Source organism: Artemia franciscana, chromosome 1 (genome assembly GCF_032884065.1).
Source record: "Artemia franciscana chromosome 1, ASM3288406v1, whole genome shotgun sequence".
Taxonomy (NCBI): Eukaryota; Metazoa; Arthropoda; class Branchiopoda; order Anostraca; family Artemiidae; genus Artemia; species Artemia franciscana.
In genome coordinates this window covers 5,057,897-5,129,985 of record NC_088863.1, presented here as the reverse complement: position 1 = coordinate 5,129,985, position 72,089 = coordinate 5,057,897, and the positions used below count along the sequence as shown (strand labels likewise).

Genomic DNA, 72,089 nt, shown 5'->3' with positions numbered 1-72,089 from the left:
TGGGAAAAAGGCGTGTTGGTGGCTAGTTGTCCTCCGATCACTTTGACTCAGAAAAAGGGCTCTAGAACTTCTGATTTCGAATTAAATAAGCCCCTCTTGAAGCTTATACGATAAACCCTTCCATATGAAGTAACCCAGGGGAAAAATAAATGAATAACAATTATAAAATATTGAAGCCTTATCTATAGCGTTGCCGAAGATCGGTCATGAGGTAAATATCTTGCTGACATTCATTGTACAAGATCACTTCTGGCCTATCCCCATGGTAGCACAGTGGGGATGATTTCAGCTTGGCAGTACAGGATCCAGAGTTGGAACTTGGCTTTAGCATCACACTGAAGGGCTTATGCAAGAAACTTAGTAGTTAAGAAGCTTTGTTAGTCTGATACAATATACTGGTAACAGATAAAAACAGGTCTTTGTACCAAATGCTCTCTAAGTTGGGCTGAATCACTGGGGATTCGTCTTTTTTTGTTCCTTTAATATTAATTTTGAAAAACAGACGTAACCTCGAGCACGGGAACTTCCTGGGTCAGTTAACTGTTCCCAATGAGAAGCAATATGGAGTAACTGTATTTTTTGGGAGTAGAAATGTTGAAAGCCACAATTTATTGAAATTTAGTTAATATATTTTTATAATATATTATAATAATATATTAATTTAACATTAACTTATAATATTAATTTTGAAAAACTGACGTAACCTCGAGGACGGAAACTTCCTCGGTCATTTAACTGTTCCCAATGAGAAGCAATATGGAGTAACTGCATTTTTTTTGGAGTAGGAATGTTAAAAACCACAATTTAGTGAAATTTAGTTAATATAATTTTATTATATATTATAATAACAAACTAATTTAATATTAACTTATAATATTAATTTTGAAAAACAGACGTAACCCCGAGCACGGGAACTTCCTATGTCAGTTAACTGTTCCAAATGAGAAGCAATATGGAGTAACTGTATTTTTTTGGAGTAGGAATGTTTAAAGCCACAATTCAGTGAAATTTAGTTAATATATATTTTGAAAAAATAAATTTTTTTGATATATTATTTTAGTATTAATTTTGAAAAACAGACGTAACTTCGAGCACGGAAACTTTCTAGGTCAGTTAACTGTTTCTAATGAGAAGCAATATCTAGTAACTGTATTTTTTTGGAGTAGGAATGTTGAAAGCCACAATTTAGTGAAATTTAGTTAATATATATTTTATTGTATATTAAAATAATATATTAATTTAATTTTAACTTATAATATTAATTTTGAAAAACAGACGTAACCTCGAGCACGGAAACTTCCTAGGTCAGTTAACTGTTCCCAATGAGAAGCAATATGGAGTAACTGTATTTTTTTGGAGTAGGAATGTTGAAAGCTACAATTTAGTGAAATTTAGTTCATATATATTTTATTGTATATTATAATAATATATTAATTTAATATTAACTTATAATATTAATTTTAAAAATAGACGTAACCTCGAGCACGGAAACTTCCTAGGTCAGTTAACTGTTCCCAATGAGAAGCAATATGGAGTAACTGTATTTTTTTAGAGTAGGAATGTTGAAAGCTACAATTTAGGGAAATTTAGTTAATATATATTTTATTGTATATTATAATAATATATTGATTTATTATTAACTTATAATATTAATTTTGAAAAACAGACGTAACCTCGAGCACGGAAACTTCCTAGGTCAGTTAACTGTTCCCAATGAGAAGCAATATCGAGTAACTGTATTTTTTTGGAGTAGGAATGTTAAAAGCCATAATTTAGTGAAAATTATTTAATATATTTTTATAATATATTATAATAATACATCAATTTAATATTAACTTAAAATATTAATTTTGAAAAACAGACGTAACCTCGAGCACGGAAACTTCCAAGGTCATTTAACTCTTCCCAATAAGAAGCAATACGGAGTAACTGTACTTTTTTGGAGTAGGAATGTAGAAAGCCAAAATTTACTGAAATTTAGATAATATATATTTTATTGTATATTATAATAATATATTAATTTAATATTAACTTATAATATTAATTTTGAAAAACAGACGTAACCACGAGCACGGAAACTTCCTAGGTCAGTTAACTGTTCCCAATGAGAAGCAATATGGAGTAACTGTATTTTTTTGGAGTAGAAATGTTGAAAGCCACAATTTAGTGAAATTTAGTTAATATATATTTTGAAAAAATATAGTTTTTTAGTATATTATTTTAGTATTAATTTTGAAAAACAGACGTAACTTCGAGCACGGAAACTTCCTAGGTCAGTTAACTGTTCCCAATGAGAAGCAATATGGAGTAACTGTATTTTTTTGGAGTAGGAATGTTGAAAGCTACAATTTAGTGAAATTTAGTTAATATATATTTTATTGTATATTATAATAATATATTAATTTACTATTAACTTATAATATTAATTTTGAAATACAGACGTAACCTCGAGCACGGAAGCTTCCTATGGCAGTTAACTGTTCCCAATGAGAAGCAATATGGAGTAACTGTATTTTTTTAGAGTAGGAATGTTGAAAGCCAAAATTTGGTGAAATTTAGTTAATATATATTTTATTGTATATTATAATAATATATTAATTTAATATTAACTTATAATATTAATTTTAAAAAACATACGTAACCTCGAGCACGGAAACTTCCTAGGTCAGTTAACTGTTCCCAATAAGAAGCAATATGGAGTAACTGTATTTTTTTAGAGTAGGAATGTTGAAAGCCAAAATTTGGTGAAATTTAGTTAATATATATTTTATTGTATATTATAATAATATATTAATTTTATATTAACTTATAATATTAATTTTGAAAAACATACGTAACCTCGAGCACGGAAACTTCCTAGGTCAGTTAACTGTTCCCAATAAGAAGCAATATGGAGTAACTGTATTTTTTTGGAGTAGGAATGTTGAAAGCTACAATTTAGGGAAATTTAGTTAATATATATTTTATTGTAAATTATAATAATATATTAATTTACTATTAACTTATAATATTAATTTTGAAAAACAGACGTAACGTCGAGCACGGAAACTTCCTAGGTCAGTTAATTGTTCCCAATGAGAAGCAATATGGAGTAACTGTATTTTTTTGGAGTAGGAATGTTGAAAGCCACAATTTATTGAAATTTAGTTAATATAATTTTATTATATATTATAATAATAAATTAATTTAATATTAACTTATAATATTAATTTTCAAAAACAGACGTAACCCCGAGCACGGGAACTTCCTATGTCAGTTAACTGTTCCAAATGAGAAGCAATATGGAGTAACTGTATTTTTTTGGAGTAGGAATGTTGAAAGCCACAATTTAGTAAAATTTAGATAATATATATTTTGAAAAAATATATTTTTTAGTATAATATTTTAGTATTAATTTTGAAAAACAGACGTAACCTCGAGCACGCAAACCTACTAGGTCAGTTAACTGTTCCCAATGAGAAGCAATATGGAGTAACTGTATTTTTTTGAGTAGGAATGTTGAAAGCCACAATTTAGTGAAATTTATTTAATATTTATTTTATTGTATATTATAATAATATATTACTTTAATATTAACTTATAATATTAATTTTGAAAAACAGACGTTACCGCGAGCACGGAAACTTCCTATGTCAGTTAACTGTTCCCAATGAGAAGCAATATGGAGTAATTGTATTTTTTTTTTTTAGTAGGAATGTTGAAAGCTACAATTTAGTGAAATTTAGTTAATATATTTTATTGTATATTATAATAATATATTACTTTAATATTAACTTATAATATTAATTTTGAAAAACAGACGTTACCTCGAGCACGGAAACTTCCTAGGTCATTTAACTGTTCCCAATGAGAAGCAATATGGAGTAACTGTATTTTTTCGGAGTAGAAATGTTGAAAGCCACAATTTAGTGAAACTTAGTTAATATGTATTTTATTGTATATTATAATAATATATTAAATTAATATTAACTTATAATATTAATTTCGAAAAACAGACGTAACCTCGAGCACGGAAACTTCCTAGTTCAGTTAACTGTTCCCAATGAGAAGCAATATGGAGTAACAGTATTTTTATGGAGTAGGAATGTTGAAAGCTACAATTTAGTGAAATTTAGTTAATATATTTTTATAATATATTATAATAATATATTAATTTAATATTAACTTATAATATTAATTTTGAAAAACAGACGTAACCTCGAGCACGGAAACTTCCTAGGTCATTTAACTGTTCCCAATGAGAAGCAATATGGAGTAACTGTATTTTTTTGGAGTAGGAATGTTGAAAGCTACAATTTAGGGAAATTTAGTTAATATATATTTTATTGTAAATTATAATAATATATTGATTTATCATTAACTTATAATATTAATTTTGAAAAACAGACGTAACCTCGAGCACGGAAACTTCCTAGGTCAGTTAACTGTTCCCAATGAGAAGCAATATGGAGTAACTGTATTTTTTTGGAGTAGGAATGTTGAAAGCCACAATTTAGTGAAATTTAGTTAATATATTTTTATAATATATTATGATAGTATTTTAATTTAATATTAACTTATAATATTAATTTTGAAAAACAGACGTAACCTCGAGCACGGAAACTTCCTAGGTCATTTAACTGTTCCCAATGAGAAGCAATATGGAGTAACTGTATTATTTTTTTTTTAGTAGGGATGTTGAAAGCTACAATTTAATGAAATTTAGTTAATATATTTTATTGTATATTATAATAATATATTAATTTAATATTAACTTATAATATTAATTTTAAAAAACAGACGTAACCTCGAGCACGGAAACTTCCTAGGTCAGTTAACTGTTCACAATGAGAAGCAATATGGAGTAACTGTATTTTTTTGGAGTAGGAATGTTGAAAGCCACAATTTAGTGAAATTTAGTTAATATATATTTTATTGTTTATTAAAATAATATATAAATTTAATATTAACTTATAAATTTAATTTCGAAAAACAGACGTAACCTCGAGCACGGAAACTTCCTAGGTCAGTTAACTGTTCCCAATGAGAAGCAATATGGAGTAACAGTATTTTTTTGGAGTAGGAATGTTGAAAGCTACAATTTAGTGAAATTTAGTTAATATATTTTTATAATATATTATAATAATATATTAATTTAATATTAACTTATAATATTAATTTTGAAAAACAGACGTAACCTCGAGCACGGAAACTTCCTAGGTCATTTAACTGTTCCCAATGAGAAGCAATATGGAGTAACTGTATTTATTTGGAGTAGGAATGTTGAAAGCCACAATTTAGTGAAATTTAATTAATATAATTTTATTATATATTATAATAATAAATTAATTTAATATTAACTTATAATATTAATTTTGAAAAACAGACATAACCTCGAGCACGGGAACTTCCTATGTCAGTTAACTGTTCCAAATGAGAAGCAATATGGATTAACTGTATTTTTTTGGAGTAGGAATGTTGAAAGCCCAAATTTAGTGAAATTTAGTTAATATATATTTTGAAAAAATATATTTTTTTGGTATATTATTTTAGTATTAATTTTGAAAAACAGACGTAACCTCGAGCAAGGACACTTCCTAGGTGAGTTAACTGTTCCCAATGAGAAGCAATATGGAGTAACTGTATTTTTTTGGAGAAGGAATGTTGAAAGCCACAATTTAGTGAAATTTAGTTAATATATATTTTATTGTATATTATAATAATATATTAATTTAATATTAACTTATAATATTAATTTTGAAAAACAGACGTAACCTCGAGCACGGAAACTTCCTAGGTCAGTTAACTGTTCCCAATGAGAAGCAATATGGGAGTAACTGTATTTTTTTGGAGTAGGAATGTTGAAAGCTACAATTTAGTTAATATATATTTTATTGTATATTATAATAATATATTAATTTATTATTAACTTATAATATTAATTTTGAAAAACAGACGTAACCTCAAGCACGGAAACTTCCTATGTCAGATAACTGTTCCCAATGAGAAGCAATATGGAGTAACTGTATTTTTTTGGAATAGGAATGTTGAAAGCCACAATTTGGTGAAATTTCGTTAATATATATTTTATTGTATATTATAATAATATATTAATTTAATATTAACTTATAATATTAGTTTTGAAAAACAGACGTAACTTCGAGCACGGAAACTTCCTAGGTCAGTTAAATGTTCCCAATGAGAAGCAATATGGAGTAACTGTATTTTTTTTTGGAGTAGGAATGTTGAAAGCTACAGTTTAGTGAAATTTAGTTAATATATATTTTATTGTATATTATAATAATATATTAATTTATTATTAACTTATAATATTAATTTTTAAAAACAGACGTAACCTTGAGCACGGAAACTTCCTAGGTCATTTAACTGTTCCCAATGAGAAGCAATATGGAGTAACTGTATTTTTTTGGAGTAGGATTGTTAAAAGCTACAATTCAGTGAAATTTAGTTAATATATATTTTATTGTATATTATAATAATATATTAATTTAATATTAACTTATAATAATAATTTTGAAAAACAGACGTAACCTCGAGCACGGAAACTTCCTAGGTCATTTAACTGTTCCCAATGAGAAGCAATATGGAGTAACTGTATTTTTTTGGAGTAGGAATGTTGAAAGCCACAATTTAGTGAAATTTAGTTAATATAATTTTATTATATATTATTATAATAAATTAATTTAATTTAACTGATGATTTTAATTTTGAAAAAGAGACGTAATCTTGAGCACGGGAAATTCCTAGGTCAGTTAACTGTTCCCAATGAGAAGCAATATGGAGTAACTGGATTTTTTTGAATTAGGAATGTTGAAAGCTACAATTTAGTGGATGACCAATTTAGTGGAAACCAAACATAGAAATTACTATGTTTTTCCCATGGACAATTGTACGTTGCATTTTCGAGGCTCGGTAAACCTGACAAGCTATTTATATGCAGCGACAATTGGACAGCGAAGAATGTTGTATATTCGCAACTTTTACGCAGTTAATTTGTATTGTATCTATCTATCTATCTATCTATCTATATAAAAACGAGTTGTGTGTATGCATGTTTGATTGTTTTTAAAAAGAGCGTTTGCATATGACGTCATTATAAGTACATAAGGCTTTGTATATGCACAGACAATGGGAAAGCCAAGAAGGTTGTATATTCGCAAGTTTTACGTAGTTCAAAACACATATATTATTTATCTATATTCATAGGTGGTACACAGGGACACAACTACAATGGCGCGTAACGACTTACGCGCGCGGTGGGGCTTGGGGGTTGGCGCGAAGCGCCCCCACCAACTAGGTGTTGACATCAACAGCTAGTTTTAAATATAATTAACTATCAATGGCCCAGTCCAGGAAGACAAAAATAGAATTTACCTTGAAAATTTACAGCTTAACTGAGACTTTAACTTATCCTGGAAAATCATATTGGCAAATCTAAGCAAATGTAATTACGGAAAAGAAAATAGGTCATTTATATGAAAAAATAACAGTTACAGGGGTGAAAATTCAACAGTTAATCTAAAGCTGAAATTTAGAATGGGTAACCACCTTCCGGGAAGTTGTGAGGTTAATAAACTCTAGGATGAGAATTTGGGAAGAACTTTCTGGGAACAGGTTAATATCAAACCAAAGAGTCTAACATTGGACAATCTAGAAAATGAATTGAATAAATTTAGGGAAATGGTCTTTGAAGCCGCAGATGGTGCCATGAGAAGGAAAGTTAGAAATACGGGTTAGACTATAAGGACCATTAAGACCACAGATGCGTGTGTATTTGTTTATTTGTTTATCTGGGGATTTTTTTCTAGGGGTGATCGCATCGATCCAGTGGTTCTAGGATGACGTGAGAGGGCTCATTCTAACGAAAATTAAAAGTTCCAATGCCCTTTTTAAGTGACTAAACTAATGGAAGGGCAACTAGGCCTTCTGCCACGCTCATTTTTCAAGTCATCGGATCAAAATTCCAAGAAAGCCTAAAATCTAATAGCTATGTCTTTGAGAACGACTTAATCCCCCATAGTCCCCGGGGGAAAGGCTGCAAGTTATGACTTTTGCCAATTGTTTAGACATAGTATTGTTTATTGGGAAGTATGACGACATTTTAAGTTTTTTTTTCTGGCGGTGGGGAGAGGGTTAAGTGAGAGAATCTTTCCATGGAGGAATTTATCATGTGCATTTTTTTTTTCAACTGAAAATAAGGAGTAACAATAAAACTTAAAACGGAGAGAAATTTTTGTGTATATGAGGGGGTTCGTCCCCTCCTCAATACCTCGCTCTTTACGCTAAAATATTTTTAGTAATTTCAAAAGAGCTATTTATTCTAATTAAACGGCCTTTGTGATTCAAGGATCATTCTTAAACACTTCAAGTTTTACTATGTAGTTCATCAGTGATTTCAACTTTTGCCGAAAGACACGGGCCGTAATGTCATGTCTATGAACCGCCGATTGTGCTTGAAGTAAAAGCTGCTATATCTCGTCCCAAGATTGATTACATGTAAAAGTAATAAATAAATCTGGACCACCATAGAGATGAACATACGCAATAGCATCTTGAGCATATTCATGCATATGACGGGGACTGCAAGCATATGACGAAGGTAAAATCGTTAATCTTCCAAAGTTTGTGGTATTACCGTCATTTACAACTGCATCTCGCAATGAATGTATTCTTCAGACCGGAGCTTGGTCTTATTCAGACGGATAAATAGCAAACGTTCTGATTTAATTTTTGCATACATATCAACGACGTATTGGTGAAACAATTGACGGCATTTTGAAATATAATTGTCTTCATCCTGCCGAATCATTAGTCTATAGGAATAATAATGCATTGCACTGCTTTTCTTATTCATTTCTTTGTTAGTGGCTGGATTTATCAATTTAATATTAAAGTGATAGCCGTCGTCTCCATCCCAAAAAATGATAGGATATTGTAGGGCATCGTAGCATGGATGATTTTTAGCAATTCTTACCAACTGAGCGTTTCGCTTATGAAGAATAATATCTCGAGGTAAAAACTGATTACCAACCATAACGATTGCCACTTCGTTGATAGTTGGAGCATTAAATCTATGCACATGTTGGCCAGGAGGCGTTTTGTCAGCGGAAATAACAATTTTATGCGTATCAGTTGGCATCAAATCGATGGCTGTTTCTAACAGACGCACTGAATTATTATTTTCTTGGAAAAGATGTTACAATTGGGAAACGATTGTCCTTTCAACATCGGGAAAAATTTCGCAACGTGCATTCAATTCAGAATTTCTATCACTGATGAAGTACAATTGTAAAATTCTATGATTCTCGCCTGAGAATGGTAGTAGAGACCCTGCTCTATGATAAATTTGCCCTTTTACTTTGAAAGTAGGCATAAATTGATCTGGATTTTCGATTTGGGCACCAAACGACGTCATTTGGAAACATGAGTTATATTTTCTGATCTGTGATAATAAAAAAACGCTTAGATTCTGGCGTATTTCCAGTAATCAAAGTCTTTAATGGCTCTGGTGGTGCAGCCAGTAGAGGAAGTTTAACTTTTCCTGAGGCGCAACACATTCCCATTGTTTCACCATTAAATTTCAAGGCCCTGCAATAGGGACAAATTTTAGACATAGTCCCGATTTGAACAGATCTACTCAAGCTATAATCATCGACTGGGCTGTACCTGAATGCTAGGCGAAAATTTTCAGGTTGCTCTTGTGATTCCTCGGCACGCTTTCTTTTGGTGATTTCTCTTTGAGACGCAAGCCTAATTTCACGCTGTTGTTGTGACTCCTCGGCACGCTTTTTTTTCTTACTTTCTCTATCAGCCGCAAGCCTGTTTTCTTGCTGTTCTTGTGATTCCTTGGCAAGCCTTCTTTTTTTCACTTTCTCTTTTAGCAGCAAGTCTGGTTTTGCGTTGCTCTGGTAGTTTCCCGGCACGCTTTCTGTTCTTACTTTCTCTATCAGCCGCAAGCCTGTTTTCTTGCTGTTCTTGTGATTCCTCGGCACGCTTTCTTTTCTTACTTTCTCTATCAGCAGCAAGTTTTTTGGCATAGACTCTTTGAGCAGCTTTCTCGGCTGTTGTCATTGTAGGCTCTTCAGTGATTTTACAATTCAACGTTTTTCCGTGAACGAATGTCTTAAATACCTTTAATGACGTCATCTTCTTAACAAACATGACAACAAGTAACTTCATGACGACATGACATGATGGCATGACGTCACTCGACAGATTCACAGACAAACAACTTATTTATATATCTTTAGATACCTCTGACTTTGTACATTTAATTTGTAGGATTGGCCAGGGTCCGCTCCTAAAAACATTTCTATGTAAAAAAAAAGCGGTGATTTTATTTTGATCCATTTTCCAGAGTCTTTGCTGAGAGTTGAGTTACGAAGTTGAAGTTGATGGATAATCGTTTTGTGAAGGTACCTTTGGAAGAAATACAAATGTTTTATTTTCTACAACTGAGTAGATTATTTTTCCCAAACCAAGGAAGGGTAGGAGAAGAGTTCGCGATAAATACTGTCATTAGTATATTGACAGGGGGGCGTTTACCCTCCAAAGAGATGGTGAGAGATATTAGTGGCGATCCAAATGGAGGCACCCTTGACCCTTTTGACCGTTCGATCACGTTACCATAGCTAATAAGACCAGTACTCCTATATACTGTAGTATCTTGTCAGTTTTCGACAATGTCAGTCTTCTGCTTACAACGATATAGTTAGAAATGTTGATCGTCTTAACATCATGTGACGGTCATGTTAACTTATAGGCCATTTCATAATCAAATACCGTATTGGTTACAATCAGATTGCTATACCTGAAAACTTGCCACAGTCTGTACCAGTTACTGTTTTCTTTCCCTGCATCAAATTTACCTATGCCAATATACCATGTATCCCCATTTCTACCAGCCTGTGCATTCACATCCCGTATTAAAAGTACCATACGTCTGCCTAATATCCTGTCTATTTGTTTCTGTCGGTTCTACAGAAGCAAATATTATTATGACCAATACCTTGTGATTTCTAGTTGTAAAACAAGCAGCTAGCTAATTAGTAACACTTTCCCACCCAAAGCAGGATCTAGAAGCTTCCTTATTCGTCATGCATCCTACCCCCTGCTTGTGAACCCCTACTTCCTGCCTGAGTAAATAAGTTCTATGTCACCTACTTTCATATATCCTACCTCTGGGATAGTAGTGGTGCTTAAATGGGTCCAGAAAAGGGAAGCCTAAGGCTATAATGATTATACAATATACCGAATGACCTACTTAAATGAGCACATTACATGCTCAGGTCAAGACAATTATATGAATATTTTTTGGGGGGGTTGAATGAAACTAGTCTTATAACAAGCGATTGAGTAAAATGAATCGGACGCATTTTATAACACGAATCAAATTTTAATGAATCAAAAAGTGACAAATCTGGTACCCCTTTTTTCTTATAAAAACACGATTGGGTAAAGTAAACGTACGATAAAATCAGCTAGTTGGTTAATTACATGTGTTTTACTTGCTGGCTGAGTAACAAAATTCACTAAAAGCAATTTTGACTATAACAAACTTAGCTTGTTGATAAGCTCCGTGTGTTTTTGCTGCAAGCTGAGTGTCAGAAACTTAATAAAAGCAAATTTGAGCAGAATAAACTCAACTAGTTGATAAATTCCGAATGGTTTAGTTGATAATTGAGTAACAAAAATTTTATAAAGGAGCCTTTGAGCAGAATAAAATAAGCTAGTTGATAAATTTCGAATATTTTATTTGCTGGCTGAATAGTAAGAAATTTATAAAGCAGTTTTGAGTACAATAGACTCAGCTAGTTAGTAAATTCAAAGTTTTTTAGTTACCAAATGGTTATAAGAAATTAAAAAAAGCACTTTTGAGTAGAACAAACCCAGCTATTTGATAAACTCAAAGTCTTTTAGCTTCTGATTGAGTATCAAAATTTAACGAAACCCCCTTTGAGTACATAAAACTCCCCTAGTTGATAATTTCCTAATGTTTTTAGTTGCGGGCTGAGTACTAAAAATTTACCAAAGTACCTTTGAGCACAAAAAATTCAACTAGTTGATAAAATTTGGATGTTTTACTTACCTTATGGGTATCAAAAATCAAATAAAACTGGCTCTGATTACAATCAACAGAGTGATTTCATAAATTCCAAGTGTTTCAAGCTACTGACTGAGTACCATAAATTTAATAAAAGCACTTTTGAGTGCATCAATCTCATATAGCTGGTTAATTCCGTTTGTTTTACTTTTTTGCCGGTTAACAAAGTTCAATAAAAGCACTTTTTACTATGAAAAAAAAAACTCAGCTATTTGACAAACTCCATCTGTTTTAGGTGTAGGCTGAGTGCCAGAAATTTAATAAAAGCACATCTGAGTGCAGCAAACTCAACTAATAAATAAATTCCGAAGGCTCTAGTTGATGATCAAGCAAAAAAATTTAATGAAGACACTTTTGGACATAACAGAATAAGCTAGTTGATAAATTTTGAATGTTTAACTTGCTGGGTAAATGCTAAAAGTCTATAAAAAAAAAATTTATAATTATAGTACAATAGATCCAGCTAGTTGAAAAATTCTAAGTGTTTTAGTAAAAAAAAATGGATATCAAAAATTTTTACAAAATCACTTTCGAGTACAACAAACCCAGCGTCGAGTTAAAAAAAACTCAGCTAGCTGGTAAATTCCGATAGTTTTAGTTGCTGGCAGAGTGCTAAATATTTAATACAAGCACCTTTGAGTAAAACAATCTTAGCTAGTTGATAAATTTCGGGTGTTTTACTTACCGACTGTGTATCAAAATTTAACAAAACCACTTTTGGTTACAATAATCTGAGTGATTTGATAAATTCCAAGTACTCCAAGCTATTGACTGAGTACAAGAAATTTAATAAAAGCAATTTTGATAGTAACAATTTCAGCTAGTTGGTTAATTCCGTTTGTTTTATTTGTTGGCTAAATAACAAAATTTAATGAAAGCACTTTTGAATATAACAAACTCAGATAGTTGATACACTACTTGTGTTTTACCTACGGGCTGAGTGACAAACTTTTAATAAAAGTACGTTTGAGTACAGCAAACTCAACTATTTGATGAATTCCAAATGTTTTAGTTTATAATTGAGTAACCAAAATTTGATGAAGACACTTTTGGTCAGAACAAAATCAGTTAGTTGCCAAATTTCTAACATTTTACTTGCTGGCTGGATACTAATAAGTTTGTAAGATCAGTTTTGAGTACGACAATCTCAGCTAGTTGGTGAATTCCAAGATTTTTGGTTACCGACTGGGTATTAAATTCAACAAAACCACTTTTGAGCACAAGAAACTCAACTAATTGATAAATTCCTTGTGTTTTACTTCCTGATTGAGTAACAAAAATTTAATAAATGCAATTTTGAGTTCAACAAAGTCAGCTAGTTGATAAATTCTGGAGTGTTTAGTTACTGACTAGGCATCAAAAACTTAATGAAATACTTATGAGTACAACAACTCAATTAATCGATAAATTCCATGGGTTTTACATGCAAGCTAATACCAAAAAATTTAGCAAAGTACAACAAACTCGACTATTTGATAAATTATGGATGTTACTGACACAGTAGCAAATTCCTCGTTTCTGAAAGAGTAGCAAAAATACAAGAAAAGCGCTTTTGAGTACAAGAAATTCAGCTAGTTGAAAAATTAAATGGGTTTTGACTCCTGACTAAGTATCAAATATTTAATAAAAGCACTTTTTAGTATAGCAATCACAGGTAGTTAATAGATTTCGAGTGTCTTAGTTATAGATGTTTTAGCTACCGACTGGGATATCGAAAAAAATTAATAAAAGTAATTTTGAATACAACAAAGTCTACTAATTGATATACTCAATGTGTTTTAGTTGCAGGTTGAATACCAAAAATTTAATAGATGCACTTTTGATTAGAAGAAAACAAGCTAGTTAATATATTCCGAATGTTTTAGTTACTGACTGGCTATCGACGAATTTTTAAAAAACACGTTCAAGTACAACAAACAAAACTAGTTGATAAATTTCATGTGTTTTCATCAGTTTTAACTGCTGACTGAGTATCAAAAATTTTTAATAAAATCACTTTTGAGTTAATAAAAATCAGTGTCTTAGCAACTGAATGAATACAAAAAACTTAATAAGAACAATATTAACTAAAAGAAACTCAGCGAGTTGGTAAATTCCAATCACTTTAGTTACCGACTTGGTATTAAAAAATTTAGTAAAAGCACGTTGAGCCCAACGAATTCTGCTATTTGGTAAATTTTGAGTGTTTTAATTGCAGTTTGAGCACAAAAAATAATCAAATTACTTTTGAGTACAAAAAATAGAGCTAGTTGATAAATTTCATTTGTTTTAGTTGCAGTCTGAGTGCAAAAATTAATTAAAATTACTTTGAGTATGACAAACTCAATTAATTGATAAATTCCGTGTGTTTTGTTTGCAGGATGAATACCAAAATTTAATAAAATACTTTTGAGTACAACAAACTCAGCTAGTTGGTAACTTCCAAGTGTCTTTATTCTTGATTGAGTATAAAAAGAACAAATAAAGACAATTTTGAATAAAAAAAACTCAGCTGGTTGCAAAATTCTGAATGTTTTGTACCGAATGTCTGAATGGCTAAGTATCGACAAATTTGATGAACGAATTTATGGGTAAAACAAACTCAACTATCTGGTATATTCCGAGTGTTTTAATTGCCAAATGGGTATAAAATTTTTAATAAAAGCACTTTTAGATACAGCAAATTCAGCTAGATGGTAAATTCAAAGTGCTTTAGTTACCGACTTGGTATCAACAAATTTTGTAAAAGCACTTTAAGCTCAACAAATTCAGCTATTTGGTAAATTTTGAGTGTTTTAACTTCAGTTTGAGCAACACAAAATAATCAAATTACTTTTTAGTACAAAAACACAGCTAATTGATAAATTCCATGCGTTTTGGTTGCAGGCTGAGTGCAAAAAGTTATTAAAAGCACTTTGAGTATGACAAACTCAATTAATTGATAAATACCGTTTGTTTTACTAGCAGGAAGAATACCAAAAATTTAATAAAAATACTTTTGAGTAGAATAAACTCAGCTATTTGGTAACTTCCAAGTGTCTTAATTCCTGAATGAGTATAAACAAAGCTAATAAAGGCAATTTTGAATAAAAAAAACTCAGCTAGTTGAAAAATTCTGAATGTTTTAGTTGCTGGCTAAGTACCAAAAATTTTAATGAAAGAGCTGTGAGTGCAACCAACTCAACTAGCTGGTATATTCTGAGCATTCTAATTGCCAAATGGGTATAAAACTTTTAATAAAAGCACTTTTGGGTAGAACAAGCTCAGCTATTTGGTAAATTACAAGATTTTAGTTGCTGACTTAGTAACAAAACTTAATAAAAGCCCTTTTGAGTGTGGCTATCTCAGCTAGTTGATATATTCCGAATGTTTTAATTGCTGGTTGGGTGCCAAAAGTTCAATAAAAGCAGTTTTGAATACAACAATCTCAACTAGTCGATAAATTCCGATCGTTCTAGTTGAGGATTGAGAAATAAAATTTAATGAAGGCTAGTTTATAAATTCCGAATGTTCCACTTGCTGACTGAATACAAAAAATAATAGTAAAACACTTTTGATTAGAATAAATAGAGCTAGTCGGTAAAGTCCAAGTATTTTGGTTACCGACTTTAAAAAATATAAAAAAATTAATAAAAGCACCTTTTAGTACATCAATCCCAAGCAGTTGATAAATTCCGTGTGCTTTACTTGCTGATTGAGGTGACCTTGATCCGAAAAGCAACACAAAACTGCCGGAGTAGAAGTTCAGCCACAGAAATCCAAAATCCAACTTTTTATGCCTCAGTAGCATCAACCCCTAATTCAACCTCAGTTACTGGAATATCCAGACCAACAACCCTAACAGAAATTTCCCCAGCTACTCATAATCAAAATTACTCCCAGAGTGCAAGATTAGATGCCTTGGTGAGAGAGACAAAAGAAATATTAGAAGGAATGATTACAGCAATCGCTGTAATGGAACTTATCAAGAGCAGCAACTTTAAGGAATCAGTGAAAGCTCTCCTGAATATGGAAGTTATTCAAACATTCTTAGGCCCTGACATTTTCACCTCTGCAAATAATATATTTCAAGAGATGACCTCAAGAGCATGGAACTTGGAATCAATCCCCTCCATAAGCATTAAAGAAGGTTTCTGGGACTCCACTAGCCAAATGGCTCAGAATAATGACCAATTGAGCAATCACCCCACCACTTCCAAACCCCAACAAGATGGCAGTCAATAACCCTGCTGTCAAAGATTCATAGTCTAAAAAATCCCATGCAGTTCTCCAATGGAACATGATTTTAGCAAATTAAAAGAAAATATCTCAACTGACACAATATATCAATAAATGAAGAGAGGATATAATCTGCCTGCATGAAACAAATCTAAATGAAGCCAAAAGATTGGAAATACAAGGGTATAAAATATACAGGAAAGATGGGAGCTCTTTAAGAAGAGGAGGGGGTGTTGCTGTTCTTTTCAGAGAAGACCTTAAACATAGTAGCCTTATTAATATTAATCTCACCCAAGATAATGATGATGTTGGTATACTTGTAGAAAGAAAAGATGAAAAAAGAATAAAAATATACTCTTATTATAACCCAGATAGAACTTTAGATTTTTTGATTAATATTGAAAAGTTTGTTACTTCACAAGATGAGCTATTAATTGTTGGGGATTTTAATGGTCATAGAAAACTTTGGAGTGATAAAAAGCCAAATAAAACAGGGAAGAGCATAGAAAAAATCATTGAAGAGGGAGCAAATTTAATGGTATAAATCCCAGAGAATTTAAACACATATTCTTGCTCAAGAAGTAAAACCACTTCCATTATAAATCTCAATGTTGGAAGCAGCTCCATAGGAGATACTATTACAATTGAAAGAATTGATTAATTGTTCACGGACCACTATGGGGTATTAACAACCTTTTATGGGATAGATAGTATTTTAGAAGAAGTCCCCCTCGATTCCTAAACAAAAAAGAAAATTGGCCATGGTTTCAGAATTTTCTAGGGATACATAATTACATTGAAGTAGATGCATGTCACAATCCAAAAGAAGCTGCCACCTTGCTTAACAATACCATTCTGAAAGTAGCTGACTTTTCTATACCTAAGATCAAAGAATTTAGAAAGGCAATAGAAAACCATCCACCAAAGCCTTGGTGGAACCAGGATTGCGAGATGGCAGTCAGACAAAAGAGATTGGCGCTGAGGAAAGAGAATAGGTTTCCTTCAATTGAAGGTCTTACAATTCTCAGGAAGGCAGAGGCTTTTTTTAACAGAACGATAGGAGAGGCAAAGAAGACGACATGGTCCAATTTCTCATTTAACCTTAATCCAAAGCTACCGGCAACGAAAATTCACAACTTTATAGCCCGCATGAATGGCAATCGAATCAAAAGTCAGGCACAAGGTCACCCTCTGGAAAAGGAAGGAGTCAGCTTGCAAACTGAAAAACAAAAGTCTTGGCCCTAGCAGATACTTTTGAGTACCCCCTGAGGTACCCAGCTTCAAGGTACATAGAGGAGGACAGCAACCCAAATCTTTGCCTTATCAGGACGACTTACTGAAACCCTTCACAAAAAATGAATTAAATGTGGCTATTCAAAATTTGAAAACTCCTTCAACACCTGCAATGGACAAGGTAGACAACCTATGGTTAATAAAAAGCCCTGAAGAATTCAGAACAAGAATATTTATCGATTTTAACTCGTATTTAACGGGTGTTGGCTTAATTGTAATTTCCCACAGATATGGACACCCACCATCATTAAAGCAGTCCTCAAACCACAGAAGCCGAGCAACGACCCTAAATCCAACTGACATATTTCTATATTACCCTGCCTAGGAAAATTATTAGAGAAATTGGTCTTCAAAAGGCTGAAGTGTTTCATGGAAAAGAATGAGCTGATTCAGGCTGAGCAGGCAGGCTTCAGGAAACATTACAGCACACTAGATAACATAGTCAGATTAGAAAGTCTTATAAAAACAGGATTAGAAGAAGGAAAAATATCCGTGTCAGTCTTGTATGATTTTGAAGGAGCTTACAATAATGGTTGCCATAAAAAAAGACTTCAAAAATGCTAAAGTTCAGATTCCCACAAAAAATAAGCCTTTTTATTTAAAGTAATTGAGAAGGGCAAACTTTCTATATAAGACTATGGAAGGAACTTTCATCCACTCGATTAATGAAACGTGGCCTTCCGCAGGGAGCAATTTCAAGCACTCTTCTTTTCCTGATATGTGTATCTGACCTTAAAACTTCCACAACCGCTGATATTAGAGGCATGTTTGCTGATGACCTACTAACATACCACAAAATCCCTAGCATAGAAAAAGCCTCAAAAGCAGCACAGATAAATCTTGAAGAAATTCAACAGCATTCCAAGGATCATGGAGTCCCATTGTCCACCGGAAAAACCAAGGTCATAGTTTTCCATAGGAAAAGAAATACCCTCACCAATCTAGAGATCAGGATAAGTGGAAGAACTCTAAAAGTTGCAACTTCAGCAAAGATCCTGTGTGCCCATTTTGACAAAAGGTTGACATGGCGAACACATTTGGAAGCCACCAAAACCTCTTTTTTGAAAAGACTGGTTCTAATAAAGCGACTATCAGAGTCCTCTTGGAGATCATCCCCAAGAACTCTGATGGATTTCTTATAAATTATATCTACAAGGGATAATTGAATATGGAATCCAGGCTTATGGTACACCATCACAAAAGCACCTTAGAATACTTGAAACCCTCCAGAATTCAGTTATTAGGATAGCCTTCGGTCTTCCCAGCCACACTCCAGTTGACACCCTGAGGAGAATTGCTGGGGTCCCAAAAATATAAGAGACACTGAAGATTCTATCAAAAAAGTACTTCACGAAGATCCAAGCTTTCGGCCCTAAGCACACTCACTTCCTCACTTCTCAAGAACCTAAGAAGCGTATCCCAAAAACTACCCTCTGGAGTTAGGCTGTTACAAGAAACTATTTTGAATTGGAGAGGTGAGACTGTATCAGATTCTTTACTTATACCAGATTCCCCCCTTGGAGAATCATCGCCCCTCAAGTCATACTCGAGCTGATCCCTAATAGTAAGGATGACCTTCCACAACAGTTAATACTTCAGCTATTTTTAAGGAGTAAAAAAATGAATTACCTAGATTACCTTCAAGTATATACAGATGGATCGCGAAGAGAAAGGAAGACAGGTGCAAGCGTATCCATACCAGATTTTAATTTAAAGCTGCTCCTCAGACTTTCTGATGACTCCTCAGTCCTATCAGGGGAATTGAAAGCCATTAAAATGACTCTAAATGTTCTCCTGCAATCCCTCCCACCATCAAAAAGTGACTATTTTTAATGACTCAATATCTGCCCTCCAGTTGGTCTCAAAAATAAATTGGAAAGCCCCTGACTATGATTTATCAGCAATTAGGAACTCCCTTCTACAACTTTCCAGACAAGGAATAGAAGTTTAGTTCCAGCACGGACTCAGCCACTCTGGAATCAAAGGAAATGAGGTAGCAGATGAGACTGCACAGCAGGCTGCAGATAGCAAATATCTGGAGTCTATCCAAAAAACTATAAGGGATATAATGAAGAGCAGAATCAACTGTATTTGGACCAAATTATCCCCATAGCTCTCTTCCCCATTTCAATCTAGATTGGGCAGCATTATACATTTTTGAATCCGTGCTGGGTCAGTTTATTAAAATATGGAAAAAGACAGCCAAGCGGGCGCAAAGCCCATTGTGTAAATTTTGCTACCAGTGGGAAGAATCTCTCCTTCTCCAACATATTCTATTTGATTGTCAGGACCCTTTTACAAAAAAAGAAAGCTTTTAGCTAAGATAAGAGACCAAGGCTTGCAGCCTACCGTAGCAGCACCATACTTTAAAAAGCACTAATCAAAGAGTTCAACAACTCCGATTTTCTCGGAGATTTTGGAGTTTTAAAAGATATTAAACGTTACCTTGTGATTCCATTACATTTTCACCTGAAAGACAATGAAAATGAGCTGGCTTATTAATGTAGATCTACTGTGCAAAAGAGAGCGAGAGTGAGTAGAAAGAGCCGTATTGGTACCAGCCGGCCTCTAGGCCTTGAACAGCTGAGGACAGGTAGCTCAAGTACTCGCACTTCCCACAAACCAAACAGAAGGGAGGAGAAGATGACAAAAAGGATATACTTTCATACAAATTCTGGAAATGGACCCTCGTGATGAAAACATTTTTGGAGGTCTGTTCTCCAACAGGAAGAAGAGGTCGTAATGGACAAGTGGAGCCCTTCGACCAAAGCATAAGGAAAGAAGAAGAAATTCTGAGTACATCTATTCTGTTTTGCTGAGCCCTGTCTTTCTGAAACAAAGTGAAATTACAACCAGTGACTTCATCGATAATGAATTAAACCTTCTTGCTGTTGAAAAACTTCTTGGTGGTGGGAAAATGGGCTGCTTGACACTATAGAGGTTTTCAAATCTTAAAGTGTTTGTGTATGTTCCTCTATCCGGGTTGAAATTTTCCGTGGGGAAATTTTGCTGGGGGAGGGGGGGCAAATGCCCCCAATTCTTCTGCAGTGGCGTGATTTCGTAAAAATTCTACACCTACTGTCCAAAACATTTTGTGAATTGTCTCATTGTGAAATCGGACACGGTCAGAGACCGTGTCCGAAATTTTATTTCACAAAGAATGCTGCATCCGGATGCAGGGTTAATTCTGAATACTCAGTCCGAAAACTGTTTTCGTCATTTGTTCTTTGAAGCTCAAATCCCAACTCAGTAGTAAGGGAAGAAACAGAAATCAACCATCAGATTGAAAATAGCTTCCATGTAGCTCCGAATCACTTTGCTAATACTGTAAATTAAAGTACTGGACATTCTTTTGCTGTGTCTGATGGAGGAGCAATTTTTTCTCTTGCAGATAATGCATGCATATTGTCAAGACTTTGATTTTGGATAGCTTAGGTCAGACACTGGGTATATCTAGCATTTACTATAGTCTTTGGTAGGCCTATTCCTAAAAATAAGTAAGGCCCATGACTTTTTTATGATGGCAATCAAAGGTCATCAATAGATTCAAGGATCGAATTTTCTCTGGCCTTGGAAATCTAGGGGTCATGCAAATTGTGTGATCATTAGATTTGTAACATAGTGCATATGCACTGCTGCACTAAATATATCTCTAGAGAAAATAAAATCTAAATGTCTCCAGAACCATCTAGACCATATCTAGTAGGCTAATAGAACTGAGATTTTCCATTACAAAGCTGCTGCTAAGATCAGAAACACAAAGAATTGAGATTAGAAGGCAATTGTGTTTATAGGCCTTGATTATTTAGACTAATTAGATTTGTCCTATATTTTACCACCTTTTAGCTGAATTCTTTTGTTTTGCATTTGCTTTGCTAAAAAGTTGTCTTAAAAAGTTCCAAGTTTAGAGAATTATGTTAGTATTTTTCTTGTTGATCAGAACAATTGTCTTTTCAAATCCTTCTGTTTAAAGCATTTTAGAGAGATTATAAGTGCACCATGGGCACATTGCAGTCTCAAATGAGCTTGTGGAAAACAAATAGAACATATAATTTTTCTTATTTTCTATTATTTCAAGACCAGAATATCACAAAACTAAGCTTTCATATTGCTTATTGTATTTTAAGTAAATACAATTCCTGATGGAGTTTTGTTGATACCTGTCTTAAATTTAACTTGTCTAAATAAAATGCATATTGGTTATGGGCAGCAACTATGACTTGAGTTTTTTTAAATATTTTCTTTTTTCAAACAATTGTTGTTGTGTGGTCACATTTGTGTTCCTTCCAAAGTGGCTGGCTCTCTAGCTTGAGAATCCTTTGTCCAAAGGGCACAGGTTTAATTCCTGGCATTACCAGATTATTTGGTTTGGGACAGGGATCAGTGATGTGACTCCGATAGCTCAGCTAGAATTGGCCCAACTTTAAAAAGTTACCTAAAGAAATGTGGGAACAGTAAGCAGGAAGGGCATGCAAAAGCACAGGATGGCCGGCCCCTAGCTTCTTATTGCACTTCCTGGCTAAACGATCACCTCGTCCTTTACTGTGCTTCTGACTTAGCCATATAAACTTTCTTTTAAACTTATTAAACATAAATACAAATGAAGAAATGAGAGTAGGGTAGTTGTTCCTTTTCAATGAATTTTTGATGTATAGACAAGAGTGTGGGTTATGAGAGATGGCTGGTGAATGTTTTGCAAGGTTTAAAAATTTAGGCAATTGCTCTGGTTGGCAACTGAGCACAAAAGTAAAATTTTGTGAATGGTTTTTCTTTGTGACTGTTATACTTATGTAATGTCAAGTACTTTATAGTTAATCTTTAATGTTTTATTTTAATTGCAATGACCCTAGGACTTTAGTGTAATTAAACCAACTTACATCCATCCATTTTCTTCAAACAGACAGGAGTTCTATGTTCCCAAGCTTCAATTAATTTATATGCAATTTTGAGACCAAGGGTTACAAAGTAGGTCAAAACTTGTAAATGGAACTGTGGTGCAACTAATTAATTTGTAAGGAATGTATAACAATTTAAAGAATTAAAAAAAATCATTTGGAATTCAAACAAGACAAATAAATAAATAGAAGTATCCCTTTACAATCATTTAATGAATTGTCACAAATGTAGGTCACTTTTAAGATTGAAATGAACAAAGCTTCAATTATGGATCTGTTTTCTTTCAACAGACTGAAGGGCAAACCTCCAAGCTTTGATAAATTCAATCTCACTTCTGGGCTCTTTTCAATGGGAACTTTCTTTGGATTTTTGTTTTTTACCAACTAAAACAGTAGGGAAAGCATCAGGTATAAGTGACTTAAGAGACTTGACAACATTTAGAAAAAGCTACATGCAACATGATCTAAATAAGGATGCTATTGTAGAGTATCAAAGAGAAGCCTACAGATATATCCCAAATAAAGTAAAGGCATATTACAAAGAACAAGAACAGGTTCATAGAACACCATTGAAGTGGTAAAGAAACACAAAAATTGCAAAAATTGTGATTACAAGATTAACAAGAAACTATGAAAATTGAAGTAGAGTACTAGCCTCCTTCCAACAGGACAAATAAGGGGATTCACACTCCAAGGCTCCAACTACTTTCAACTACACCTTTAGGAGCCAAAAAAAATTAAATACATTTTTTCATATATGTCAAATATGACAGTTGACTCAGGAGTTTAGGGTCAGGGATTCAACACTCTGTGGTGCCACAAATGGGAAGGACCTTTGCTGTCATAAGCATTGTTAATCCTAGCACACACCCACACTCAAATATAACATTCTGTAAAATCATAAATATCTTAAACAGCAAAAATAAAGGCTTTTTTTTTATTTTTGATAAATATTATTTGAAAAAGGACACTACAAGGCAAATATCAGGTTCATCAGCATGCTAAATTTGATTTGACAATGATAAAATTTGTTAAATCTTTTCTGGGATCAAATGTGTTAACTATAGATAACACAGACATTGCAATTTCTATTTCTCCATCCATCTGTTTGATTGAGATTCTGAGACTATGACCCTAGGTCAAAAAGGCTAAGGCTTTTAAAGTTTTTTTCATTGACCTTAGGTCAAATAGGGAAAGAGGAGGGGTTCTATACATAAAAAGTACAAATTTTTTGTTGATTTGCTGAAGTTAGTGAAAGGAGTATCAAATCAAACAGTTCATGGTAACAAACTGTAGTAAGGAGCAACCCGGCTCAATAGTAACCAAAACTCAAAAAATGGAATTTTGATACTAATAGCTACATCAAAAGAATCGTATTTTAATGCTGATTTCAAATATATAAGTTTCATCAAGTTTGGTCTTACCCATCAAAAGTTAGAAACATGAGAAAATTTGCCTTATTTTAGAAAATAGGGGGAAACACCCTCTAAAAGTCATAGAATATTAACGAAAATCATACCATCAGATTCAGCGTATCAGTGAACCGTACTGTAGAAGTTACAAGCTCCTATCTGCAAAAATGTGGAATTTTGTATTTTTTGCCAGAAGGCAGATCACAGATGCATGTTTATTTGTTTGTTTTTTGTATTTTTTTCTCCAGGGGTGATTGTATTGACCCAGTTGTCCTAGAATGTTGCAAGAGGGCTCATTCTAACTGCAATGAAAAGTTCTAGTGCCCTTTTTAAGTGACCAAAAAATTGGAGGGCACCTAGGCCCCCTCCCACACTAATTATTTTACCAAAGTCAACAGATCAAAATTCTGAGATAGCCATTATATTCAGCATAGTCGATAAACCTTATAACTATGTCTTTGGGGACGGCTTACTCCCCCACAGTCCCCATGGGAGGGGCTACAAGTTACAAACTTTGACCAGTGCTTACATATAGTAATGGTTATTGGGAAGTGTACAGGCGTTTTCAGGAGGATTTTTTGGTTGGGGGAGGGGTTGAGAAGAGGGGGATATGCTGGGGGAGCTTTCCATTGAGGAATTTGTCATGGGAGAAGAAAATTTCCATGAAGGGAGCGCAGGATTTACAAGCATTAGTTAAAAAAACAATGAAAAAAAATATGAAAAAGGTTTTCTTCAGCTAGAAGTAAGGAGCAGCATTAAAACTTAAAACAAACAGAAATTATTACCCATATGAGGGGCTCACCTCCTCCTAATACCTCAATCTTTACGCTAAAGTATTTTTAGTAATGTCAACTATTTATTCTACAGCTTTTGTGATTCAGGGGTCATTCTTAATGAATTGGGACAAAATTATATCTTTTACTAATAAAAAGATTTGTTAAAAATTAAAAGTTCTAGTTGCCTTTTGAATTAACCAAAAATTGGAGGGCAACTAGGGTTCCTGCCCTGCTCTTTTTTTTATCAAAATTATGAGAAAGCCATTTAGCACAAAAAAATAAGCAAATTTTGTTTTAATTATTCCTCTGCGGAGAGCCAAAATCAAAACATGCATTGATTAGAAAATGTTCACAAATTAAATAAAAAAAACAAGTTTTTTCAACTGAAATTAAGGAGCAACATTAAAACTTAAAACCAACAGAAATTACTTTGTATATGAAAGGGGCTGCTTCCTCATCAACGCCCCACTCTTTATGCTAAAGTTGCTTACTGTTTTAAAAAGAAGAGTTGGGAGAAAGAGTCAAACTTTAGCCTAAAGAGTGGGGCACTGATGAGGAAGCATGGGAAATTAGTTTGAAGCCCTGTCCTGATTAGAAGAGGTAGCTCAGATTACTCAACATGATTCTAAAGGAGATAGACCATGGTTAAAATGCTAATACTGCACTGATACTTATTCAATTATAGCTATTTCAGCTTATTTCCATTGTGATGTTAACAATGGGTTTCCAGCTTTAATGTGATGATTGCTTGAAGACAGGATTATCACCCTATTTAGGGCAGATCAATATTACTTGAAAGAAAATCATTTGATAAAATTCTAGTTGATTGACTTCTTTCTATCTCAGAAAGGGGTTATGTTAGGAAAATGAAACTTTCAGAGATGCATCTACAGGCTAAAGTGTGTCCTTGGAAGGTACTTTGAAGTACCTACATCTACCCCTTCTCCTTCTAGAGGGCTGCAACCTTCAAAATATGTGTTATACAAGTGAAATCTTGCAAAATAGATCTTCTGTTGAATGAAGTACAACAAAATTGTTTTCAGCTTCACAACTTTACTCAATCCAAATTTATAAGGTTTCAAAGATAGCCTATGCCAATACATTTCCTAAATTTTGAAAAAAAAAACCATTGATATGGCTCAGAATTCTACTCATAACAGGAATTGCATTTTTAGAACTAAAGGCAGAGAAAAAGCAACTGGTAACTAAAACTTAAGATAAAATGTTGTTTTATCAAAATTCCAATTTTGACAAACCTGTCAGATTGGCGAATTCCATGGCTCTCTAGAGGGAGAAGGAGTGGAGGTGGGTACTCTAGAATTCCTTCCCAGGATATACTCTAGCCTTTAGACCCACCCCTGAAAGTTTCATTTTCCTAACCTTACCCAATTCTGGGATAACAAGAAGTCACTCAACTAGAATATTAACAATCACTTTATTAAATAACTATCAAAAAACTGCTGATCAGCTATTACTCTGCTTAGAGACAATCCTTTAGCAGGGCATTAGAAATTTTGTGTTTTCTCTTTGTTTGAAACAGCTTTTTTTTTTTGCTTCAAGAATAACAGAACAAAAAGTCAATGATCATTGTATTTAGCAGTTATCATACAATTAAAGCTATATGATCACTGAGTAAGGTGAAGATCTACATCCTTAATAATAATCATCTAAAAGCTGCTGATCACAAATAAAATTTTTTGAACTGAGATATTCTTAGCCACTTACACCGTCACACATTTTGAATTTGAAATCTCTCTGAAAACAGATTTTTCTTCCTTATGCTCTGGTCTTCCTTATGTTTTGGATACTGATCGCCACTATCTTTCTTTAGTTTCTTCTGAAAAACCTCAGATAAATGCTGCAATTTCATAGAATTTTTTCGTGGGGTTTTTGACGTCATAACCCTGTGATAATTACACATCAAATTCTAGTCCGGACTGAGAATTCTTCGAAGAATTCCAGAAGGATGCGAAATTAATTCCGCATACTTGAGATTTCGGACACGCTCACAGTCGCCCAGTTAAGTAAAGACACTTTTTGAAGTCCTTATCTACAGAAGAAGAGGAATTAATACTGGTTTCTATCTTTCAAGTATTTACCGCTGGAGATTTACAGAGGTACTGATAAATAATAAGAATCCTACCCCATCACCTTTCCCAAGTAAGCACCTTTCCAAGATTTATCATAGGATTCGGTCAGGTTCAAATGGGCTAAATTTTCAGGCATTTTCATATCAGATCCCTAATTCAAGTGGCGAAGTTCCCTCGTCCCCCCTTTGCAGGTCATGTAATCTTAAGAATGAAACAATAGATCACTGCCTATTTGAATGTAATATGCTGACGTCTGCACAGTATACCCTGCGATGTAAAATGTTAGAATGCTTCAAACACCACAAAATTCCACTAACAGCCAAGAGTCTTGCTGACCATACTCTCCCGCAGAGCACAGAGATCAATATATACTCTCTTATAATTCAACTACTGGTATCAAAAGACATACTTCAAGAAATCTGAGCAGATACAAATCATATAAGATTAACCAGCTCCATAGCTCTGTCGATCTCACAGAGTGAGCCAAAAGGAAAAGGGCTAAATAGTATCAACTGAAAAGCCCGTCTGCTGAATAAGAAGAAGAAGAAGGAAGTTGGGAGCTGTGAGTCCTGGCTAAATTATTTATTAATTTCGATGCTAATGGGCACTGAGCTTTAAAGTATTGTTGGTCACGACTTCAACACGGTTTTGTTTTTCTGACTGGTATTTTTAGTCTTGGTTTTGACTTAGTTCTAGTAGGCCATTGTTGTTTTTTGAAAGTCTGAAGAGAGAATTGATGACCCTGTTGATTCAGGAAGAACATTTCTGATGAAAAAAAGAAAAAAAATACGTTTTTTTCAACATTAAAACTTAAAGTATTACAAAATAATTATGTGTATGGGGGGGATTATCCCCTCCTCAATACCTTGCTCTTCAGTAAACATTGAGCAGTTCATATTACTGACCTACAAATAAAGTGAACATACCACTAGATACCATTTTCTGTGATCTTTCTGAATACAATAGGCTAATTGCTTTTCTTGCAAATTCAATTTTAAGCCCTTTTAGGACCCTTGAAAATAGCCTAATAATTTCATACTAGGCTATATTTATGGATATAAAAATGGGTTAGCCTATAACATTTGTTCCCAATGATAAAATTCTACTGTAGCAACTTTTGGCTAGGCTATTTGAGAAAGGGGTTAGGTTAGGAAACTAAAACTTACAGGGATGGGTCTACAGACTAAAGTATGTCCACAGAAGCTATTTCAAAGTACCTACCTCCACTCCTTCTACAAAACGCAAAACAGCATTTTGCCTTAATTTTCAGTTATAAGTTTCATTTTCCCTGGCTTTAGTTCTGAAAATGCAATTTCTGAAAATACCAATGTTTTTTTCCTACAAAATTTAGGAAGTGTATTTGCATAGCTTTAAAATCTTGTAAATTAGAATTGAGCTAAGTTGTGATACTGAATATAATTTTGTTATACTTCATTTAAGCAGAAGATTTATTTTTAAAGGTTTCATTTATAACACACAGATTTTTATAAGTCATCAAAGGTCAGGACCCTCTAGAGAGAGAGGGAGTAGAGATAGGTACTTCATAATACCTTTTCAGGACATCATTGAGCCTGTAGAACCATCCATTTTAATTTTCAGTTATAAGTTTCATTTTCTCTGGCTTTAGTTCTGAAAATGTAAATTCTGGTATTTGACTAAAATTTTCAGTTGTACCAATGTTTTTTTTTCTATAAAATTTAGGAAATGTATTTGCATAGCTTTAAAATCTTGTAAATTAGAATTGAGCTAAGTTGTGATACTGAATATAATTTTGTTATACTTCATTTAAGCAGAAGATTTATTTTTAAAGGTTTCATTTTATAACACACAGATTTTATAAGTCATCAAAGGTCAGGACCCTCTAGAGAGAGAGGGAGTAGAGATAGGTACTTCATAATACCTTTTCAGGACATTATTGAGCCTGTAGAACCATCCATGAAAATTTCATTTTCCTAATCTAATCCCTTTACAAGATAGCCATCAATAGCTAAAGTAGAATTTTACCTTTTCAATTTTACTAGGGTAAAATACCAGTATTTAAGTCCAATTAAGCAAAATTATATAAAAGTCATACCCTAACATCTTGTTACCAAATAGGAATTGAGAAGAATTGTATATGGCAATAAATAGCTGAAAATCAAAGCTATAGAAATACCTCTTTTTGGAGATACCAATCATGTGTCAATATATGCATCATCAGTTTTATTCACATATTAATGCAACAAAATGGATTTCATAATGAATTTGTAAGTTTGAAACCAATGTTTTAACTCTTTATAAAACAATAGAAAGAAATAATTGTTTTCAAGGGGTAAAAAAATGGTTAAATTTGATTTGCAAGAAGAGCAATTATTATATTCAGAAAGAACATAAAAAATGGCATCTAGTGGTATGTTCACTTTATTTGTAAGTTGAGCTGCTCAATATTTACCTGCTCTCTATTCTAAGTTTTCAGTACTTTGAAATAAATCTCATTAGTATTTTGTTTTAATTAAATGATCATGATGTTTCAGGAGTTGTATTTAAAAAATTAGAACAAACAGTCAAAATCTTCCACAAAGAGCAAAGTATTACAGTTTGTTACCATGAACTATTTGGAAATATTTAGTGGTCGATCCCATAAGCAGCTCTAGGCAAGGACTATAGACCCTAGCAAAACTAAATAAAACACTAAAATAATTAAATTCTTGCTTTATTATGCCTATATAGTCTACAGTATGATTCAGTTTATCTGATGATCATTTCCTTTTCCATTGCTATCCATATTCTAAAATAATTTGAATTAATAGCCTAGGCTATTTTGGATAATGCTAGACATGGGGAAATTGGTAAGAAGTGAAGCAAGAAACAATTCTTGCTTCATAATATGCAGAATAATAGTAGCTAACATATCTTTCATGCAGATTTGCTTTATTTTACCACCCCCACCCAAAAAAAAATTCAAATATATAGCCCAAATTGTGAAAGTTACAGCTATTCTTGCAATGCATCTCTCTTGTTTCAGCCCATGTACTTGTAGATTGAATCAGCTGTGACAGCTGAAAAAGAAGTTATGGGTGGAAAAATGCAGTGGAAATATATAATTTGGGCTATATATTTACACACTAGGGGGGGGGGGGGTAAATTATAGGTGGTCTGTATGCAAAATGTTTTAGCTAGAATTATTCTACATATTATGAAGCAAGAATTGTTTTAATAGGATTAGTCTAACTTCACTTGTTGGGTGTGGTGGCTATAAGACATTAGTACCAAGAAATCACATAAAGTTAGATTATTTATTCAGACCCAAGTATAAATATCTTATATAATGCAAAGCAAAACATAAAAGGCAAGCATGCAACATAATATTCATAGTGGAGAACATGTAGGAGACAGAAGGAGAGAGAAAGAATGATAAGGAGTCAGCTTTATTACATGCAGCATTTATACTAAGCATAATTCACAAGGGTTAAGTTGGTGAGCTAACTACACTAGAGAAGAGATGCTTTCCTAAAGGAAACTCCCTAATAAAATAAAAGCAGAACCATTAGATTCTTATTTTTGTACTCTTTTCTAATATAACAGACATTAAGCCTGACTTAATTTTGTGCCCTCTCCCCTGAAGGTCTAGTATAGCCTATAGCTCTAATAATAAGATAGATAGATAGGATAAATTTTATTTTAAAAATGTATACAAAACACTATATATATATATTATATATATATATATATATATATATATATATATATATATATTAAGTAGTATAGATGAAGTTAATTTGAAGAAAGAAATCACTTTGACATACAAACATACTGTTCTTTTGCAAGGAAAAATCTCTTAACTGCAGCCTTCAAGTTTCTTATTTCAATTGGGATAATATTCTATACAGAGGGGGTAAAATTTTTAATTACAAAAGAGTCTATAACCGTATTTCTAAATGTGTGTACCAGATTTGATGCCCCTTGTGTATCATGAATATAGAGATCACTATTAATGGAGAAAAACATTTTGAAAGAAGAGGGAAGAATATTATTGAAAATTTATATGTGAAAATACTAACTTGGCAATCTCTTGTTTCTGAAATATCAAAAAGTTGATTCTTAGTGTAAAGTTCATTAATATTATGAGTAAACAAAATTTAGCAGTGTCATTTTGTTGTTTTTTTTTTTATTCTTCTATAACAGGATACAAAATTACTAGCCTATACTGAGCAACCATAACAAATGTATGGGTAAAAAATACCAAAATAAAGCAATCAAAGAAACTTCTGGGATACTAGGTTTTTAACTCTGCAAAGCACACCTGGACAACTTTGAAGCTGTAATATTTGAATGTGTTTTCCATGATAGATTTTCATCAATCATAAAACCCAAATATTTTGTTACCCTTACTCTTTTTATTTGATTACCATTTATTATTAATCCTAAATTGGTTTCAATACTGGATATCCAAGAAAATAAAATGTAATTGGTTTTAGTATAATTTAATGTCAATAGATTGAAATCTACCCACTCAACAAACCCTGTCATTGCCTTCATCATTTTATCAAGAAGTAGATCAACTGATGGAGCAGCTACAAGTAAAAGAGTATTGTCTGCAATTAAGATTATTCCAGCCTCTGACAAATAATACTTAATCTGACCTATAAAAACTAAAAATAGAAGAAGTCCTACTATCAGTTTTTATTTTTTCATCATGGAAAGGCAGTGTGGTCTTTGAAGTTATCTATTTCTAAACCAAGTTGAGTATTTTTAAGAATTTTATTATTTTAATGTAATCAGTTAGTCTGGATCCAATCACCTTTTCATATGTTTTTGAAAAGAAAGGGAGTTTGTCTCTCTTACCTCCTTTGTGCAATGGTATTATTTAGTGACCTTACAACCTTTTAGCAAAATCTTAGCAACCTTTTAGCGAAAACTTCTGGAAAAATTCTTTTTTCCATAGATTTATTAATCAAATTGCAAAAAAAACTGGTGTTATAACTGATTTAGCAATCTTAAGAGAAATCCCATAATTACCACTTGAATTTGATTGCATTCTACTGATAATTTTACTCACTTCATTTATAGCACAAGCATTAAACAACTGATTTTCTGCTGGAGCTTCCAACTGAACTATTTTGGGAAACCATTTAATTCTTTTCCGGGCATCATTGCAAAGTTTAGCTCCCTCACTAGAAAAATATTCACATAAATAATTCACAACATCCTTGGGGTAGTCAAATTCTCTCTGTCTGATTGTAACTTCTATTAGCTGCTGAAAATTAATGACAGATGGTTCATCTAGCTATATTTTATACAATTCATTTTTCCAACTTATAGAATTTAGAATACCCTCTGTAATCCATGGTTTCTTTAGGAATTTCGTTCTACCCCTTTTAAGTCTTCTGAGAGGACGCGTCTCATACAATATCTTTGTAAACATTGTAACAAAATATAATGCTCAACCAAAAGGTTATCTTCTTCAAAAACTGGATTTTGTCTCCTGGACATTTCTCAATCACCTGTTTGTGAATATCCTGACAAAGATTATCTTTAAATTTGGCAATTTCACTCTGTGTATTTACCAGGGTAGATGAAGGATAGTGAAAGATAGGGTAGTAAAGATAAAATGTTTGTCAAAGCAGCACCAGTGATTTCCATTATTTTTTTATGCATATCCGGAAATGTGGCCAGTTCAGTAAAAGCACCTTTAACTCTTTTTTTTTCTTTGAAGCTATGGTGAAATTCTCTTTCAAAAGCAAAATGAATCCCTCGCTCAGTGATGCTTTTTTGTGTGATCCATGGCAAAATACCTGATAAGATTTTCCCTTTTTCAATGCAGTTATACCAACTATTTGAACAGGCCATAAAGGGCAGCTGTAGAATTTACCAAATGCAACGTCATTAACACTGTAAGACACTGCAAGCTTGATAGTGTCTAATTTTGTGACACAAACCCGTCAAACGGGTTTTTACACAGCAAGTATCTATTGACACACAAGCAATCTAGTCCATAAATAATAATCAAATTATTTCACTTTTTTTAAACTTCTATAATTCCTGAAGGTCACTGAGTTAATTTACATTCAAGGTACTGAAGTAATACAAATAGTTCAAACCATTGATAATTATAAAAGACTGTAAAGTATCCAAATAATAATCCTTTGTGAAATACTGGCTAAACAATATACATTAGTTTTGATCTTAACAGGTAAAAGGCAGCTGAAAGACTCATATACATTTTTCTTTTTTTCTTTTTTTTTTCATCTCTTGCTGTATTGCATGACATACAGCTCCTGTCTAAATTCCTAGAAATATAGTTTTTCCCTAGTGATTGATTACAAAACTGGATTAAAATATTATAGATAATTAAAAACATGGATAAGAGCAGAAAGAAAAATGATAATTTAATTAATAGAAACATTCTATAAAGTAGGAATGTTATTGTTTGTCTTTTATTTGGCATATAACCTAGACCTATTAGACTATATTGAAAATGAGAATTCTAATGACAGTAATTTTATTTGGGTTGTTCTCTTTGATGAGCCCCTCTCCTCTAGTACTACCATATTTTGGTAAATATTATGGTAGTGCTTGGGATCTTTTGAAGGAAACACAATCAGACAAAAGGGTATTATTATTTTTTTTCTTATTTTGTGTTGTTTGCATATTTGTAAGCATATTTATGACAATAAAACCCATACCCCTAATGACCTCAGATATAAGCTTGGAATATACACCAAAATAAAGATTATTAGTGACAAAATTCTTACTTTATAACATTTATTAACACTGCAGCTGAAATGAATATTACAGTTTTAGTTATCTTTTTTTCATCTTTGTTCCCATTCTTATCCACAGTTTTGTTAATGCAATTTCATTTAATTTTATATATAAAGTAGTTATGGTATTGTATTTAAAAAATGACACATCAGAACTGGTAAGTTTGGGAAATGTTGTAAATGTACAAAATTGTTTGGTCAAGCCATGAAAAACTACCATTTCTGAAACATTTTTTAAATTTACATGGCAATTCTGGTGGGCAAATTATAACATTTTTAGATCTGATAGCTTTGATTTTTTAGATTGTTCTATATATATTCAAATGGAATTATATTACCAAAAATGAAGTAAATATGAATGGAAATACAACTAATTGATACTTGCTGTATTTTATAAAATAAGAAACTTATCACTTTTAATCTTCAATTTTGTCTATAGCCAAAGGCTATGTCTGGGATCTTGAGGGAGGGGGAGGGTAAATTCTCACAAACGTGATTGTCAACATTGCAAGGGGCATAAAATTAGAAATTAAAAGGTGCTACTCTATTTGTTTGGATATGTTTCCTTCAGAAGAGCTGCCACTCTGGGCTGTTACTAATATTGCTAACAATCCTGGAAAAAAATACGTTGCATCAGTTGATAATGTATACAACCAATTTCAAGAAATCACCTATGGTGTATAACAGTATTCATTTAATGGAGAAATACATTATTAGTGTTATGTAAGAGGCTATCAAAGGGGTGTGTGTTTTTTTGTTTTTTTTTTTCAGAAAAGCAACCAAGATGCTTTGAAATGGCATAAAATTAGGCATCTATCTAAAAATTACCTTAAATTAGAGCTTGGAGCAAGTTAATATTTCTAGCCTTGCTATACTCTATGATGGGATCTATAAAAAGGGTTACTCTTTGTTAATTTCATACTTAAATGTGTAAGTGGATTTAGCAGATAGTGTGTTTCTCAAAAGCTGGTTCTGTAGGTTAACAACTCTCTGGCCAAAGAAGTGGCTTCTTTCTCCAGTGGAATGTTGTTATTTTGAAAGTTTCCTTGAATGTCCTCAAGTCATGTGACGGAAGGGGTTGTAAATATATCAGGAAGAGTTTCATTTTGGGGAGTTTCAGATGGTGCAGATGTTATTCAAACGAAGTTCGCTGCAATCTGTTCATCATCTTGGTTACTCTGCCCTGTACTTTCCCATAGCTGTGTTTTCTTTTTTGATAAAAGGGGATGCTAAAAATATTCCAGCCTCAAATTGTTGTTGAACCAATGTGTTAAATAATTTCATGAATGCTCCAGGATGCTGGCTCAAGAGTTTGATAGTGACAAGGCATTGAAAGGCAGGTGATGACGCAATCTTTACATGGGTGCTGAAATTTCAATCTATACACAGCAATGACTTCAAAATCTCTTTGTTTAGAAATTGCTAAATGAAGATTAGCTTGGAGAAAATACAGCTGGTGTAGATTATTTTTGCCAATATGGAGCCCATAACATTTATCAATTTTGAAAGGCAAGGACTTATGTATTAACTGAATTTTTAAGACTGGCTAGATAAACCTGGAGAACTTGTGAATCAGGAGCTGTTGCAATCTAATAGTAGGCTACTATTTTAATTTCTGTACCCTGTTTCCTTCAGAAGAGGCCAGACTCTGAATATTTACCACTCTGAGCGTTATTAAGATGATTCTTGAAAAAAAAAATATTCAAATTTCAGTTCCTAATGTGGAGTGGCTGATTCTGTATCACCCTCTATAAGAATCCTTATGATATACAAATGCAGATGCATAGGCCTAGAGTCATGTCTGTTTTTGAAGGAAAAACTATCAAACAAAGTTTGGTCCTTTTTTTGTGCTATTTGTTATATATACTGAAGAGATCAGGGTTGATCTAGTCAGTCAGGTATGGGCCTCTTAGAAGCTTAGCAAGAACTCACAAAAGGCGCAGCATCTAGCATCCAATTACACCGCTAGTTTTGATCTGGATACACACATTCATTTGTTTTCTAATTTGCTAAAGTGGATTTTTAAGCTAAGATTTCTTTTCAATGATCTCTGTTTTTACTTAAAGAATGGCCTAATCCACTAGACTTGCAATAACATTTTACAGGACAAAAGCAACTCAAAAGGAAGATTTTAGAGTTTTAGAGCAGATGATCGAGTGATTCAGCAGCAAATGATACATTTTACAAGGACGCAAGGGGTTGTGCTGGATATGGTGATTGAGAGCTGGTCACTAATTGGCTGCAACCACCACTTCTAGGTCCTTTCAAGTACTTTCTTTGAAAGATTTTCAATGAATGCCTGGATACCAATCCACACAACAAGTTTCAATCGATGAAGTTCCAGCTTTTATTTCACAGCCTCTACTAGAAATATTCCGTCTGTTGAACTGCAGACAGAAATATTCTGTCTGTTGAGCAGTTTGTTGTGTCTGCTCTTTGTGCAACAGGGGTATTTTTTCTTAAATCCAGACTTTTATCCCCTGCATTTACGGACAAATTTAAAGATAGTCATCGTGCTTGAGAACCCAATTGCCTTTGCTTAGCTGTTTTGGAATAAAAAACTTGCAACTCGGGCTATACCTGAATTATTACCAGGACATACATGAAAATAAGGAAATAGAACAAGCAGGTACACCGAAATTAAAGAAGACAGCTAAAAAAAAAATATTGGAAATTGTTGAAAACAGTGACAGCAAACTTCTTGATTTAAGTGATGAGTTGCCTCATAATAGTGATATTGAAGACATCACTCCCTTTGATTCTAATTTAGTGGTGGCGAAAAATCTTGTTCTGGTGAAGTGTGTGATTGGCAAGTTTGGCTGAGAGATTTTTTGTGTTGCTTAATTCAAAAGTGTCAATAAAAGTGATTTCAGGGTTTAAGTGGACAGAAATTTGTGTTTCCAAAGAGTCCTAATAAGGCAGATGGCAGCGTAGGTAATATTATTTTAAAACTTTCTTGCCCACAGAGCTGAGGAGGTAAAGAAAGAGCAGGCCCAAGATTAGTCTTTGATCACAATCTCAGCTTTTAATAACTCTTAGAAGTTGTGTCAATTTGATGCTTTTTTTCTTTCATTTTGTATGGTTAAAATCATATTTGTTTCATTTTTTGTAATTTTATACATATTAAAAAAAAAAACGTCAGAATCAAATGGGTTAGTATTTTGTCTGAAGTGATACTAGAGGTGCTCATTCCAGCCTTGTTGGAAGGGCCTGATTCAGACTATCAAAAAAAAAATCTTTCCTTCCTGGAGAAAAGCTCTTAAAAACCTAAACGAAACCTATAAAGAAGGCCTAAAAGATAAGAAACATATCTTATGGTAAAGTTAGAAACAAAAAAAACAATGACATAGAAGATATGTTGTTAAAAAATTTTTGTGTCAATCATGGTTCTCTAGCCTAGGACTGTATTTAGACTATTTTGGGTGATGCAGTGTGCTATTGGAAAAACAGTAAGACAGATCGTAAAGAGCGCCAATAAGGGGTAAGATAGTGCTTCTCTTTTTATTTTACAGTTTTTTGCAGAAAAGTTGTCTTTATAATATGGAACTGCTTATGAAAACAGGATGAAGTTATCTTAAAATTTACCTTAAATCATATGTCCAGGAAGATAAGGTGGTGATGAGCCTCCTGTGGAACATCTTGCTGGTGGTGTGACATGACTGTGGTTTGGCATCCCAGGTTAGCCTATACTCTGCACTGACCCAGTTCTGATCAACTACTTTCTTGAATGTATCTATGGTTTTGAACTTTCTTGAATGCATCTATGGTTTTGAACTTGATGGTGGCTTCAGAGAAGCTGTTCCAGGGAGGGACAGCATGTAAAGGGAAGAAGTGCAGCTTCTTTGTGTCACCTCTTGTTGTACTTGCAAGGGATGAGGAGAAAACTTGACTTGAGAGGTCATTTTCTAGCAGTTTGCTGGTAGCAATTGCGTCTCCTCTCTTCCTTTTATAGACTGGGGTGGGGAGTTTGAGGGACACAAGGTGTTCCTCATATGGCTTGTCATGCAAAGCTGGTATGAGCTTTGTTGCTCACCTTTGGACACTCTCGAGTGCTTTAATGTCCATTTTATAATCAGAAGACGTTAAGGTCATTTCAAATTTCAGGTGTGGACATACAATTGCTCTATACAGCTTCTTGACCACACATGGCTTCCTGGTGGTAAACGTTCGTTTTATGAGCCCTTGGGCTTGGTTTGCTTTAGCAACTTGAGCTAGTGTCTGGCTGTGGAACTTGAGTTTGTCATCAACAGTAACCCCTAGGTCCTTCTCATCACTTACAGCTTCAAGTAGATCATGTCCAATGTGGTAAGGTCATCTAGGGTTGTCATGTCCAAGATGCCACTCAGATGATGTTGTTCTGACCCCACTCAGATGACCATCTAGGTTGTTCATCTAAGTCTTCTGGCATTGTTGAGTGATTGGGGATAATGTGTGTCTGTCCTAAGAGCTTGCAATCGCCAGTATATAGTGTCAGTGGGTTTTCAGGTGAGTTGTACAGTCGTTAATATATAAGCTGAAAAACATGCGCCCTCTAGTAATGTGAAACTCCAGTAATTGCAGGAATTTCTTCAGAGTAAACAGTCTTACTGGTGTCATAAACTACTACCCTCTGAGTTCTTCCAGTAAAAATCACTTCAATCCATGCAACTATATTCTCATGCACCCTGTATGCTTCCAGTTTCAGGAGAAAAAGTTGAAGCTGTACTTTGATTAAAGGCTTTTGCTTGATCAAGCAATATGACATCTGCTGGAAGGCCTTTATTCAAGAATCTGGTCGCAAAGTCATATGATTCAATGAGGAATGTGTTGGTTGAGCAGCCTTATATGGAAACCATGCTGCCTTTTTGAAAGTGACTGATATTTTTCAAGGTGAGACACCAGTTGTATACAACAGAAGTAAGACTTATAAGACAATTATTACTGGCTTTTCCTTTCGCCCTTTCTTGAAGAAGGGCTCGATGTTGGCCTGCTTTCAGTCACTTGGGATCACTTTGGAAGTGAAGGACATCCCAAACATCACTATTACTGGCTAAGCAATTTGTTCAGCTGCTTCTTTTAATAGTCTGTGTTGTAGGTTATCTGACCAAGCAGCTTTGTCTGCATTGAGTCTTTAAGCCTTACATCCTCTATACTTTTAGTTAGCATGTACATTGGTTCTTGGGTTTGTTGCTCTAGTAAAGTGAGTCGAGGGTTTGCTATGGGCCGAGTGGAGAAATTTGTACCAAAGATAAATTTGATCGAATCCGCTTTTTCTTTAGCCTCTGAGGCCTTTTTGCCCTCCTCTTTCATGAGATCTGGGATATCATGTCTAAAGGGATTAGCTGCTGAGACACGGCGCCAGAACCCCTTTGGATTCAGCTTTGCGTCAGCTACAATTGCCTTCTCGGTGTTTTCTATGATCTTCCGAGTCAAATTTCTTAGCCTGTTTCTACATTTCTTGAACTTGTCATAGTGGTTATCACATCAGCACTTTACATGTTTATTCCATGCTCTTTTCTTCTTCCTTCTAGCCCTTTTAACTTCTTTGGGTAGGAATGGGAGTGTTTTTGGCAGGGGCGACCAGTATATATGGGTATGTTTTTTTTCCTACAGCTAGGACTACTGTTTTAATGCCTCCCATCTTTTTTCTATGTTACCACTGTCAACCGCACTCTCCCATTTTACCTTTGACAGGTCCTGTTGTATCAATTCAAAATCTGCAAAGGATTTTTTTTTTTACTTTATTTTCCTTCTTGAGCTTAACCTGTAATCAGTCAAGAGACTCTGCTTCCAATTGTAGGGTGATAGGAAGCAGAAAGATTTGTTCAAGATCATTTGTGACAAATAGGTCTAGTAAGGAGGGTTGTTGCTGGTGCCTTAATCGTGTTGGTTGGTCAATAATCTATGTCAGTAGGTTTTCAGTGAGGGATTTATTTGTGACACAGCAGGGGCTACTTTCAGGGGGAAATCCTATACCTTCAACTCACTTAACATCAGGCATTTCAAAATCTCCAAACAAAAAGATTGTTGAGTGCTCACGAGCATTCATCTTAGATATGAGATCAGATACAGCTAGGTGTGAAATAAATTGATCAGGGGCAGATGGACTATGGTAAACAACACCTATTATAAATGATTCAGATCCAACATGGAGTTTCAAACAGACATACTCAACCCTACTACTATCAGATAAATAAAAGATTAACTCACAGTTTCAGCTCTCAATCCAGCTCTCCAATATATTGCATTATCTCCAATCTTCTTATTTATCTCTATAACTTAATATATCAAACCACCATTACTTAATCCAAAAAAATTCTAAAAATAAACTATTAACATGTAGGCTAAACCTTTCATTATGTAATGTTTTTGAAGTTTACTGTTGTTTTTCAAGTTTCATAGCCCTATAAAAATATGGTTTTGGCCTGATATTTGTGCAACAGTAAATCACCCCAGCTGAAATCCCCCTTTTTTAGAGGGAAAATCTTGAATTTAAATGTCTGCAATATTTTCTGGTTTAAAAGGTCTTTTCCTATTAATTCAAGTCCTGGGAGGCCAAAAATAACATTGAAATTAGAAAATTCCATCATTTAGAGCCCATCTCCACCGGGGGGGGGGGTGCAGCTTTTTTCACTGTTTGCCTAACTTTCGTTTTAATAATGCTTCATTGCAATTTCGCACTCATGTCATGCTGCTATGCAGATGTTTTACATGCTGTACTGAATACTTCAGTGCTTTTGCAGATCCTCATAACTCTACCTGTCAATGTTGCATTTGTTGAATAAACTTTTTCTACCTCCACGCAATTGAAAACATGACTGAGAAATAAAATGACAGAGGAAAAACTCGCCAGACTTGTCCTTCTTCATGTTCATCATGATATAGTCATAATTGTAGAAAATGATATTAGTATGTTTACTAATGGTGAAAATTGGAAGTGAGAAATGAAAATATGTTATCTAATATTGATAGTGTTTCTATAAATATTATTTGTAAGTATCCTTTCAGAAATTACTGCTAAATGGTAGATAGAAGCAGAGGTATGCAACTTGGTCTTCAGTCTTAATTTAGAGCAGGAATTCTTGCAAGGATCCTCACTCCCTAATAGTTTGGATCCACTATTCAATTCTCTCGTCTGATGACAGAAAAATATGCAGGCAATTTTTTTACAGACAATAGCAAAGGATGATGATGTGTGTGATGATAGGGAAAAAAATGAAAGATATTAATTTGCCATGCCAGTTACTTCACGTGATAAAAAAAAAAGTGAAAAATGGTACCAGTTTCGCAATGACTGAGAAAACTATGGTGGAAATGTCAATGGTGAGACGATTTTGTTACAAAATGTTAAAAGTATTAGACTAAGTCAAGTAATTTTGTCTCAGGTTCTAAGATGTTTCTATCAGCATGCGTTAAAATGTGTGAGAATTTTCAAGATGTACGAAAAATTGAAGTTGTCAAAGATAGCCAAAGGGTTTCCGAACGACTTATAGAGATATTGGTTTCAGCGGCTGAGTCTGTCATAGCAGAAAAGAATGCATTTACTGTTGGGTTATCAGGTAAATTATTTTCATTTATTCTTTTAGGAAAGTTTTCATTGTGATTGGTGAAGTGAAGGAGTGCTCCCATTCGGTGTGTTAATTTCTTGTTTTATGATTTATCGGTAGGTTGAGATATATATTTTTTTTTTTTTTTTGCAGATTCAGTTTTCCTCTTATGCATTTCGTTTGGTTAAAATGCCAATGGTATCTGAATATGTTAAGATTTTTTTTTTTTTTTTTTTTTTTTGGTTGTCTGTGGCAAATTTCCTGTGTTGACTTTCCTGTATTGTGGCAAGAGTGTGCAGTTTTGGCTTATAAAGTGTCTTATAATAATAATTATTTATTTATCACCCACTTCACAAAACAGAGGTTAGGAGGAGTAAAATACAAAAGAAAAACAGTAAAAGTAATACAAAAGAAACAAATTTAATCCCATACAGAAAAAAGACGGATAAGGCGAAAAAAACATCCTAGCCTATAAAGCGCTTCAATAGCTAGCTTCGCACATAATTTTTCGGAAGAACCAGTAATATCTGTCGCACAATACTTTTTAACCAGTTTTAGCTCTTTTAAAAATTCAAAAAAACTTTAGCGTAAAGAGCGAAGTATTGACGAAAGGACGATCCCCCTCATATAAAGAATAACTTCTGTTCGGTTTAAGTTTTTATGTTGTTTCTTACTTTCAGTTGAAAAAACACATTTTTTATTTGATTTCTAATTATTTTTAAATAAAACTGGAAAATACAACCCTCTCCATGGGAAATTCTCTTCCCCCATGAAAAATTCCTCCATGGCAATATCTTCCCATGTAACCCTGGCTCCCTACCTTTCCCAGAAAAATCCCCCTGAAAACCTCTGTATACTTCCCAACAATCAATGCTATATATAAACACTGGGCAAAGCTCATAAGTTAAAGCCCTTCCCTGGGGACTGTGAGTTAAGTCATCCTCAAAGACATAGTTATTAGATTTTTCGACTATGCGGAACAAAATGACCATCTCCAAATTTTGATCGGGTGACTTTTGGGAAAAGATGAGCATGAGAGGGGGGCTAGCTGCCGTCCAATTTTTTTGATCACTTAAAAAGGGTACTTGAACTTTTGGTTATCTATCAAATGAGCCCTCTCTCAATCTTTTAAGATCACTTTTTTGATATGATCACCCCAGGGGAAAAAAACAACAAAACACAAAATTAACACACATTCGTGATCTTTTTTTTTTGGCAAAAAACAAATTTATAAAATTCCAAATTTTGTATGTAGGAGGTTGGAACCTCCAAAGTTGGGTCCTCAAGTATGCTGAATCTGATGAAGTAATTTTCATTTCGAGTACTTGATGTTTTTGGGTTGTTTCCCCCCTCTTTCAAAACTGGGCAAATTTTATTAGGCTCATAACTTTTGATGGGTACCATTAAATTTGATAAAATTTACATGTTTGAATAAGTATCGAAATTCGATTCTTTGATGTATCTATTTTTATAAAAAACTCTGCCTCTTGGAGCTTCGACTGCTATTGAACATACTACCTGCTTGAAAATATCTTCACCTTTTGTCGATGTTTTAAGTATTTTACAAAATAAAATTTCTTCAAATATTTCATCTTGAAAAATGCCACGTGCAAAAACGATCAGTTTGGTTATACCAGCGACATCTGTGGTTTTATCGAGTTGTATACCAAAGCAAGGACTACCTTGAAGTGCTCCGACAAGCTGTTCTTTTGTGTCATGCGCCATATCACTAATTCTCTTTGAAACTTTATTATTTGATGATGGAAATGTTTTAATTCTTTTTGTCTCTCTCCAAACATGCAAGAAACAATTTTTGCTGCTGCACGGAGGATTAGATTTTTGCCATTAATATGGTTTTTACCAGCCTTTGCAATCAAACGGCTAACTTTTTAAGAGGCTTTTAAAGCGCTTTCACTTTTGTTCTGCAACAGAAAACTGTTTTATTGTTTTTTTCCTACTTTAAAAATCTTCCAACAGACTTTCAAAGTTCTGTAGCTCCTTTTTTTGCTAGATTCTTATGTTTGCTTTTAAAATGGCGCTCCAAAAGAGTTTCATAGAAAAGGTTTCATAGATTTCATAAAAGGTTTCATAAAATTTCAGAACAATTAACTCATTGTGGATTAGGCTCATCTGAGCTTCCAGTCCTAGCAAAACCTAATTTTAAATACTACTCGTCATATTTATTTTTTTTACTTTTAGATTCATTTGCCAGTTTTTTTGTTTTTTTGTTTTTTTTTCATGGGCTGCTCATTAGTAACAAGACGTTCAGGACTACTTTCATTTCGTGAAGTTGATGGCCCAGAACTTTGATTCAGATCTTAATGAGGCCTTGTGTTTAGTAGCCAATTGTCCATTGTTAATTCTATTGTAAAATTCACATACGTACCTAAATCAATACACTGACATACTGTTTGAACAGGATTGAGTGTCTGCAGAATAACATAACAGACCCCAAAAATGTAACAATACTGAGAGGAAGTTTTTAGTAACAGGCAATCCTACCGCAGTGCAGTGACACGAGAGACTGACCGGCCTACAGAGCCACTCTGATGACTAAGCCTTAGTGACGTGCGCGCGTCAACGTGTCCCCACTGAAATCGCTTATTAGTCGAAAAGGAACAATTCTGACAACTTTGTCAGTCCTAGAATTAAAGGGTTGTTTTTTGTTGTTGTTTTTTTTTTGGCCGGCCGCGTACCCTCTAAAAAAATTTGCATACCGTCATGGGGTACGCGTACCACAGTTTGGGAACCACTGCCCTAGGGGATGCCTTCGTCCCTATCCGCTCAACGAGAAATCTGCTGTTGGCCTTACCGTGGCAGGAGGTTGACAACGGTCTGTCAATTTATGTTTTGACAGATGCCGGCTAACGCACAAAAGGGTTGCTGTCTGGGATTCTGGAACCGAGGGTTAAACATTCCCGTATGTATATAATAGTAATGAAATTTGTACATCGACAACATCTCTGGCAAGCGATGCACCAGAAACTCGGGTGAAGCTGGTGCATGACCCCTCCTAAAGAAAGGAGCCACAATCAGCCCTCTAAAATATAGTATCTTCAAATAACTTCTTTAATATCTGTAGAAGCTTCCCCTAACTCCTTATTAGGGAATCCCTTTATCCCTAAAGTTATCATAAACGTCGACAACAAGAAGAATTTCTTTTCGCAAGACAGTGGAATTATATATTTGAGTGCATATTTCAACCCTAAGTCCAAGGGCCTCAGCAAAACATAAATATATAAAATATTTTTTATATATGCTCCTGGTTGAGCATCGCTGGAGTAAGGATACTTGGAAAGTTTTAATAGGTCGTATTTTAGTATTAGGTCGTATTAGTTTTAATGGTCGTATTTTATTGCAAGTCTGTTTTCTTTTATATATTTATGTTTTGCTGAGGACTGCCCTTGGACACTGTCTTGCGAAAAGAATTCCATATTGTTCTTCTTGTCGTTGATGTTTATGATGGAAAGGCAGTTTGGTCTTTGTTGCTATTCACGTCCCTAAAGCTACGGCTCATTGCAGCTATGGTAACCCCCTAGTTTCTTGTACCTTCAGACGGCAATGACTCCGTCAAAGCACTTTTCTTTATCCAACTACAATTTTTCCTAGATGTTCAGCTTCGGTAAGGGACGTAAAAGTGGATTATTTATGTACCTTTATTTTAACATATTTTTCGCTTTAAGCCGTGACGTTGAAAATGTTTTAATACATTGAAAATTAATTAATTTTAATTGAATGCCCTTTTTTATTTTCTTTGTTTGGAATTCATCAGCTTAGTGATAAATGCTATGTCATTTATCAGAAGTACCAGGGGACCAAGCTTTGATCAGTGAAAATAAAGGCACTTCTTTTAATCTCTTTTGCAAAACAACTTTAACTTCATCTTATTTTATTCGCTGTAGAAAGTAAAATTATTAAACTATTAGATGTCTGGGCATTTGTGACATCACTCATATGAATGTTATTCTCAAAATTAAATCCCTATATGACTATTCCCAACGTTGTGACCTATCTATCTAAATGATTTTTTCACACCCCAAAATGGTAGCATGCGAATTTTCAGAAAAAAATATATTACCGTTTTTGAGAAAAAAATAACATATATACAGTTATTGCCCGCTTAATAAATTAAGTTACTTCTTTATCTTATAGGAGGCTCAATGGTCGATTTCTTATGCAGTGGCTTCTTAAGAAGAGAAGCTAAAGTAGATCTGACCAAATGGAAATTTTTCTTCTGTGACGAAAGGATAGTTCCCGTTCATCATTCCGAATCGACGTTTGGGACGTACAAAAGAAAATTGCTTACGTTTCTTCCTATCGATGAGAAGCAGTTTATTCCTGTTGACACCTCAATGACCCGTAATTTTGAATAATTTTCACGTATTTTTTTTTCATGTTGATAGTACACTTTTTTGCTGATAAGGCGTGTTATAGCTAACCAGAAACCAATAGGCTGGTACTCATGCATGTTTCGGCCACTATAATCACTGCGTCTTAGGTCTGAAATCCGTCGGCTTCCCCATAATTTTACCAAGAGGATTCTTCTTTTACTAGAACACTAGCGGGATGCTACCCAGGATTTAGTATGAAGGGGGCATAAAAAAAAATCACGAAAAGTAACAGTAAAATTTGTTTATATGTAATTAGGGTGGAACTTTTAGGGGGTTCTTTCAAAAGTGATTGATGAGTAAAAAGACTCCTTCGTTATACTTTTTTCTACCTCCCCTCCCATAACCTCCGGAGACATTCAATAAAAAAAATTATAAAGCCATTTTGTTCAAAATATTTGAAAAGTCCAATAAAATGCCTGTGGGGAAGACATTGCCCCCACAGGTCCAGGGGTAAGGGCTGTGTAGTGATAAACGGTAACTGGATTCAAAAGGTTGGAATTAGCAGTAGGCCAACATTCAATAATAATCGGTCAGTCCAGAATGTCAAGAAGCTTTAAATAGTAACAGTTGGTTTTCAAAAATACGTTTTGTAGTCCGTTATAGAGCATATCACAAATCCTAATGTAAAGCATCCGTTTGAGTAGCTGGACTTCTATGCTAGGTATTTTGTTGTTTCAATATAAGGAGTGAATTCTGCGGAGGAGGAGGTGTCATATAAAAAAATATCATATAAACCATATAAAAAAAATATATAAATTATATAAAAAAAAAATATATAAAAAAGTAGTTTTCCTTATGTGTGTATTTAGCTCGTAATGAGCTTTAGGGGAATTTTCAAAATACTGAATTAGTTTTATTTTAGATTTTAAGTGTTGCTTTAAAACATAATAACAAAGTTGGCGTAAACGAAGATATGTAACGTTAAAGGCAAAGCAAGCTAAAGCAATACCTGTCATCCAATATAAACGATAATACGATATAACCTGTATATTACGATACGATATAACCAATGTACGATATAACCAATATAACGATACGATATAACCAATATAAACGATATAACCTGTCATCCAATATAAACGAAAACTTTAGATTAGCATGTGAAGCATTGTAACATTAAAACATTTTATAACATTATTTTAAATTTATTTTTTTATTATAGCTATTTTATATTAAGTATATATATATATATATATATATATATATATATATATATATATATATATATATATATATATATATATATATATATATACGTATGGTTATTTCATAATATTTCATATCAATAAAGCATTTTAGTATTGTCGCTATTTGAAATATCTTTTGTATTTTTAATACTTCGAGGCGTGTTCTTGGCGTTGTGGCTAAAGGCAAAGCTTTGTATATTAATAATAATAATAATTTAGTTTTTATCCACAAAAAACCTGTGTAAATAAGTGTTAGAATGTAGAGTAAAAGAAAATAAATTCATACAAAAAATTCTAAAAACGAAAATGTTAATTACAGTTTTTTTACGAGATTATTTACAAGGAGAGAATTGATGAAGAGCAGTACTTGAGAGCTTCCTGTGTAGCTTTTCCAACTTTAGTCTTATGTGAGGTCTGTTGTGTTTATTAATTAGATTTTTGTTAGGTGTCCAAGAAGAAATGAAAAGAAGAAACTTAACAAAACATCCCAAATAAAGGCTCTGGATTCTTTTTCTCAGTATACTAATTATTCTTTTTCTGGATTCTTTTTCTAATAATTAATAATTATTTTTTCTAATAATTTTTTATTCTAATAATTATTTTTCTAATAATTATTTTTCTAATAATTATTTTTAATCTGGATTCTTTTTCCAAGTCAGAATAATTATTCAAGGGATAATTCTTGCTGTGTAGAAGAGTGAATTATTACAGTAGGTAGAGTTTCGTCAGTGCCTTCTATTATATTTCCCTCGATTGAGAAAAATCTTCACATTTCCAAATTGTATTCTTTTATGAAAAAAGACTCACTAATGTAGACCCAGCTACCTTGACTATGTAGCTTGCGTGGCTACATTAAGTTTTACAGACGCTATTGAGCGCTTGTTTCCCTCCGTGAAATTCCCAGTGATCAAGACCATATCTATAGGGGGGGGGGGGGGTTGAACCCCCCACTCTCCCGAAATTTTTGTCCAACTCATAAAAATGTGACGAAAATACATATAAACAAATTTTGATGTGTTTTTTTAAGTTTTTTGTAACCCTACTCCCCTCCCCCGAATAAAACAACCCCCCCCCCCAAACAAAAATTTCGGCTGCAGCCTTTATTAGCATTTTCATTTGTATTAAGGGGATGTAACACCTTAACAAATCACCTATTCTCGTCCATCAAAAAACCGTTTAGAAGTCACGGGGTGGTCTTAGCATAGCTTGCAGAACTTTGATAAGAGATCCGAACAAACGACAGAAAACTAAAAGCCGGCATCTAATATCCCAGAAATTGTGTAAAAACCTTTCAACTTCTCCTGTTTTGAGATAGAGATGTTTAGTTTTAATAAAACTGTGAATCTTTTTTTTTTTCAGTAAACCGGAGGAAAATTGTCATTTTAAGTTCAGGAAAGGACATTCTTTCCTGACCGGCATTCATTACATTCTAGTACACTTGCTTGGAGAACATTAATGAAATATCATTTTAGCACTTTGACAGCTTTGAGGGTTCCCTATGGGGCTACCCAATTTGATCGACAACCTTGCATACACAGGGAATGCATTATTTCTGGTATAGGTACATTGAATAGACAGCGCTTTGCTTAGCGATTAGTAAAGGAATATATATTTTCTTCAATCTCTCGTTAGCTTTAGAACTATTGACACATTGAATATCCACTTTAATTTTCTACCTAAATTCTAAGGAAGTACTATTTGAATAATTTGGCAGCTCTGAGAACTGCCTGTGGTGTCATCAAAATTCGCTAATATGCCCTTTTTCTTTGAGACGGTCAGCTGATGCTGAGGCTCTCAAAACGATTAATAAGGTGTCGAATGGCTTAAAATCCTGAGTTTTTTCTTTGCCTTTAGAACTCATTGCTGTTATATAAGTACCATCCATGGGCAGTGGTATCAATTGAAGTGGGGCTTCATTATGTTTTCATAAAAAAAAATGGAAAATTACCCCTCCCCTTTATTTCTATGGATTGACGCCAATGTCCATGGGGGGATGGAATCATTCTTCCTAGTTATTAGGATCCATTGCATTACAGAGTATTTTTGGTCTACAGTTCTCTTGGTTATTTTGCTGTAAATTGAGGCAATACAGTGTCTTGTGTCTTCTTGCTTATATCACAATTGATATTGTTTAATTTCAGCCAGTAATGCTGCTATTGATTACGAGGAGAAACTACGAAAAAATTTCAATGATCGGATTCCTGTATTTGATGTTCTACTTTTAGGGATGGGTCCGGATGGACACACGTGTTCGCTGTTTCCAGGTACATCTATCTTGTTTATAAGTGAAAGTTCCTAAGCCGAACTGGCCAGACATGACAATAAACAATCAAGAGAGATAAAACTCTACAAAAAGAAAACTTAAAACGAGACGATGGCCAGTAAAATCAAAAGACTAAAACAACGCGGATATTTCGCCTGTATAAAACAAGGCGTCTTCAGCACAAGATAGAAAATTAAAAGAAAACTCATCTAAAAACAAATAAAAACCACCACCAAATATAATAAATACAATTGTCGCTGTTTATCCACGTTGGGAAAAGCAGCTATGCGAGTTACTTCAATGAGAATCAAAGAGCAACTGAGGAAAAATTTATGAAAATTGAAACTTAGTTAATTATTCTGTTACATTGAAGCAACTCTTTTTGGTCTAGTGGGTAATCTTGTCCCCTGGCGATTGTGTAAAATTTTAATTCCCCCGTCGACTATTGGTTCATTTTTTAAAAGAATATCATAAATTGGGTCAATATTTAAATTCCCTGTGTCTCTATTTATTAAAATATTAGCAAATATATGTTTTTTAATTTCTATAGCCTCCCTCGCCCACTGAGAAAAACCTCTATCATTAGAAATAACTGTAGCCTCATCAAATTGTATAAAATGTTCAGGATAAAAGAATGTGTGTTCAGCTAGAGCCGAAACAAAAGTTTCGGGAGGCTTTCTTAGTTGTAGGGTTTTTTATATTGAGTTGCGATGCTCAATCAATCTTTCAGCAAATTGTTGGTGAGTTCTACCAATATAAAACTTTCCACAGGAACAAGGAATTTTATATACCCCACTAACTAAATCTCCCCGGGTTAAATCCTTCCCAGAATTAAGAAAACTACCTAATGGTCTCACTGATTGGAAACAAGTATCAATATTATGTTTACCCAAAATTCTTTTAAGCATCTCCCCCAAAGTAGGTACATAAGGTAAAGAAATGAAACGTTTCGGTAAGTTTAATTCTGTGCACTGTGAAACCCCAATAACCCTACTGTTGTGTTTAATGCGTCTATTTTTTATTAATTTATCAATGAATTTAATCGGGTAGCTATTACAAAATAAAGCATCCCTCAAATATAACAACTCAGAATCTTAAAACTCCCGGGAACAAATTCTGAAAGCTCTATCCACCAGTGCAATCACAACCCCTCGTTTTACTGAGATAGGGTGGCAAGAGTGAAAGTTCAAATACCTATCACTGTGGGTAGGCTTTCTATAGACTGAAAAAAGTAAATGGAACTCAGTTTTGATCAATAAGATATCCAGAAAAGGTAGTTTATCACTTTCTTCAAGCTCCACTGTAAATTTTACATTTTTGTCAAAACTATTTAAATGTATATGGAAAAGGTCTAAAGACTCTAAACCGTGTTTCCAAATGCAGACCACATCATCCATGAATCTGTCCCAGAAACAAGGAGAGAGCCTAAAACTGTGTATGGCGGAGGTTTCAATAGATTCCATGAAGAGATTTGCCAACAAAGGGGAGAGAGATGCCCCCATAGCCAAACCAAACACCTGTTTATAAAATTCACCTCTAAAACCAAAATAAAGAGAATGTTCATTTGCAAGAATAACCAATTTCATAATGACTTCAATCTCCAAACTCGCTTTTGTAATTTCATCCTTAATATATCCTCGCACTTTTTCACATTACAATTTGAACACATGGACACTACATCAAAACTACAGAGAATTGAATTCTCCTCTAGTGTGAAATTTTTTTAACTTATTAGTAAGATCAGTGGAATTTTGTATATATGATTTTTGCGTTCCTAAGAGTGGACGCAATGCCACCGACAACCACTTTCCTAATTTTGCCACTGGTGATGAAAAAGTTGATACAATGGGACGGAGGGGGACTCCCGTCTTATGAATTTTGGGTAGACCATAGATCTTTGGTGCGGAACAACCTCTTGGATAAAATTTATTATAAAATTGTGGGGTAATGTGTAAATTATTTTTCAGGGACTCCAATTCCTTTCTAATCGATTTTACATATTTATCTGTAGGATCGAAATCCAATTTTTTGTAAAAAGTGGTATCCGAAATGATTGTATTCATTTTAAGATCATTATCATCGGTGTCCATAATTACAATAGTATTGCCTTTATCTGCCCTAGTGATAGTAAGGGTCTTATCGTTTTTCAAATCAGAAAGTATTTTAATGTCATTTTTTGTTATATCATTATCAATTTTTTTCATGTTAAAAGTCTTAAGTTTCCTTACGATTTCAGCTCTAAGTTCTTGAGGAGCTTCGACTTTATCAATAGAAACCATAATTCATGACTCTACCTTAGAAATTATTTTTGAATAAGAAATTGGGGTTGGAAAACAGAATCTAAAACCCTTCGACAAAACTGCCTCTTGTTGGCCAAATATAAAAGTTTTATATTGTTAGAACTCTCCAACAATTTACTGAAAGATTTATTGAGCATCGCCACTCAATAGAAAAAACCCTACAACTAAGAAAGCCTCCCGAAACTTTTGTTTCGGCTCTAGCTGAACACACATTCTTTTATCCTGAACATTTTATACAATTTGATGAGGCGACAGCTATTTCTAATGATAGAGGTTTTTCTCAGTGGGCGAGGGAGGCTATAGAAATTAAAAAACATATATTTGCTAATATTTCAATAAATAGAGACACAGGGAATTTAAATATTGACCCAATTTATGATATTCTTTAAAAAAATGAACCAATAGTCGATGGGGGAATTAAAATTTTACACAATCGCCAGGGGAAAAGATTACCCACTAGACCAAAAAGAGTTGCTTCAATGTTAGCTTACAAGAGGATTATTTCGCAACAGAATAATTAACTAAGTTTGAATTTTCATAAATTTTTCCTCAGTTGCTCTTTGATTCTCATTGAAGTAACTCGCATAGCTGCTTTTCCCTACGTGGATAAGTAGCGACAATTGTATTTATTATATTTGGTGGTGGTTTTTATTTGTTTTTAGATGAGTTTTCTTTTAATTTTCTGTCTTGTGCTGAAGACGCCTTGTTTTATACAGGCGAAATATCCGCGTTGTTTTAGTCTTTTGATTTTACTGGCCATCGTCTCGTTTGAAGTTTTCTTTTTGTAGAGTTTTATCTCTCTTGATTGTTTCTTGTTTATAAGGACAAGTGTGTTTCTTCCTGTCTTTGTCTCTTTCTTTCCATCATCTAGGGAATCAGCATTTATTTGAAACAGTCACTTTAGTTCAATTCAGGGCTGTGGAGTTGATTATAAGTTATATCTGACTCTGACTCCAATCATTCTAAATATGCCGACTCCGACTCCGTTAAACTAAAACTGACTCCACTACCCTGTTTGAGGCTTTATTTAACTAGATTTTATAATTTATAACTGACTCCGCCTTCAATCCTTTTCAGTATACTGACTTCGACTCCATTAAACTTAGACTCTGACTCCACAGCCCTGTTTGAACTTTCATTTAACTAGATTTTATAAGTTATAACTGACTCTGACTCCAATTACGTTCAGTACAACGATTTCAACTCAATTCAAACTAAGACTCTGGTTCCACAGCCCTGTTTGGAGTTTCATTTAACTAGATTAAAACTCACAACTGACTCTGACTCCAATCAATTTCAATGTACCGACTCCGACTCATTCAACTAAGACTCTGACTCTACAGCCCTGTTTGAAGTTTTATTTAATTAGATTTTTAATTTATAACTTACACCGACTCCAATCAATTTCAATATACCGACTTCGACTCCACTCAACTAAGACTCTGACTCCACAGCCCTGTTTGAAGTTTCATTTAACTAGATTTTACAAGTTATTACTTACTCCGACTTCAATCATTTTTAATATACCGACTCCGTTCAACTAAGACTCTGACTCCACAACCCAGTTTGAAGTTTCATTTAACTAGATTTTATAAGTTATAACTGACTCCGACTCCAATCATTTTCAATATATTGACTTCGACTCCATTCAAGTAATGTTATGTACTATAATCTAATTTTATAAAGCGTTTACGAACAAACTCGTCTTTTACTTGCGACAGTATCAAATAATTCTGCAAATTCAGTTTCTGACATGTCTGCAGGGAGTCTGTGTGCTTGTTTTTGCTGGCCTATTCCTAAAACGCTGATAACGTGGTTGATAACACCAGCTGGATCCTAGATAAGTTCATTTTCAGAAGCCGCATATAAATACCCTAGTATTACTTTCTTAACCTGGATATCTTGATCAGCATTATTTACTAGTAATAAATCAAAAAAGCCGCTTTCATCAATTTCTACGTGCTGATCATCAATTTCTAAAAGCTTCCTATGGTCTACTGGACTAAAATAACTGAGACAAAATTTTGCACCTTCCAGCAAATGAGTCCTAACCCTAACTCTTTTGATACTCTGCGCGGGCACCATCTCCGTCTTTACAAGACGTACTACAAAACCTTCAGACGAATCAGAACTAATATCTAAGCCCTTACCTGCATCCATTTCTACACCAGGGGAGGAGCGACAATAAAACTTAAAACGAACAGAAATTATTCCGTATGTGAAAGGGGTTGTCCCCTCCTCTACGCCTTTTTACGCTAAAGTTTTTTATTGTCTCGAAAAGTAGAACTGTGACAAAGAGTCAAACTTCAGCTTAAAGAGCGAGGCGTTGAGGTGGGGACAACCCCTTTCATATACGGAATAATTTCTGTTCGTTTTAACTTTTAATGTCGCTCCTTACTTGCAGTAAAAAAAAATCTCTTTTTTTTATTTAATGCTAAAATGCGCTGAGTGTTGAATCGATATACTAATCGATTTAATCGATCTAATCGATTTAAGTTGAAGCTGCAGCATTTCAGTGACACTCAGTGAAATGAGCTCTATTCTGGGTTGTTTTTTTTAAAGCAAGCTAAAAGTCTACTCTGATTTGATACAAAACCCAGCTAAGCACGAAACAAAAACAAGCTGAGCCCTGATTGAGTGAAATTTGAGCCAGTACTATCTCGGTCTAAAACACGATGTGCAAATAAGCTCTGAATCTGTGTAAAATAAATCGTAGATTGATCATTATATAACTGCTTCAACCGTAGATAATGCACTTTGTTTTACTTACATTTGGAACTGGCCCGTTCGCACTGAAGGAATGTAAAGTTTTGGTTTTGGCCAATAGTTTACATTGGAGACCGACTTCCATATTCAGAATATTATGATCATATGAAGCATCAAGGACATATAAAAATACTCTAGCCCTAAATGCTTCTTACCACTGCTGCTATTACAAACAATTCACTGCGTTACCAACCTGCCTTAGTAAAACACAACTGTGCGCGACCTCCTTGCAAGTCATTCAAAGCTTCATTCTTTACCTCACTCAATGAAGAGCCAACTTCCATTTAATCCTTCCTTGTGATGTCTTCTTGTTCTATTCGGGAACAACCGGCTTTGTGTTTTCCCCTAGACGGATGGACAAAATGTACAATATTTGACAGTCTTTTCATCCTTCGTTGGTAAAACGTATTCTGCCTGCATGAATGTCTCTTTTATAATAGACCTAGAAAACTTGAACTAAAACTTTTTTGCATCCTGACCAATGGTCTGTGTTGCACAGGTACCGATCTCCTGATTCGACGCCTTCGGCCAGGAGAACAGTGCGAGGTTGGGGGGCAAATCATCTGACGCTTCCCATGTTTTTCCCCCAGTTTTCTCTAGGTACCCATTTGGAGCTGGGTCGCTTACAGGCTCTGTAAGCTCTGGCTGAGCTTACAGAGTCACACCATTAACCCCTGTTCCAAACCAATAACCAGTGACACCAGAGCTCGAACCTGACCCGATTTTTTTTTTTTTTTTTTTTTTTTTTTTTTTTTCGTTGTTTCAAAATTAGGAAATTTTTAGAGCAGCATCAAATTTTTGGTCAGGATTGCCAGGTTGACCTGCGAAAATAAAGAATCAAAAATAATTTATAAATTTGATATCGCTTTTTCCATTAAAGTTGAAACAATCTGTCGGTATTATTTTCGACTCCTTCACTACTACTTTTACTTTAAATAGAATTGTTACTCCTTCAGTGGGGGGAAACAAAGTTGAATAATTAGGATATCTACTAAAAAATTTGTTAGTGTGAAGTCCTTTTGAAGTCTATGATTGATTTTACCTCTGTTGGAGGTTGGAAGAAGTTTGTAAAGTTGTGTCAGCATCTCATCTTCTAGAAATGAGAGCGTCAAATTTAAGCTATACATGGCTGGGGGTAAGAGCTAGGCTCATAGGTCTGCCTTTTTGAGGAGTGTTCAATACAAACTTCTGTTTTGTTATGGGAGAAGGAGTTCCGTTATCTCTTGTTATCAGCCTGATCACTAGCTGTGAAACAAGATTTCCAGCAAACCTTGTCATCACCTACAGTTAGGTAGGGTAGGTGCTATACCGTGAATTAGTCAGAAAGGGCTACATTATACTCTTAATGTTTGCTTCCATTAGAAGGGTTTATCAACTGAATCCAGTGTAATCAAAAGATTGTTTTATTTTCATTTTTAGCGGGGGGGGGTGATCTGATGGTTCTTTGTTTTTCATTGGAGTCGGTACAATATGAGCGCTGTCTCATTAAGGTGCATTTCCATATGCACCAGTCAACCCTTTTACGAGTGGTGCATAACCGTAGGGAAAATGCGCATTACCGTAACAAAGTTAATAAAAGTAGAAGCTTTGCGACACATTGAATCTTAAAAAGTTTTTTTTTAGCTTATTTTCTAAATAAGCTTATTTAGCTTATTTTCTAAATAAGCTTATTTAGCTTATTTTCAGGTCGTCCTCTAGGCATGTTTTATATTAATGAAAAGTGTCTGTATAAAACACCTTTTATACAATGCATGATGTTATTGTAATATTATCATGTATCGTTTTTGCTCCATGGCCCGCCAAAATTTTGTCAGGACCCACCGGAAGGCCTGTACCCTACGCCGGGAATCGCGGCTATAGACCATCCAACCTTTTTTCTAGAAGCGTATCGAAACAGTAGAGGAGTTCGTCACTGCAATTACTTTTCTCCTCGAACTTTCAAAAAAGTTAATGATTTGTAGCTTAATTAAAAATAAAGCTATGTTGTATGATTAATGCATAACTACTTGCAAGACATAAATAAAATAAGTGGCACAAGTTGGAGACTTGCAAAATCCGATTGTTACAAATTTTATTGAGCCAAATCATTGACCGTGTTGCACTCTTAGTCCTCATTTCATCAATAAGCTTAGCAATAATGGTCGTCTAAATTTTTACCAAATTTCAAATGAAATCTCATATACCTGTTTCAACTTACTCTTCCTCTAGAATATTTTATTTTCTCACAGAGGGCATTTAAAAAACTTGTATCCTTCAGTTAGTTCTCATTTTTCTTTAATGGAAAAAGGGAATGTGGCTCAGTAGATGGTGACACTGGGGTACAATGACTCGCATGGGACAAAGACAGCTTTCCTACGACATTTGCAGTTAGGTTCTTCCAGTTCTTCGGTGGAGCAGGAGACAATGGAATGTCTCCTTGCAGTCCTCCCTCGATGACCTATGGACATTGGACCAGGATCAGATGACATGGGAGTCAACCGTTGCTCCCTTGTACGCCTCCAGGCGTTGGTGGAACTAAGTCAAAGTAAATAATTTCTACCCAGTAAATGCTGTTTATTTCAAATCAAACTTAATAGGTATAATTCTATCTCAATAGGTCATCCACTGCTCGAAGAACGCGAAAGAATTGTTGCTCCTATTGAAGACTCTCCTAAAGAGCCGCCGCGTAGAGTCACTTTTACGTTTCCTTTGCTTAATGCTGCCAAGCTGTGCGTCTTTGCTTTGGCTGGAGACTCAAAATCTGACATGGTTGCGGTAAGAAATTTTACTTCTTTGTTTACTTCTTACTTCTACTTTGTAATCTTCTACTTCTTTACTTGTTACTTTTGTAATTCTCACTTTGTTTACTTTTTTGTGAAATTTTGTTGAAATATTTGTTTGTTTTGCTCTGGCCATGGAAACAAAGCTTATTTAACCATTATAATGCGACAGCTAATTTTAAAATAGGGAGAACACAAGGCATTAAATCGACTTTTTAGATGTTTGGTTTTTTTTACAGGGACAGGTAGCAAGCCTGCCACCCAACCTTGCTGGTGTGGGAATCGGTCCTGGACCCCTTATTGTAAAGGAGAGCATCAATCCATTGTGGCACCATGAGTTACAGGAATTTTAGTATAAATTAACTATTATTTGTAACTAATTGTGTTAAAAATTATTAATAGTCATTTGTTAAATCACTAATTAATGAAAAAGATGACCCAAAATGAGTATGATTCAATCTTTATGATTTGGAACAGAATAACATCCAGGTCTACACTGTAAGAGTGACGTAGCTAGGGAGGGGGCAAAGGAGGACGGATCTCATCGGGTGCAGTCCCTGTGGGGGCTCCAAACTGAGCTTTGTATTATGGCACTGATGGTGGGGGGGGGCTGTAAACTGACGTTGTCAGCTAGTGTTGAAAACCCTAGCCACGCCTCTTCCCCGGAAAGTGTAGTTTCTCTTCTTTTAAGATATGTACCTTGAAAAAAAGGAGTGTATTGTTTTTTTTTACCGACAATTTATGTTTTATAATGTGTATAAATTGAATTTTCTTTTGGGTGGTTGGCCAAATGCTAAAATCGTTCCAAGTTTTCTTATTAAACTGTCTATGTTGCACAAGAGATCGGGTTTAAAGTATTATGATTGGACTATTACCATGGATTTTTTTTTTAGGCCTAGTGTATATAAGATGCATCATAAAAGGTATCTAAAAAAAACTTCTTAGAAAGCTAGGCTCTCCTGCATAGTTCTATGCCTTTTTTCAGAGATAGTGGTTCTGGAAATGGGAACTATAAAAAGCTTGAAATAATTTCTTTTTGCGCTGAAGTCTCTTCTTAGTTTTGGCACACTCCTGGTGCATAAATTTTGGCTCTCTCAACCTAAATTTTGAAGAAATTTATAAAATTTCAAATAAATAAAAATAAAATTTTAAATAAATTAGATAAAAATAAATTCTCAAAAGTTTTGATACATTCTTGATGTACAAAATTGTGCCTTTCTCAACATAAATTTTAAAGAAATTGATAAAATTTTAAATAAATTAGATAAAAATAAATTTCTAAAGATAAACTGTAAATATTTCTAGAAATAAAAAAAATATGAAGAATGTTCATGCTGTTCTTGGCTAAGAAAAAGGCAAAACTGACTTGCAGTTCTTATTTATAAAAATTTTATAAAATTGAGGCACCTTGTATGTATGAGAGTACATATTAGGGGGGGGGGAGCATGTAAACCTTGTGCAGTAGGTCACCGTTATTTGAGATCATGTTTTTCGTATTGGAAAAGAGCCTCTTAACTGCTCTGTTATGATAGCCATCCAACAGTTGGTGATATTGAACTGTAAATAAGAAGTGACTCATGCTGATGCTATCCCAAACTCTAACAAATAGATTTTGGTATCACAGCTATATAAAAAAAGAAAAGATTTTTTGCAACGATTTTAAATAGGCAAAATTTAAATTTAGCTACCAAACAAAAGTTATGAGTCTAAGAAAACTTTTCAGGTTTTTGAAAAGGGGGTAAATCTCCCCAGAAAAAAGAGTAATCTTGATGAAAAAACTCAGCATGTTGAAGAACTTTATTGCAGAGGTCTTAAGCCTTAATCTACAGGGATGACATCCTACCAAGGGTCCCAAACAGAAATTGAAAATTCGAGTGCTCTTTTTGAGTCGCGGAATACTAGCAACAATGCAAAGGGAGTTTTCAGTCATTTTATTCTTTAAGTAAACTTAATTAAAAAAAAACTTTAATCTCCCTTCAGTCCCGAAAATATTTTTGGACTTGACATACATTAGTTTTATTTATGATTCATTTTACTTTATTGACCTTGAAGCAGCATCTTGAAGCAGCACCTGTTGACCTTGAAGCAGCACCTGTTGCTTTTATTTTTGTGTCACTACAACAGCTCCAGCTGTTGTAGTGAATAAATATATTATATTCTATGGATGCTTCAAAGTGTTGGTTCATGTTGGTGAAATATATTTTCTGTCTAGTATAAGAGATTATAATCATATGCTTATCCATGGATAAGCAAATTTTTCATGGGGCAAGTGCTTTTGGGATGTTTGGTTGAACTAAGGTTTAAATGGGAATGTTTCTAAATTTTCTGTTTACGTACAATTTATTACTGTCCTCTTGTGGCAATACCCCTTAGAAAAGTTTGGTCAGGGTGAATTTTTATAGAGATGCCTTGAGACTTTTATTCTCAAGGCATTGTTGTATGACAATTAATCGTAAATAAAAAAAATAGAAGGGGAGTGGCAGCCTCCCTGACACTCAATGGCCTTGGATCAAATAGTTTGTCGTAACTGGCTATAAATAAAGAGTGACCTTTATCAATGGAAACGAAAACTCTAAAAAACGAAATTTTGTTTATAACATATACAAAAAAAAGCCCAATCATTTGTGCTAATTCCAAATATGCAAATATTTATTAGTTTTAAAGCTGCTCATCGAAAGCTTATTGCAATATCGATAAAATTTATCGAATTAAGTTATCAACTTGAACGTGCACGAGAAGTCTTAAATCTCTATCTACAAAAAGTTAAATTTCGGATTTTTCTGGACAAAGGTGATCACACATGCGCGCTATTTTTCCATGGGTATTATATCAATCCAATAGTATTAGATTATCATAAGAGGGATCACTCGAATGAACTTGAGGATCTAGGGCCCTTTTAAAAAAGAAAAGTGGTCATGCCATTCTAACACTAACACCAGGGAAGTGCTGCATTCTAACACTTTGGCCTGAAAAGGGCCAAAGAGCTATTGATCAAAATTCTCAGGACCATTAGGAACGTCCTTAGAGGGTGTAAAGTTGGAGGCTTTGAATAGATTGGGATGGAGGAGGAGGGTGCGTAGCTGTGTTGACCTCAGGCGGCTTGGTGCTACAGTGAGTTGTTAGTAGTGGTAATAGTAATTTGAGACAAAATACACCATTTGTCTCAAAAAAAGATGAAGTCCATAAAAAACGCAGCGTTAGTATAAGTTCTTCCAATAAACTAACGATAGAGAGTATCGTGTAGATATACTCCCTTTATTAGCGTGCTGGATAATATATTTTCTTATGGGAGGAACCTACAAAAGCTTCTTAAGTTTCATCTCTTCAAACTTTCTATTCATACCTCTTATTATTTGAATGAATGTTTAGGGATGCTGAGGCTGGATGAACGTGGCACAGAGAATACAGCGTGGGTGCTGTGGGTGCGTGGGTGGCTGGATGAACATAGCACAGGGAATACAGCGTGGGTGCTGAGTTGGCAACGTCTTTCTTCTCATTGCGAAGGCCTTGGTTTATTTAAAAATCATGATTTGTTTCGAAAAGCATATACACTAAATAATGTCTTTCTATTGAAGCATTGTTCAGTTAAACTTTAATTTAAAGAGTGGGATTTGGGGAGGGGCCTTAGCCATCCTTTTATTAAAGTTAACGCTATGTATAGTATTAAAAATGGAAAGAAAACAGACACAAGTTTCTTTAAATAAAAGTAAAAAGTGGCTTTAAACCGAAAACAAATCAAATGGCTCGAACACAAGGGCACTTGAAATGAGAGAAAAAACTGGATTTTCTTTCCTGGATGTTAAGGCGGTAATCATAACAATTGTAACTTTTTATTATTATTTTTTATTGTTTCTTTTAAAAATCACCTGGATAGTTTGCTTCTTTCTTCAAAATAGCCGTACCTTTAGTAAAGAATCTAGAATAAATATTAAAGTTTGACTTTATGAAGGGATGCTGTAATGCCTGTTACCAAAAACTTAAGTTTCTTAAAATGGATTTTAGTTAGTTTTCCTCGAATCGCCATCTTGATATTTGTATTCTTTCACTTCTGTCGCATAAATTTGCTAGATAATATAAGATTTATTCTTCATGAAATACACATACAATATTACATTTTAATATCCCCCCAAACGCTCTTTGGCCTGTAAAGAAGGGGGAAAATAATTGAGTCACTTACTCAGAGAAGAAGAAAAGGAGAACAAAAGAAAATATAAATAAAATAAAAACTATAGAAAACAAAACTAAAGAGACTAATAGATTGAATAGACTAAATTAATTAAGTAGACCAGTAGATTAAATAAACTCCAATGAAATAAAAATAGATAAATAACCTCTAACAAGCCAAAGAAGCAATTTTTGGCAATTTTTTTGAACAATGCGAATGAGTGGCACCTTCGAGCTGACTCGGGCAACTTATTCCATACAATATGACTCGTAATTAAAGGATTAAAATCTGACCTTACACAAGGAGTAAAAGGAACTTGAATATGATTTTTGGTATTGCCAAGATTATAATTATTCTGATCAGGTGAAAGATGGCGGAACGCTTAGGGGATGGGGGAGGTCGCCATGAAGCTGAGAAAAAGTAAAACATGCACACGATAGACAGTAGGAAACGTAAGAAATGTGTAACAAATATGTTCCCCTTCTTCCGAAAGGAATTCCTGTTTATGTGTGAATAGCCTGGCTAGCTAGAATATATCTTGGAGAGATTTTTTAAAGTTTAAGAAAACCGTATGTAATTGATTGGGTTTGTTAATTTTATTCTGAGGTCACCATGAAAACATGCACACGAAAGAATATACAGTGACTCGAAATCAAGTAATGGTATAACTCATGAATGATTAGTTTCCTTAATGAGGTTTCTAGCTTTATTGTAAACCTTAGAAAGTAGTTTTAAAAAATGAAGGAAAAGTTGACATCCATACTATTGGACAAAAAGAAAAGTGATATTGGATAAGCAGTGAAAAAGGATTTTCAGAACTGATCCAGGGAAAATATGTTTAAGTTTCCTTAAAATACCGAGACTCCTGCATATCTTTATTTTGATCAAATCAATGTGACGTTTGAAAGACAAGTTTTCATCAACAAGGATGCCCAAAAAACGAACATATCGATCTTTAGATCTATGAAATATCCCATTTGGCTGGGGGATAAATCTGAGTAACATGCGAAAATATAAAAAAGCTGGATTCAGAAAAATATAGGGTAAGATATTAGCATCAAACCATAAAATTACTCCCTCAAACAAATTTTCCAAATTTAATCAAAGTTCAGATTTGCAATTTCCCAAAGTACCAAGTGGGTTGTCATCAGCAAAACAAAAAAGAACATCAGAAGAGGGCGAACTATAGTTGGCAGTATGGGTAAGGGAAGGCTTAGTATGACAGAGTCTACAGCAATTAATAAGTTTTGATCCCTGAGGGACGCCGAAATTCACTTGTGAGTGTGAACGGAAAAGTGGATCCACAAAAATTAACCTATCATTCAAATAAGATTGAAACCAAGAAACTTTTGAGAAGTCCAGATGTCATCCTTGGGTTTAGAGAAACAATCCTTTTAGACCCGCAATTAGAAGTTGGTACTTTACAAATGCTAAGAATAGCCTCTTTTATGGTTCCATAAAAGGACTCAAGAATGTCAAGGGTTAAGGATTCGAATGCCTTACGAATATCCAGGAATATAGCAGCCGGACTTAATCCCGAATATAATGCAGAATGAATAAAATTCAAAAGGGTCATACAGGGTTGTTCAGTGGAGTGCTTCATCAGAAACCAAACTGAAAATTTTAAGATTTCAGAAAAGTAAGGAGACGAGAAAGCATAGCCTTTTCGAAGATTTTACTAATTACTGATAAAATTGAAATTGGTCGATAATTTGCTGGATCATTCCTTGGTCCACCTTTATACAGAACAATAATCCGAGCACGCTTGAGAGCATCTGGAAAAACACCATATTTAAATGAAATTTCAACAAGTTTTGTTAGAGGCACAACTATTGAAGGAAGAATAGATTTAACTACCTTAGTAGGAGTAGAATCTGGCCCAGATGAAGAAAGTTTTTCAAGCCATTAACAACTTTAGGAATTTCACTTACTATTACTGGCTCTAGAAACATAGACTTAACACAGGACGGCCCGAGGTAAGATCTAAAGTCCGGCTAAGACCGAAATAAAGTAGCTGTGAAAGCAATGTTCTTATTAATACTAGCGAAGAATGAAGTGAATGCTTCTTGGACATTAAGCTCACCCTCTACAGCTTCACCACCAATGACCAGACTCATAGGTAAAGAGCTAGATTGAGAACCGGGTTTAAGCACAGAATTTATAACATTCCAGGTTTTACGAATATCATTGCCACACGCAGCAAAATTATTTAGATAATTAGAGAGATTTGGCTTTCCTACACAAGGAGTTAAAAATTTTCCGGTAAATCTTGAATGGACAAAGACGAATAGCACTCGCTGAAAGTGTAGTGTATTTGTAAGACCTCAAGAGATTATTTTTCCTTCTCCAGCTTTTGAGAAGTCCAGATGTCGTCCTTGGGTATAGATGAACAATCCTTTTAGACCCGCGATTAGAAGGCGGTACTTTACAAATGCTAAGAATAGCCTCTTTTATGGTTCCATAAAAGGACTCAAATAAACAAGAAAAATCCTTATCATTATCAAGCAAACTCCACGAGTTTTCCGCCACTTTAGACCAAATAAGAGATAACTCTTTCTCACCAAACCTAATAGAAATCAAACACTTGAGCCCGGTTATTCTTTCCTTGTTTAAAGATGAACCGAGAATATATCGGAAAATGATCGGAGATATCACTAGCTAAAATTGAGTTTTCCTTCAAGCTAAGCGTAGAGAGGATAATTTCAATCAAAGAAGCTGTAACATTAGTTGCTCGTGTGGGGATGGATGTAGTTGGTGGAGTTCCTGCGGCAAGTATGGTTGAAAGAAAATCGACTGAAGCCGAAGAATTTGAATCCATCAAATTTATATTAAAGTCATCCATAATGATTAACTGACACGAACGTTCTAGTATTATATCAATTATGTCCCCAAGACTCCGAAGAAACAACGAAACCGCACCACTAGGAGAACGATAAATATTGATAAATATTGCCTATGATTAGATCAATACCTTTAAATCTAATTTCTATAAATTGTGACTCAAAGATATCTTCAAAATCCCTTGTTAAGTCTTCCAGCAAGCAGTAATGCAAATTACTAGGTACATTCATGGAAAGACCTCCTTTAGCCATCTTGCAACGGTTTATATGTTCCATTTTGTAGCCATGGATATCCAATAGCATTTCATTGCCAGAATCCAAAAATGTCTCGCATAAAGCAACAACATCAGGCTGTCAATCCGAAACAATTTGTCTTAAATTATTTATTAACGAGGAGAGACCCTGAATGTTATGCTGAAGTGCAGTTAGAGAATAATTTCCTTTGGTAACTTCCTCTCCCTCCAAATCCCAAAATTTCAATTTGTTTGTAATTTGTTTACCACTTGCGAATGTCCAATTACTTCCTAATTTTATATGTATTTGGTATATACTGTTAACAGTGCAATAATACAAAATCAAAATTCTTTCGCTTGTATACTTCCCCTCCCAGACACCATAACATTTTCTAGAAATTGTCGCCTTACTGAAATTAGAGATCCTTGAAGGTTGAAAGCATAGAACGTAAGTAGGTAAAGTTTTAAAAAACATGTCAAGACGTGTTTTTTTTCTGCTAGATTTGGATGAAGTATCAGACTGGCAATTAACCATAAATTAGAACAGCAAAACTGTAAAAAAAAGGGGGGCTAAGATAAATTTTTACCTTAGAGAACTAAGGACTGTTTTAGTCTCCGAGAAGACTAAAAAAGGCTAAAGTGATAAATATAATTCTTTTTTGAACCCGTTTTCCAAATCGACGAAAAAGTTGCAAATGATTTTATTTTTCCTCGAGAATCTATGAATTTAAGTGAAAATTAGGGGGTGCAAACATATTTGCCATTTTGTAATTTGTGGATTCTTGAGAAAATCCTATTTTATCTACGCTATGTGAAACCCAATCGGTTTTGTGCCCCCTCGTTTTCCCTTATATCGATAGATTATCGAGATAAAACCTATGTTGTCTATGCTGTGTGGAACCCAATCGGTTTTATACCCCCTCGTTTTCCCTTATATTGATAAATTCTTGAGAAATAACCTATCTTATCTATGTTATGTCAATCGGTGAAACCCAATCGGTTTTGTGCCCCCTCGTTTTCCCCTATGTCGATAGATTCTCGAGATAAAACCTATGTTATCTATGTTATGTGAAACCCAACCAGTTTTATACCCCCTCGTTTTCCCTTATATTGATAAATTCTCGAGAAATAACCTATCTTATCTATGTTATGTCAATCGTTTTTGTACCCCCTCGTTTTCCCTTATATTGATAGATTCTTGAGAAAAAAACCATGTTATCTATGTTATGTAAAACCCAAATCGGTTTGTGCCTTCTCGTTATCCCTTATATTGATAGATTTTCGAAAAAAACCTATGTTACCTATGTTATGTGAAACCCAATCGGTTCTCTGCCCCCTCGTTTCCCCTTATTGTGATAAATTCTCGAGAATTAACCTATGTTATATGTGTTATGTGAAACCCAGTCGGTTTTGTTCCCCCTCGTTTTCCCTTATATTGATAGATTCTTGAGAAAAAATATGTGTTGTCTGAAACCAAATCGGTCTTGTGCCCCCTCGTTTTCCCTTATATTGATATATTCTCGAGAAAAAACTTATGTTACCTATGTTATGTGAAAGTCAAGCGGTTTTGTCCCCCCCCCCCTGTTTTCCCTTATATTGATAGACTCTCGAGAAAAAAACTATAGTGTCTATGTTATGTGACACGTAATCGGTTTTGTCATCCCCCCCCCCTGTTTTCCCTTATATTGATAGATTCTCGAGAACTTATGTTATCTATGTTACGTGAAACCCTATCGGTTTTATGCCTCCTCGTTTTTCCTTATATTGATAGATTCTGAAGAAAAAACCTATGTTATCTATGTTATATGAAACCCAGTCGGTTTTTGCCCCCTCGTTTTCCCTTCAACTGATAGATTCCCGAAAACCTATGTTATCTGTGTTACGTGAAACCCCATCGGTTTTATGCCTCCTCGTTTTCTCTTATATTGATAGATTCTCAAGAAAAACCTATGTTATCTATGCTTTGTGAAACTCAATCGGTTTTGCCCCCCCCCCCTTTTTTCCCCTTATATTGATAGACTCTCGAAAAAAAAACCATGTTTTCTATGTTAAGTGAAACCCAATCGGTTTGTCCCCACGTTTTCCCTTATATTGATAGATTCTCTAGAACCTATGTTATCTATGTTACGTGAAACCCCATAGGTTTTATGTCTCCTCGTTTTTCCTTATATTGAAAGATTCTCAAGAAAAAACCTATGTTATCTATGTTATGTGAAACCCAGTCAGTTTTTTGCCCCCTCGTTTTCCCTTTAATTGATAGATTCTCGAGAACCTATGTTATCTATATTACATGAAACCCCATCGGTTTTATGCCTCCTCATTTTCCCTTTTACTGATAGATTCTCAAGAAAAAACCTATGTTTTGTCTCTGTTATATGAAACTCAATCAGTTTTGTCATCCTCCCCCCCTGTTTTCCCTTATATTGATAGACACTCAAGAAAAAAAAACTATAGTGTCTGTTATGTGAAACCTAATTGGTTTTGTGCCCCCTCGTTTTCCCTTATATTGATAGATTCTTGAGAACCTATGATATCTATGTTACGTGAAACCCCATCGGTTGTATGCCTCCTCATTTTCCCTATATTGACAGATTCTCAAGAAAAAACCTATGTTATGTGAAACTCAATAGCCCCCCCCCCCCCTGTTTTCCCTTATATTTATAGACTCTCGAGAAAAAAACTTTCGTGTCTTTGTTATGTGAAACCCAATCGGTTATTTTCGACCTAATTTTCCCTTGTATTGGTAGATTCTCGAGAAAAAAAACCATGTTTTCTCTGTCATGTGAAACCCAATCGGTTTTTTGTCCCTTCGTTTTCCCTTTTATTGATAGATTCTCAAGAAAAAACCTATGGTATCTGTTTTATGTGAAACCTAATCGGTTTTGTACCCCCTCGTTTTCCCTTATATTGATAGATTCTCGAGAACATATGTTATCCATGTTATGTAAAACCCAACCGGCTTTGTGCTTCCTCGTTTCCCTTATATTAATAGATTCTCGAGAACCTATGTTATCTATGTTATGTGAAACCCAATCGGCTTTATACCCCTTCGTTTTCCCTTGTATTGATAGATTCTCGAGAAAAAACCTATGTTGTCTATGTTATGTGAAACCTAATTGATTTTGTACCCCCTCGTTTTCCCTTATGTTGATAGATTCTCGAGGAAAAACCCTTCTTTTCGTCCCATTTTCATGTTTTTTATATATCATATTTATTGAAATCATATTTATTAGTTAGGAAATTATATTTATTATCATATTACTAGATAACCAAGTCATACTTATTGTTTAGGCCTAAATTATTATTTATTATTTAGGAAAACATTTTTTAAGTGCAGGTGATATTACCTAGAAATGATTGGAAATTCTTGAAACAAGACTATAAACTGAATTAAACTATTAATTACAATATGCAGCTTCATTGAAGCCCAAATTTTGAGTTTCTTCATAAAAAGATGTATGGTTTGTTCACTTAAAAATTTATGGCCTACTGCCCCTAAGGAACATATGTGTCGATAACTACATCTCCTGCTTTTCGTAGAAAATGATATTTACTCTTATTTTATTTTTAGAGGATTCTGCAAAATCAAGAAGATTTCCCAGCTGGAAGGGTGTGTCCTTTAAATGGTACAGTCTTATGGCTCCTTGATCAGAGAGCAGCTTCTCAGCTAGAAGTCACTCTGGAAACTTAGTTTAAGCAACACATTTGACTTATCCTGGAGCTATGAAAATATATGAAAGAGAGAGAAAAATTATAATAATTGCGAATAATTATAATAATTACAATTATAATAGTAGGTTTTATTACTTTTGTAAACTTTATCGGGAGGAGTAAAAGCATTAATAACGTCCATTTTCCATTTTTGTATTGTTGTCAATTTTCCTAATTCAAAGCTTTTTGTAGAATACTGTCATCAACGTTCATTACAAACGTCACCGTCAGTAACGTTCAGCACAAACGCTAAGTAATTTCGGACATGGAAATATATTTTTAAACAAAAAGAAAATCTTTTAAGAATCAGCTGCTATTATTAGATAAAATTAATTCGAAATCAAAGTTCAGCATAAAAAATTTATATCAAAATCTAATATTTTAGTTTTTAACAAAACGAAAACAATTGACTTGTCCGCTAATAATTATCCGTTATAATAGTACTAAAAGGCGAAATAATATTTTATTTGTGTTGTACTTATTATTATTAATATTATTTAGTGTTATTGAGTATTTGGTCACACCTTTTTTGCGGATCTGACTGTACCCAGAGAAACATCTGATCTGACTCCCCTGCCCCTGAAAATGCTAGTATTTTTTACTGTGTTAACTTTTAATTATTTCGAGGTTTAAAAAATATTCCCCATGGTTGAAATTAGGCATTTTAATTAGAAGAAGGCCATTCCCCTGTATATTTTCAAAATATATTTTTTTTTGGTATTTTTACTGAAATATACTCAGCCCTTTTCCTAGATTAAAAAAAAACATTTAACCCTAAAATTTAGTGAGTGTGATTTTGGCCCACCCAACAGCCCATGGGCAAGAGAATTAAAATATGCAATTTCCATATTGCTTACACATGGGCTTTATTATTAAGAGAGGATGGCATGTGTGATTCTGGGTATTCAAAAAGATTGCAGGCATTAAGTGGAAACTGTCAGAGAATGTTGACTGGAGTGAAATAAAGCAAAATACATGATTAGAAGTTTCATTGAACGAAATAGAAAACGCTAGTTTATCCAGTTATCAAGAGGGTGAATCTGCAATATCTCTAAAACGGATAAGGTTTTTTTTGTCGAAACTTTAACCAATATTTTGGAGCATGTTGAGCTTTAAGTTGAAACTTTAATGTCTATGTAAAAGACAATATGTGAACAAATCTACACGATCAAAATGAGCAATTAAATAATCTAGTACCCTTTTTCAAGATTTGAAAGTGATTGAAGGGCATAAAAAAATTGTTTATACAGGAGTAACAAGACCCCCCCCCCCAAAAAAAAGTGCGTTTTTAGCGCTGGGTCTTCGAGTAGGTCAACGCTTTTGGAGATCATTCATTGTGACAAGAAAATCTTACTTTTGTACGAAGCATAGGGGAGGGTCGTAACATGGGCCTAAAAACCGTTTTGTCCCTTTGGAGGAAATATTTGATGGTGATCCAGTAAACCTAACAAATTTTAACTGGGGAAGATCAAGGAAGTCCTATCAAAGACAATACATTGTTGAAGAAAAATGCGGTTCTATTGACTCTTTGAGCAGAAAATTCATTTTTTTAGATATGTCTTGAGATATTATGATATGAACACACCTGTATTAAAATTTCAAATCAAGGGAACCTCAATCAGGAAACAAATGTGGTTGCGTTAATTGATGAGGATTTTTTTAATGTTAAACAACTAAACAGAACTCATCTGTGTAAATGAGCTCAAAATTCATATTAAAGGGACAAAAAGGCCTTGATAAAAAAAAAATTGAAAAAAAAGAACAAATTCAATCTATAAAAGACCAAAATTTATCCATTTGAATCCGTAAAACACCATCCGTTTAATTCGATTAAATACTATTCCTCCTCTTTATCGATCCAAAATTTTAATCGATAAAATTCATTGAATCTAAGGGGAGAAACTTCCCCTTATTGGCACCTTTTCCAGCGAAAAGGCGCCGATAGTGATACTTAATACTTCAAATTGCCTGAATCGAGCCAGAGAGAAGCTAATTTTGAAAATCTTCCAACTCAAAAACAATTTTTTTTTTTTCACATTTCCATACAATCGAAAATAAATAGGTCGAAATGGCCAATGGTTGCCGTTAAGGACACTAATATGACAGAGAGTTTGTTTCCTCTTATACTGTGATAAATATATTTTCTACCCCCTCCCCCTTCTTTATATTCTTGTGAATTGGCACCCCAGAGTGTTTTAAGCTCATGATCATGTTTAAAAATTACAATCATCAAGGAGATTGCATACACCGATCAGATTCTAGGAAGAAAATACTGTTCCAACTTAAAGTAAATTAAATTCCTAACGAAAATCCATCACTTTTCGCAAGCTGAAAAATATTTTAAATTTGTTGTATCTGACAAACTTTAGCGAATACACTGAAAATCAATTGATGAAGAACTTTTTTGGTTTAAAAATTCAAATATTGCTTCAGAATCTTCCAAAAATAGAAATATCCATATCCCTGTTGCAATTTATAAGCACCTATCGGATATTTATTTTCTTTGAACGAGTTAAAGAAAAAATGGGAATGTTAACTTCTCTAAATAATGCTGGATTGCAAATTTTTGTTCTGTTTCTTGGCTTAAAATACATAAAGAAGTTTTCAAAGCCAGAACGCTTTCCAAAATGCGGGTTTTTTTGTCCCTACTGAAACATGGAATAATCTGCTTAGCTTATTAAAGTTCGTCGTATTTCTAAAGCTGTGAAATTGGAGCGTGCTTTTCACACTTTATTTATATAAAAGTAATCTCTAATTATCTATTTGATTGAAATGGCACCCTTGGTTGAACTCAAACCTAAAGAACCACCGAAATTCATAAAAAAAAGAACGCTATTGCTGTATATGTAGCATATTCCCTTGAACTTTGTATTCAAATTGTCCATTTTGAATAAAAGACACTATTTGAGGTATTTACAAGTTTGATTAGCAAAGACTGGAAATTGGAAGTAAAAAAGGGTTATTTAATATAAACTGCACAAGATATGATTAATTGCATAAAGCCTGCGGGCCATAGCAACACAAATTACAGTTTACAAACAAAGCTCAGGAACAAGATACAACTTCAGAAAAAAAAATATAACATATTTTTTTAATCATTGATTTTGTTTTCGTAAGATAACAGAAAATTGTGGTAACATCAAGAACGCTACAGACGGTTCTTCAAGCGAGAATCTTTTAGAAAATCAATTGGCTCTGCACTACTACTATTTGCTGCACTGCACTTGGCTCTGCACTTGCAAACGTAAGACACTTGAATCAAAAATAAGAGAAGAGAGTTTTGGCTTTTAAAAATTGGAGTCTCTATAGAAAATGTTGAATTTGTTGTATCTGACAAACTTTAGCGAATACACTGAAAATCAATTGATGAAGAACTTTTTTGGTTTTAAAATTCAAGTATGACTTCAGAATCTTCCAAAAATCGAAATATTCCATTTGTGAGATGGCATTGCAATAAAAGAGAATAGGTAACTGATATCCAGCATTTGGCGAAACTTGGCATTTCCTCAGTGTAATAATAAAAATAATGAATTGAATTAGTGTTGTTGATAAATATAGGGTAGTAATAAGTGGTTTCAGTTCCAGAAAGAAAAACATTTGCAGAACTTGAAAAATGCCAAGCATCGCCAATCGCTAGAGGTGTTGATGGTTTTAATTTCGTCAACACTAGCGCCAGCCCCCACTCTTATAGGCAAAACAAATTCATTGATGACGACCTTTAGTGTTTTCAACGTAGTACATTCGACTTTTTTTTTTCAAGACCACACTGCATTTCTATGACAAACAAATGAACGTTCAAATCGGGATAAGTCCATTTATTGAACGGTGAAAACAGATACAAAAATCTGGATATGGCACGTACTTCTGCATTATGGAGTCCCTGAAAACAATGTAGCCCTGACCAAGACACGTATTCAAATTTCTTTAGCCAGGTTTAGACGCCCGAGGGACTGATGGAAGAGTTCAATTACGTCAACAGGTGTTCTCCAAGGCTGCCTTCTATCCTCTCATCTTTTTAATTTATTCTTAAGTGCAGCTATATCAAAACCAAACACGGCGCATCCATTGGTGGGAAAATTATTGATAAATTACCTTACGCAGACGACATCCTGAAAATAAACAATCACGAACATCTCCTCCAAACAGACACGAACGAGCTAGTTTCAGCAGCCTAAGCCTTTGAAATATTCGTCAACACATCTAAAACGAAGGTCATGCGAGTATCTAGAGACTCCGCATCCAGAGCCAAGCAGCCCACCGCAAAAGGAGAGCAAATAGAAAATGCGGAGTCTTTCGTTTACCTCGGCAAGTCTTTAAACCCCTTATAACGGTGGTTTGAAATTGATTTGGCGTAGAAATGGCCTGGCAACCAGCAGCTTTCAGAGCCCGTCGTCTCGAAAAGCAAATCACACCAAAATTACTGAGAGTCCACGTCTTTA

General features: G+C 34.1%; 1 protein-coding gene across 1 annotated transcript; it reads left to right on the top strand.

Moving 5' to 3' along the window:
* Window positions 1–27,308: 27,308 nt before the first annotated feature.
* Window positions 27,309–67,789, top strand: LOC136024813 (6-phosphogluconolactonase-like). Its single transcript, XM_065700291.1, has 6 exons — window positions 27,309–27,328; window positions 40,874–41,047; window positions 45,188–45,394; window positions 48,755–48,877; window positions 56,539–56,696; window positions 67,511–67,789. The coding sequence occupies exons 2-6, from the start codon at window positions 40,882–40,884 to the stop codon at window positions 67,628–67,630; spliced, it is 774 nt and encodes a 257-aa protein (XP_065556363.1). The 5' UTR covers window positions 27,309–27,328; window positions 40,874–40,881; the 3' UTR covers window positions 67,631–67,789.
* The last annotated feature ends 4,300 nt before the right edge of the window (window positions 67,790–72,089 follow it).

Coding starts and splice junctions, on each gene's coding strand:
- LOC136024813 (XM_065700291.1), top strand. CDS start 40,882: ATGTTTCTATCAGCATGCGTTAAAATGTGTGAGAATTTTCAAGATGTA. Junction 41,048..45,187: donor ATTTACTGTTGGGTTATCAG/GTAAATTATTTT, acceptor TTTATCTTATAG/GAGGCTCAATGGTCGATTTC. Junction 56,697..67,510: donor CAAAATCTGACATGGTTGCG/GTAAGAAATTTT, acceptor TTTTATTTTTAG/AGGATTCTGCAAAATCAAGA.